At 42.1% G+C, this 72,089-nt stretch overlaps 1 protein-coding gene across 3 annotated transcripts; it reads right to left on the reverse strand.

Moving 5' to 3' along the window:
- Positions 1-11,215: 11,215 nt before the first annotated feature.
- LOC139553146 (uncharacterized) lies at positions 11,216-60,233 on the reverse strand. 3 transcript variants are annotated; one of them, XM_071365113.1, is made up of 6 exons: positions 60,182-60,233; positions 59,540-59,609; positions 34,953-35,034; positions 34,258-34,766; positions 25,951-26,004; positions 11,216-12,707 (listed from the first exon to the last, which is right to left on the reverse strand). In XM_071365113.1, the coding sequence occupies exons 2-6, from the start codon at positions 59,606-59,608 to the stop codon at positions 12,582-12,584; spliced, it is 840 nt and encodes a 279-aa protein (XP_071221214.1). In that variant the 5' UTR covers position 59,609; positions 60,182-60,233; the 3' UTR covers positions 11,216-12,581. The 3 variants fall into 3 exon arrangements, with proteins under 3 accessions (XP_071221214.1, XP_071221213.1, XP_071221215.1); XM_071365112.1 differs by lacking the exon at positions 60,182-60,233 and having other exon boundaries at positions 59,540-60,175; XM_071365114.1 differs by lacking the exons at positions 25,951-26,004; positions 60,182-60,233 and having other exon boundaries at positions 59,540-60,175.
- Positions 60,234-72,089: the final 11,856 nt, after the last annotated feature.

Here is a 72,089-nt window from a genome sequence, read left to right on the forward strand (position 1 = left end):
TTGGTAGACCCGATTTGAAATCCGACTTGTTGCTTGAAAAGCAGAAGAGTAGGGGAAGATTTTATATAGAAAACATTGTTTTCTGTAAAATGTTGGGAAGGGGGTCAAAACGGCAGTTGTTTGTGAAAGTTGTTTTGAATTTAATGAATCTGCTAACTTCTGACATTTTTTACCGAAGCCAGAAAAACAGGCGAAGGGTTACAAAAATAGCTCTAGTTACAGATTGGTAGACCCGATTTGAAATCCGACTTGTTGCTTGAAAAGCAGAAGAGTAGGGGTAGATTTTATATAGAAAACATTGTTTTCTGTAAAATGTTGGGAAAGGGGTCAAAACGGCAGTTGTTTGTGAAAGTTGTTTTGAATTTAATGAATCTGTAACTTCTGACATTTTTTACCGAAGCCAGAAAAACAGGCGAAGGGTTACAAAAATAGCTCTAGTTACAGATTGGTAGACCCGATTTGAAATCCGACTTGTTGCTTGAAAAGCAGAAGAGTAGGGGTAGATTTTATATAGAAAACATTGTTTTCTGTAAAATGTTGGGAAAGGGGTCAAAACGGCAGTTGTTTGTGAAAGTTGTTTTGAATTTAATGAATCTGCTAACTTCTGACATTTTTTACCGAAGCCAGAAAAACAGGCGAAGGGTTACAAAAATAGCTCTAGTTACAGATTGGTAGACCCGATTTGAAATCCGACTTGTTGCTTGAAAAGCAGAAGAGTAGGGGTAGATTTTATATAGAAAACAATGTAAAATGTTGGGAAAGGGGTCAAAACGGCAGTTGTTTGTGAAAGTTGTTTTGAATTTAATGAATCTGCTAACTTCTGACATTTTTTACCGAAGCCAGAAAAACAGGCGAAGGGTTACAAAAATAGCTCTAGTTACAGATTGGTAGACCGATTTGAAATCCGACTTGTTGCTTGAAAAGCAGAAGAGTAGGGGTAGATTTTATATAGAAAACATTGTTTTCTGTAAAATGTTGGGAAAGGGGTCAAAACGGCAGTTGTTTGTGAAAGTTGTTTTGAATTTAATGAATCTGCTAACTTCTGACATTTTTTACCGAAGCCAGAAAAACAGGCGAAGGGTTACAAAAATAGCTCTAGTTACAGATTGGTAGACCCGATTTGAAATCCGACTTGTTTGCTTGAAAAGCAGAAGAGTAGGGGAAGATTTTATATAGAAAACATTGTTTTCTGTAAAATGTTGGGAAAGGGGTCAAAACGGCAGTTGTTTGTGAAAGTTGTTTTGAATTTAATGAATCTGCTAACTTCTGACATTTTTTACCGAAGCCAGAAAAACAGGCGAAGGGTTACAAAAATAGCTCTAGTTACAGATTGGTAGACCCGATTTGAAATCCGACTTGTTGCTTGAAAAGCAGAAGAGTAGGGGTAGATTTTATATAGAAAACATTGTTTTCTGTAAAATGTTGGGAAAGGGGTCAAAACGGCAGTTGTTTGTGAAAGTTGTTTTGAATTTAATGAATCTGCTAACTTCTGACATTTTTTACCGAAGCCAGAAAAACAGGCGAAGGGTTACAAAAATAGCTGTAGTTACAGATTGGTAGACCCGATTTGAAATCCGACTTGTTGCTTGAAAAGCAGAGGAGTAGGGGTAGATTTTATATAGAAACATTGTTTTCTGTAAAATGTTGGGAAAGGGGTCAAAACGGCAGTTGTTTGTGAAAGTTGTTTTGAATTTAATGAATCTGCTAACTTCTGACATTTTTTACCGAAGCCAGAAAAACAGGCGAAGGGTTACAAAAATAGCTCTAGTTACAGATTGGTAGACCCGATTTGAAATCCGACTTGTTGCTTGAAAAGCAGAAGAGTAGGGGAAGATTTTATATAGAAAACATTGTTTTCTGTAAAATGTTGGGAAAGGGGTCAAAACGGCAGTTGTTTGTGAAAGTTGTTTTGAATTTAATGAATCTGCTAACTTCTGACATTTTTTACCGAAGCCAGAAAAACAGGCGAAGGGTTACAAAAATAGCTCTAGTTACAGATTGGTAGACCCGATTTGAAATCCGACTTGTTTGCTTGAAAAGCAGAAGAGTAGGGGAAGATTTTATATAGAAAACATTGTTTTCTGTAAAATGTTGGGAAAGGGGTCAAAACGGCAGTTGTTTGTGAAAGTTGTTTTGAATTTAATGAATCTGCTAACTTCTGACATTTTTTACCGAAGCCAGAAAAACAGGCGAAGGGTTACAAAAATAGCTCTAGTTACAGATTGGTAGACCCGATTTGAAATCCGACTTGTTGCTTGAAAAGCAGAAGAGTAGGGGTAGATTTTATATAGAAAACATTGTTTTCTGTAAAATGTTGGGAAAGGGGTCAAAACGGCAGTTGTTTGTGAAAGTTGTTTTGAATTTAATGAATCTGCTAACTTCTGACATTTTTTACCGAAGCCAGAAAAACAGGCGAAGGGTTACAAAAATAGCTCTAGTTACAGATTGGTAGACCCGATTTGAAATCCGACTTGTTGCTTGAAAAGCAGAGGAGTAGGGGTAGATTTTATATAGAAACATTGTTTTCTGTAAAATGTTGGGAAAGGGGTCAAAACGGCAGTTGTTTGTGAAAGTTGTTTTGAATTTAATGAATCTGCTAACTTCTGACATTTTTTACCGAAGCCAGAAAAACAGGCGAAGGGTTACAAAAATAGCTCTAGTTACAGATTGGTAGACCCGATTTGAAATCCGACTTGTTGCTTGAAAAGCAGAAGAGTAGGGGAAGATTTTATATAGAAAACATTGTTTTCTGTAAAATGTTGGGAAAGGGGTCAAAACGGCAGTTGTTTGTGAAAGTTGTTTTGAATTTAATGAATCTGCTAACTTCTGACATTTTTTACCGAAGCCAGAAAAACAGGCGAAGGGTTACAAAAATAGCTCTAGTTACAGATTGGTAGACCCGATTTGAAATCCGACTTGTTGCTTGAAAAGCAGAAGAGTAGGGGTAGATTTTATATAGAAAACATTGTTTTCTGTAAAATGTTGGGAAAGGGGTCAAAACGGCAGTTGTTTGTGAAAGTTTAAAAAACACATGGTAGTGCAATTAATAAAACTGCTGTAACGTAAGTTCCATACTGAATAAACCTTCTCCGCATTTGACAAGCAGAGAAGTAGAGGGAAGTTTTAATCCAATATATTTTTGTCAAACTCTTTGGTTTAGTGGTCAAAATGATAGTTGTTTTGAATTTAATGAATCTGCTAACTTCTGACATTTTTTACCGAAGCCAGAAAAACAGGCGAAGGGTTACAAAAATAGCTCTAGTTACAGATTGGTAGACCCGATTTGAAATCCGACTTGTTGCTTGAAAAGCAGAAGAGTAGGGGTAGATTTTATATAGAAAACATTGTTTTCTGTAAAATGTTGGGAAAGGGGTCAAAACGGCAGTTGTTTGTGAAAGTTGTTTTGAATTTAATGAATCTGCTAACTTCTGACATTTTTTACCGAAGCCAGAAAAACAGGCGAAGGGTTACAAAAATAGCTGTAGTTACAGATTGGTAGACCCGATTTGAAATCCGACTTGTTGCTTGAAAAGCAGAGGAGTAGGGGTAGATTTTATATAGAAACATTGTTTTCTGTAAAATGTTGGGAAAGGGGTCAAAACGGCAGTTGTTTGTGAAAGTTGTTTTGAATTTAATGAATCTGCTAACTTCTGACATTTTTTACCGAAGCCAGAAAAACAGGCGAAGGGTTACAAAAATAGCTCTAGTTACAGATTGGTAGACCCGATTTGAAATCCGACTTGTTGCTTGAAAAGCAGAAGAGTAGGGGAAGATTTTATATAGAAAACATTGTTTTCTGTAAAATGTTGGGAAAGGGGTCAAAACGGCAGTTGTTTGTGAAAGTTGTTTTGAATTTAATGAATCTGCTAACTTCTGACATTTTTTACCGAAGCCAGAAAAACAGGCGAAGGGTTACAAAAATAGCTCTAGTTACAGATTGGTAGACCCGATTTGAAATCCGACTTGTTTGCTTGAAAAGCAGAAGAGTAGGGGAAGATTTTATATAGAAAACATTGTTTTCTGTAAAATGTTGGGAAAGGGGTCAAAACGGCAGTTGTTTGTGAAAGTTGTTTTGAATTTAATGAATCTGCTAACTTCTGACATTTTTTACCGAAGCCAGAAAAACAGGCGAAGGGTTACAAAAATAGCTCTAGTTACAGATTGGTAGACCCGATTTGAAATCCGACTTGTTGCTTGAAAAGCAGAAGAGTAGGGGTAGATTTTATATAGAAAACATTGTTTTCTGTAAAATGTTGGGAAAGGGGTCAAAACGGCAGTTGTTTGTGAAAGTTGTTTTGAATTTAATGAATCTGCTAACTTCTGACATTTTTTACCGAAGCCAGAAAAACAGGCGAAGGGTTACAAAAATAGCTGTAGTTACAGATTGGTAGACCCGATTTGAAATCCGACTTGTTGCTTGAAAAGCAGAGGAGTAGGGGTAGATTTTATATAGAAACATTGTTTTCTGTAAAATGTTGGGAAAGGGGTCAAAACGGCAGTTGTTTGTGAAAGTTGTTTTGAATTTAATGAATCTGCTAACTTCTGACATTTTTTACCGAAGCCAGAAAAACAGGCGAAGGGTTACAAAAATAGCTCTAGTTACAGATTGGTAGACCCGATTTGAAATCCGACTTGTTGCTTGAAAAGCAGAAGAGTAGGGGAAGATTTTATATAGAAAACATTGTTTTCTGTAAAATGTTGGGAAAGGGGTCAAAACGGCAGTTGTTTGTGAAAGTTGTTTTGAATTTAATGAATCTGCTAACTTCTGACATTTTTTACCGAAGCCAGAAAAACAGGCGAAGGGTTACAAAAATAGCTCTAGTTACAGATTGGTAGACCCGATTTGAAATCCGACTTGTTGCTTGAAAAGCAGAAGAGTAGGGGTAGATTTTATATAGAAAACATTGTTTTCTGTAAAATGTTGGGAAAGGGGTCAAAACGGCAGTTGTTTGTGAAAGTTTAAAAAACACATGGTAGTGCAATTAATAAAACTGCTGTAACGTAAGTTCCATACTGAATAAACCTTCTCCGCATTTGACAAGCAGAGAAGTAGAGGGAAGTTTTAATCCAATATATTTTTGTCAAACTCTTTGGTTTAGTGGTCAAAATGATAGTTGTTTTGAATTTAATGAATCTGCTAACTTCTGACATTTTTTACCGAAGCCAGAAAAACAGGCGAAGGGTTACAAAAATAGCTCTAGTTACAGATTGGTAGACCCGATTTGAAATCCGACTTGTTGCTTGAAAAGCAGAAGAGTAGGGGTAGATTTTATATAGAAAACATTGTTTTCTGTAAAATGTTGGGAAAGGGGTCAAAACGGCAGTTGTTTGTGAAAGTTGTTTTGAATTTAATGAATCTGCTAACTTCTGACATTTTTTACCGAAGCCAGAAAAACAGGCGAAGGGTTACAAAAATAGCTGTAGTTACAGATTGGTAGACCCGATTTGAAATCCGACTTGTTGCTTGAAAAGCAGAGGAGTAGGGGTAGATTTTATATAGAAACATTGTTTTCTGTAAAATGTTGGGAAAGGGGTCAAAACGGCAGTTGTTTGTGAAAGTTGTTTTGAATTTAATGAATCTGCTAACTTCTGACATTTTTTACCGAAGCCAGAAAAACAGGCGAAGGGTTACAAAAATAGCTCTAGTTACAGATTGGTAGACCCGATTTGAAATCCGACTTGTTGCTTGAAAAGCAGAAGAGTAGGGGAAGATTTTATATAGAAAACATTGTTTTCTGTAAAATGTTGGGAAAGGGGTCAAAACGGCAGTTGTTTGTGAAAGTTGTTTTGAATTTAATGAATCTGCTAACTTCTGACATTTTTTACCGAAGCCAGAAAAACAGGCGAAGGGTTACAAAAATAGCTCTAGTTACAGATTGGTAGACCCGATTTGAAATCCGACTTGTTGCTTGAAAAGCAGAAGAGTAGGGGTAGATTTTATATAGAAAACATTGTTTTCTGTAAAATGTTGGGAAAGGGGTCAAAACGGCAGTTGTTTGTGAAAGTCTCAACGGCTTCTGAACACAAGGCATAAATGTTTGACCCTTCTGTCGACTCCACCCACCTGCAAACTTAGCAGCAACACACACACCGGTAACTGTCGCCTCAGTGTTTACCCCCTCTCCAGATTGCATACAACTTGTGTTTTACCATATTTTAATTAACTTTTTGGAGTAAATGGCAACATTATAGAGGCTGAAACAGACTGAAACTGGTAAAACATGCCATGTTTTCCTCATTGTGAAAATTATGAAATTTTGATGTTTATGTGGTAGCCAGTTTGCAGTTGACTCGTGGTAACCATTGCCTCCTTTTTTCACGATAATCATGAAATTGAAACAACTTGGTGAATGTTTTGCATTACTTATCCTTGAACAGTGTGAATAAGGACAGGTCCCATTATGGTTTAGATATCAGTCCTCAGATTCTGGTAAGGCTCACCCTCTTGTACATAACAAAGATAGCCTGCACTTAAACCTAGTCTCTCACTGAAATTTGATTTGGCCCTATCGTATGTCTGATGACTTTACATAATACAGCGAAATATTTAGCTTTAGCGCAGATATTCACTCATCTGAGGTCAGCTTTGTTACTTTGGCTGCTCTCTTGCAGCTAAGCCCACCTGACGTCCGAACAGTATGGGTTCCCTGCTGGGTTTCACTCTGTCGATTGCTGGCGTAACCCTCTTTCAAAGGAGAGTGAGCGGGGCGGAGAGGGAGGGAGAGCATTGAAGCAGCTTTGCAGGCCATCTGGACACTTGTGTGGCATTACCAGATAAAACGCAAGCTGATAATGAGTCGTCAACAGTAGTTTGTGTGTGTGTGTGTGTGTGTGTGTGTGTGTGTGTGTGTGTGTGTGTGTGTGTGTGTGTGTGTGTGTGTGTGTGTGTGTGTGTGTGTGTGTGTGTGTGTGTGTGTGTGTGTGTGTGTGTGTCCTCCCCTCCAAAGTCTCTTTTTAACCAGATCTTCATTACGAGTGAGTGATTCAGCGTTTGGCAGGCTGGTTTGTGTGTGAAATAGGGTTTTGTGTGTGTGTGGCAAGCTGCCTAGAGTAGGATTATTCTGCCTCAGAAATACCACACGGCATTTCTTCCTGTGCTCTTCATTCTCTCCCTCTTTCTCCTCCTCCACCTCACTACTATTCTATCCTATCCCCTCCTTCAACTCAGACTTAAACCTGGAAGGTTAAAAGTATTACCCTTTCCAAAAGTCACATATTTTGCTACTTTATATTTGTACAATAAAGTTGAACACAGTACTTTGCCCACGGATTGTTAAGATTTCATCTTTGAAGGTTTGCAGTGAATATTAATTTCACCCCAGAAATAGCTACATGTTTGTAGCCATTCGTGCCGTCTCATCTCCAGCTCAACCACTCCATCCATATCTACCACTCAATTTTCACACTCCCTCTCTCCCAAAGCTTCCACCCTCCCCATCTGCCTCACTACAGGCCCTTTTCTCACAGCCAACCCAGTAGAGTGGTGCTGACGTCAGTGGCTCTCAAACACACACACACTGACGGTAAAAAGCTTGCAGGATTGGCTTGCACCATTTGGTGAGATGTTCTATTGTGACCCAGTGAGGAGGGTTGTGAACCTTGCAGTCTTGGCAGGCTTTGATGTGATACAACAGAAGTCCTGCCTCGGTATACTATGCCACCACTCAACCTCTGCACATACAGAGACACATACTGCTGTTAAATAGTCATATACTGTATGTTAATCTTGATTCTTAATATTAATATATACAGTGGGGAGAACAAGTATTTGATACACTGCCGATTTTGCAGGTTTCCCTACTTACAAAGCATGTAGAGGTCTGTCATTTTTATCATAGGTACACTTCAACTGTGAGAGACGGAATCTAAAACAAAAATCCAGAAAATCACATTGTATGATTTTTAAGTAATTCATTTGCATTTTATTGCATGACATAAGTATTTGATCACCTACCAACCAGTAAGAATTCCGGCTCTCACAGACCTGTTAGTTTTTCTTTAAGAAGCCCTCCTGTTCTCCACTCATTACCTGTATTAACTGCACCTGTTTGAACTCGTTACCTGTATAAAAGACACCTGTCCACACACTCAATCAAACAGACTCCAACCTCTCCACAATGGCCAAGACCAGAGAGCTGTGTAAGGACATCAGGGATAAAATTGTAGACCTGCACAAGGCTGGGATGGGCTACAGGACAATAGGCAAGCAGCTTGGTGAGAAGGCAACAACTGTTGGCGCAATTATTAGAAAATAGAAGAAGTTCAAGATGATGGTCAATCACCCTCGGTCTGGGGCTCCATGCAAGATCTCACCTCGTGGGGCATCAATGATCATGAGGAAGGTGAGGGATCAGCCCAGAACTACACGGCAGGACCTGGTCAATGACCTGAAGAGAGCTGGGACCACAGTCTCAAAGAAAACCATTAGTAACACACTACGCCGTCATGGATTAAAATCCTGCAGCGCACACAAGGTCCCCCTGCTCAAGCAGGCGCATGTCCAGGCCCGTCTGAAGTTTGCCAATGACCATCTGGATGATCCAGAGGAGGAATGGGAGAAGGTCATGTGGTCTGATGATTCAAAAATAGAGCTTTTTGGTCTAAACTCCACTCGCCGTGTTTGGAGGAAGAAGAAGGATGAGTACAACCCCAAGAACACCATCCCAACCGTGAAGCATGGAGGTGGAAACATCATTCTTTGGGGATGCTTTTCTGCAAAGGGGACAGGACGACTGCACCGTATTGAGGGGAGGATGGATGGGGCCATGTATTGCGAGATCTTAGCCAACAACCTCCTTCCCTCAGTAAGAGCATTGATGATGGGTCGTGGCTGGGTCTTCCAGCATGACAACGACCCGAAACACACAGTCAGGGCAACTAAGGAGTGGCTCCGTAAGAAGTATCTCAAGGTCCTGGAGTGGCCTAGCCAGTCTCCAGACCTGAACCCAATAGAAAATCTTTGGAGGGAGCTGAAAGTCCGTATTGCCCAGCGACAGCCCCGAAACCTGAAGGATCTGGAGAAGGTCTGTATGGAGGAGTGGGCCAAAATCCCTGCTGCAGTGTGTGCAAACCTGGTCAAGAACTACAGGAAACGTATGATCTCTGTAATTGCAAACAAAGGATTCTGTACCAAATATTAAGTTCTGCTTTTCTGATGTATCAAATACTTATGTCATGCAATAAAATGCTAATTAATTACTTAAAAATCATACAATGTGATTTTGGGGATTTTTGTTTTAGATTCCGTCTCTCACAGTTGAAGTGTACCTATGATAAAAATTACAGACCTCTACATGCTTTGTAAGTAGGAAAATCGGCAAAATCGGCAGTGTATCAAATACTTGTTCTCCCCACTGTATCTGCAGATGCCTTAACTGCATATAACCCACATACCAGGTGCACAAGCTGCACACACACTCTGCAAATACACACAGTTACATAAACAAATACTGTATGCAAGCACATACTGTAATCACATACATTCAAATCCCACTTCCCCACCCACTCCTAAGGTGTATTGGGAAGTGTCCTGCTGGACCTCCAGACAGGTTTGGCCCTGGGCTCTAGCTCCAGGTGGGCAGATTGGAACCAAAAATTGCTCCTGGCATTTCTAACACACCACCCCATTTTATTCCTTGAGGCCCACATTATTAGTCAGAAAATTCAAATTTTGTGTAAAAATACAAACAAAGTTAAATAGGCCCACTAGGCAAAAAATGGACCAGTCTGCCCCTGGTTCCAGATCCACCTCTGTTTTATTTTAATTTGTGATACAGCCTGGAATCAAACCAGGGTCTGTAGTGACACCTCTAGCACTGAGATGCAGTGCCTTAGACCACCGCGCCACTCCGGAGCTCTAAGCTCCTGGCCCAGCACAGTTGAACCATGCTGCCTGACCTATATTAGGATTCCTCAACTGGCATTCCGTGGGCCGAATTTGGCCCCCGGGTGGTTTTATTTGGCCCCCCAAGTTTTCAGAACATTTTTTTTTATCTCCAAGTAATTTTAATTTTGGAAATCTGTTCTATTCCCACAAATAATAGAGATACGTGATCGTACACAAATGTAAGCAAGATTTGAAATGATTGTTTTAATCAAATATCTGTTTGGGCTGCATGCAGTCCATTTGAGTGACCCAGGATTCAACTCCCAGAGCTCCACCAGTACTGGGGCTAGAGATGAAGTAGGCCAGGAGCTGAGTGGGCCAGGGCAACAAGGACGGCCACACAGAGTATAGAGACACGGAAGAGATAGCATGGGAGAATATCCTCATTGAAAATAAATTATTAAGTTGTTTTTGGATTCACCTCCTGCATTGAAATGGAATTGACACCAACCCTGGTACACAGCTACAGTAATACAAAATGGTAATCTGTGTCAATGCATGTAGAATTATTCCCTGTAATGTGCTCTGCTCTAAAATGGAAATTGCGAGGACAATTATTTGATGACAGCACTGTACAGTGCATTTGGAAAGTATTCACACTAAGTTGTTAGAGATGTTTGCAAATGTATTAAAAATAAAAAACTGAAATATAGCATTTACATAAGTATTCAGACCCTTTACTCAGTACTTTTTTGAAGCACCTTTGGCAGCGATTACAACCTCGAGTCTTCTTGGGTATGACGCTACAAGCTTGGCACACCTGTATTTGGGGAGTTTCTCCCATTCTTCTGCAGATCCTCTCAAGCTCTGTCAGGTTGGACGGGAGTGTCCCTGCACAGCTATTTTCAGGTCTCTCCAGAGTCTTGGCTGTGTGCTTAAGAGTCATTGTCTCTTTTGGAAGGTGAACCTTTGCCCCAAGTCTGAGATCCTGAGCAGTTTTTCATCAAGAGTCTCTCTGTACATTGCTCCGTTCATCTTTCCCTCGTTCCTGACTAGTCTCCCCACAGCATGATGCTGCCACCATGCTTCACCATAGGGATAAAAATGGACCAGTCCATAAAGGCCTGATTGGTGAGGTGTTGCAGAGATGGGAGAACCTTCCAGAAGGACAACCATCTACACAGAGGAGCACTGTCAGCGACCATCGGGTTATTTTTGCTTTGTCATTATGGTGTATTGTGTGTAGATGAGGGAACATGTTGAATGCATTTTAGAATACGGCTGTAACAATGTGGAACATGGGAAGGAGTCTAAATAATTTCCGAATGCACTGTATATTGTATATTGACGCAAATGTAGAAATGTAAAAATAAAAATCACTCCTAAGAATCAAGAGGCCACAGGGCGTTTATTTGTTCAGAAGTTATGCGAGGGACACAGCAACATCACAGCAATCACAGCAGTAGAAGAGCTTGGTTACGGTGACGACACTGTTTTGATCTCAACATGTCCATCAAGGTATACATTCATATGCATAAAATAGGTTGTCATGTCACTTGAGAAAAGGTTTTTCATATCTGTCCTCTGATTACCCTAGCATATCGACTCTACAGTTAAGACTACTTTCAGTTTTACATTCAATCCATCAGGAATGTCATTCAGAAGCATAATGTTGGTTGTCTCATACAAGAAAAGAAGGTACGGGTTAGAAATTTCATGTCATGTCAGTAGATTTCATATACTTCCCTTAAATGCTCACATACTGTTCTTTTCTACAACTCAGCACAGTGAAATGCATGCAGGAAAAGAGGACAATGGTTTGCCTCTACAGTGAAAATTAAACTCAGACAGGTTGAGGCAAAAAAAAAAAATTTTTAAGGTTATCGCGAACTACGATCATACATGGCGAAGTAGCTTATTACCTGGACAATTCAAATAACATCCACAAATTGTAAAGCAGACAGACAACATCTACTTTACTTTCAAATGACAGCATGTGTCAGGCGTGCCCTCTGTCACCACAACCTATTCATGTGTATTAGGACAGATTGTCAGGCAAGTTTCCCTCTAACTGGTTGATACATACAAAGAAATAGACTCTACATATATTGTACAGCTTGCAATGTATCAAGAAACCCTCTGTTAATGAGTGGTCCTAATGAGCTTTTTTCCAGTCGAGACAATGAACCTGTCTTGAGTTTGATTGACCCTTGATTGTCATCAAGATTCATTTCTCTTGTGAATATCAAATGCATCGGAGTAGTCTTTGAACGCTTTCCAATGCTTGTGTTGTCCTTTGAAAATATATTTGATAGTGAAGTCCATTTTCTGAACAGACATCCAAAAGACAGCTGTTAATGTATGAAATATCTGAAGTGTCCTTAGAACTAAGAGCTTGAGTGAAGCGGTGTATTTTCAAAGAGACTTCTATTGCAGCCTTGTCATTCCCCAGTACATACAATCTGCATGTCTCACATCATTCAATATCAGGGTTAAGATCACACCATTCTTGATGTGTCTTAGATGCTTCTGTCCGTTGAGCAGTTGTCCGAGCAAGAGCATGACTTGACAGAGTGGGATTACCTGAGAGTACAATATTAACCTTTCAAACATTGGCTTTGTCAAATTGTCCTATCGGTCATTATTACTCATTATTTAGCACAGTCTCATCTTCAAAGCTGAGACAAGTTATAGTCTGGGGGTCTCCTATAGAGTCAATAAGTGTGTGGGGGGGGGGTCTGTTGGTGTTATCCCCTCACATACATGGGCGGTCTTCGGACGGAGTCAGTGGACTGCAAGGAGGGACCGTGCTGAGGGACCGGAAGGCAAAAATGGAGGGATCGTAGGCATACCTGGGTAGAGGGCGAGTGCCAGTCAAGTTCTGTGGACAGAAAAAGAGAGAGTATGGTTAACCAAAGGAAGGAATAGTTAGTGTTTTGGCTAATCTGTTTTTTTCTATCCTCTATGAATCTGGGTAGATGGAAAGAGCAGGGCTTACCTTGCTTCTCTAGGCATTAGTTAGTGGTAATATACTGGTCAGCCACCCAGCTAGGTCAGAGTTCGAGGCTAATGTGATACTAGCTGGTGCCCTCTTACAGAGCCAAGATTCACAGTAGGCAGAAGAGAATTATTTATGGGATGGAGCCCTTTCATTCAACTAGGCTGGATGGAGTAGAAACTAAGGCAACAATTTACACCGAGTTGTCCCTATGCCACGGAGTTACCCTAGAATGACTTTGGTAATCATTCCATTGCAACCAGAATAACTGCAGATAGGGTACATAAAGCAATAATTGAAACTAAATTTCTCACTAAATTCTGCTTCAACTGAGCTTAGAACAATTACTTTAGTGACTTTGAATAGTGACGCCAAGAACTGAAACATTCCTGTTAAGTATATCTGATATTTCTGCAAGTGAATGACAAATGTAACCAAAACCACAGACATGCAGGAAGAGAACTGAATGGAAGAGTATGATATTTCATTTCTACATTTTCAATGAGACTTTATATTCATAACAGGGCTAGTGACATAACACTGTTCCACTGCATACTGTACAGAGCCCTGGGCAGGACTCGCACTCTTCTCTGTTGTGAAGGACTGCAGGGTATGTCTAAAATTAGCCCCAGTCGTTTTCCCCTCGACAGGAAATGGCTTTGTGTCATTTGGCAGTGAGGCAGCACTTTCTCCGGCCTACTCAGGGGGGTAGTGGAAGTTCTAGGGTGAAAGATTGACCTACAGTATCACAAGGCCCCACACACTGTAATCAGGAACTGGCCTCCGTGGATAGAGGGCAAACAGAGGAGAGTGAGAAAGTCTGGGGTTTGTGCGATTCATTCTATCATCCTCCTTCCTCTCTTTTAATCTCTCCCTCAACCTGAACCTGTTTCTCCACCCCACATCCCTTCAGTATCATATTTCTCTGCCTTCTCCATCACCTCAATATACTGTGCATGCTGTTACTGTAATGTGCTGACTTCCACATCAAGTGTAAAGTGCATTAAAAGTTAAATAAAGCTCTGCAATACCTTGGGGTAAGTTTTTCTGACCAGCAGCTCTAATAAGATGTCATTTAGGTCTCCTCTTCACTCCCGTATCCTGACCTGAGGCTGGATCAAAGCACACTAATATTGCCAGCTAGCACGATAACGCTAACTTTTAATGGACACATTGAGGTGATGCCAGTCTCACGCCTCTTAACAGGAGTCTTTCATCCAGCTCTGCATCCCTCTGTCTCGAACTTGCTCTTCCACTCACAATCCCCCCCTCTCTCTTCCACCTCCTCTTCGGGGGTTGAAACCAGATACTGCTCTTGGCGGCTACATCCCTGGGAAAGAGCTCTCTCCACCTCCCACCTCCTCCTACTCTCTCCCACCCCCAGAGTTGAAGTTTAAGGAGTAGGGGAGAGTGGGGTAAGTTGGGGTAACTTGTTACTAGGAAAGCATAAACAAAATGGAGTCTGTGAAGGAAGAAACCACATGGAAAAAGTGGTAAGCAAGTTGTCCAAAAAACAGACTTTCACAAAGTCAAAAGGCTAAACCAAAGTAGATCGTTGTAAGATTGTTTTGTTTATTAGTTGGTCTCTCGACAAGCTTCAAAATGTCCTAAACCTAGCATGAAAGTGCATCCTTGTAGTTGTGCTCTCCTTGAGGTTCTTGAGAGAGTCCATTTGAGCAGCAGCAAGGAATGAAAAAAAAAGACTGAATGATACTGATGAGGTACATTGACAAAAAAGAAAATGAACATGTACAGTGCATTCGGAAAGTATTCAGACCCCTTGACTTTTTCCACATTTTGTTATGTTGCAGCCTCATTCTAAAATGGATAAAAACAATCTACACACAATACCCCATAATGACAACGCAAAAACAGGTTTTTAGACCCTTTAATTCAGCATAGCCAGCAGCATACCACCCTGCATACCACTGCTAGCTTGCTTCTGAAGCTAAGCAGGGTTGGCCCTGGTCAGTCCCTGGATGGGAGACCAGATGCTGCTGGAAGTGGTGTTGGAGGGCCAGTAGGAGGCACTCTTTCCTCTGGTCTAAACATTTTTTTTATCCCGTCTTTCGGATGGGGTGTTAAACCCGGTGTCCTGGCTAAATTCCCAATCTGTCCCTCAAACCATCACGGTCACCTAATAATCCCCAGTTTACAATTGGCTTATTCATCCCCCTCCTCTCCCCTGTAACTATTCCCCAGGTCGTTGCTGTAAATGAGAACGTTTTCTCAGTCAACTTACCTGGTAAAATAACGGATAAAAACTGTGCCTTTGGCAGCGACTACAGCCTTGAGTCTTGGGTATGACGCTAGCTTGGCACACCTGTATTTTGGGGAGTTTCTCCCTTTCATCTCTGCAGATCCTCTCAAGCTCTCAGGTTGGATGAGCAATGTTGCTGCACAGCTATTTTCAGGTTTCTCCAGAGAAGGTGAACCATCGCCCCAGTCTGAGGTCCTGAGCAGATTTTCATCAAGGATCTCTCATTTATCTTTCCCTCGATCCTGACTAGTCTTCCCAGTCCCTGCAGCTGAAAAACATCCCACAGCATGATGCTGCCAACACCATGCTTCACCGTAGGGATGGTGCCAGGTTTCCTCCAGACGTGACGTTTGGCATTTAGGCCAAAGAGATCAATCTTGGTGTCATCAGACCAGATAATCTTGTTTCTCATGGACTGAGTACTTTAGTTGCCTTTTGGCAAACTCCAAGCGGGCTGTCATGTGCCTTTTACTGAGGAGTGGCTTCCGTCTGGCCACTACCATAGAGGCTTGATTGGTGGAGTGCTGCAGAGATGGTTGTCCTTCTGGAAGGTTCTCCCATCTCCACCGAGGAACTCTGGCTCGGTCAGTGACCATCAGGTTCTTGGTCACCTCACTAGCCAAGGGCCTTCCTCCCCCGATTGCTCAGTTTGGCCAGGCTGCCAGCTCTAGGAAGAATCTTGGTGGTTCTAAACTTCTTTGGAGGCCACTATGTTCTTGGGGACCTTCAATGCTGCAGAATGTTTTTGGTACCCTTCCCCAGATCTGTGAATGGACACAATCCTGTCACGGAGTTCTACAGACAATTCCTTCGACCTCATGTCTTGGTTTTTGCTCTGACTTGAACGGTCAACTGTGGGACCTTATATAGACAGGTGTGCCTTTCAAATCATGGCAATCAATTGAATTTACCACAGGTGGACTCCAATCAAGTTGCAGAAACATCAAGAACAATCAATCGAAACAGGATGGACCGGAGCTTAATTTCAAATCTCATAGCAAAGGGTCTGAATACCTTTTTTTTCCTTTTTTTTAATAGTAAATAAGGTATGTTTATTTTTGATACATTTGCAAAAAAAATCTAAACCCATTTTCACTTTATGGGGTATTGTGTGTAGATTGGATGAAATAGTTTTTTCCTCATTTTGGAATAAGGCTGTAACGTAACAAAATGTGGAAAAAGTCAAGGGGTCTGAATACTTTCCGAATGCACTGTACCTGTGTGAAAGAGAGGCTCTGATGACATGGAGTCTGAGCTTGCTAAACATATTAAGAATCACGCAAACCAGTTTCATGGACTTAGGCAACTTCTCTGCATTTGAGGCTGCTATGAATTGGCACATCATCCCTGTCCCAGACAACTGGTCAAGAAATGAAGGGTACGTGATTTTCAACAGAGATCTACATCTGCATGAAGTGATACATTTAAGATATACAATATACCACACCCCTGTCATGACGTTGCCTGTTTAGGTACATAAAGCCCATCCCCCTCTCCCTGCCTCCCCCTTTCCTCCTTCAACCCATGCTGTGGTCACAGAGAGACGTCGTAAATTCCTGAGAATCTCCTCATGGCCAAACAGTATTAGAGAGAGGGTAAACTTTCAGGACAAAGGAAGTTTCTTCCACCTCACAGAACTTGAGGTACGAACAGATTTCATGTTCCGGAAAAAGTATAAAAGATCGGTGAAGAGTCCAGCTATTAACATGTCCGTTTGTCCCAATGTGGGAAACTCATGGGAGACGGTGTGGCTACATCACCATACCGCTGTTTATATAATAACCTCAGATATGAGGTTTACATCTGTTTGTTGTATAAAATGAATGAGTGAGTATGATACTGTTTGTATAATTGTGTAATATGATTTTGGACTGTTTAATGAAGAAAAATACAAATCCCTTTTGATTTGAACTAAATCCAAGGACCGCCCCTGAGCCCAGTTAGGGTCAGACATCCTGGGACAACCCCTTTCTGCTATCCGAATAAAAGCCCAACTCTGAGAAATTATCAACAGACCATGTTTTTCTCCATAGGAGAACGAAGGTTAAGTACCATTGCTGAATCTTTAACCATACCACGTGGTTAAACTCTTAGACGAATAAGAACAAGTCTTTGATATTGACTACTAGTCTGCAGCTAGGAATTCGGTATCATTGAACGCAAAGAAAGACAACCGCCGAAACATCCATTCTATAACGAATGTCACTCTGAACTATCCACAATAACCAGGACAGAGACAGAAGGAACTCCAATAGAAACTAACTTTTCTCCAGCGGTGAAGACGACACACCAAGCGTAAATATATATATATTGATTGCAATTGTTCCCGAATGAGTGAGCGTTCATGTGTAAGGATTAGCATGTCAATTGTTATAATTATGGACTCTGTAGTGACTTTAGTCGAACGCAATTTTCCCTTTGTCTAACAAGCCGCCATGCCGGTTCAGCCCACTAGGGCATATTTCTCCCATCATTTCGTGTAACCATTTTAAGTTTGTTTGTGCATTTCTGTGAATTACTTAGTTAGTAATAAATAAATGATTTAAGACAATTGATGTATGGATGACTCATAGTGAAGACTGGGTTCGTGCAGATAACTAACAATTTACGACGTTTGGAATGAGACTAACGTGAGGTCAAATTAAATAAATCATTAATCAGAAGACTATTGATCAGATATGAAAATATCTGAAAGGTTATATTGGGAAATTATAACTTTGTAATCTGACTACTTTCCCTGGTGCCCTCGAATTCATAGTTAATTAGTTACGTTATTAATCAGTTGATCGCGTAATAACTAATTACAGGAATCTTTGATGTAAACTATAAGTCTTCAATTTAATGATAGCAAAGACACGACACCCCCATTCCATGAATCAGGGGAGGCTGGTGGGAGGAGCTATAGGACGGGCTCATTGTAATGTCTCCTCCCACCAGCCTCCTCTGCCACAAACAAAAACTTTTACCTACCATCACCCATGGTCACAATCACCCAGTTATCTCAAGGCTGCTCAACTTACCCCGTCGCTATACTGACCCCATACCCGGGGTAAGTTGCCAAGAGACCACTTTTTTGGGACAAGCTATGTTTTCAAAACTGTTATGTTTACATGAATTCTTATTATTTCCAGGGATACACAGCATCCTGAAATCTAGTGTCTCTCCTAGTCCCATGCCAGGAAAAAGAGAGAGAATTAGGTTAATGGAGAAAAAGGGAGAGGGCGAAAGAGCAAGAGAGAAAGCGAAAAGAGACGTGTAGGGGGAGTTAAAGGGGAGAGTAACAAGGAGAGCAAGCATGGGGAGGAGGGAGGGTGAGAGGGAGTGGTGAAGAGGAAGAACAGAAGTAACAAGAGATGGAGAGAGAAAGAAAGAAAGCATCGTGCATCCCCAAAATCGCTCCAAAGAGCTACTGTACTAGAAAATGCTGTGTCTGCAAAATAACCATTACCAAGAGTCATCATTAACAACAAAAACAACAATGAGGAGGAGGAGATCATGAACATCATCTCTGTAGCAGAGGAACACAACACAGAGCAGTCGTCGGGCTAAAGATGGAAAGTGACTTCATCCCTGGTGATACACCACAGGGTAACCACAGACACTCCTCCATCTCTCCTCTTCTTCTACCACTTTGAAACATGAGCCTCAATTATTTATTTCAGTCAGCGCTTAGACACAGCGAAAGTAGCGTTCAACCACATAGAAAGGGTTAGCCTATGAGTGCAAAATTGTAACCCGAGTGTGTCTGTGCTGACACCAATGGTGTGTCATAAACGTGTGTTTGCAACCCACACAGAGAATCCGGTCACTTTCCCGCCACACTCTATGCATCCTTCTGGACTGTGCTGGTTTGTGCCAAAATGCCCAGGTGCCATTGACTCAACTCGAGCTGCCTAGCCTGCCTCCCCCCACAACTTACACAACCCATGGCCCACACACACTTACCCTGCTGGTGACACATGGCGCTCCAAAAACACCCTAGAGTGGTCTCAGCACCGAGAATTTTTAGAGCTAGTGTATATAGCTTGCATCTTCGCTGAGCCATTGCAATAAAATATCCTTTAACTAGTGTCACTTGCCTTAAATAAATCCTTGGTTCAGAAATAAACTGAATGCCCAGCGATGACAGCATATAGTAATTTTGGACCTAAAGGAAAGTAAATTGTAAGTTCTAAGCTGTGATGAAAGGATAATTGCTTGCTGTTTAATATAGAGTTTCTGCTTTCTTGTTAGAGTAGACAGTGGCTGTAGCAGAGGGTCATAGAAACCAGTGCCGGTTAACATGTAAAAAAGCTCACAGCGTGAAATAGCTCACAATCAATGATTATGATTGACTGTGATCTTTTTCACACTTATAACAAAATTACCCGACAAGCTAGTGTCGGGTAACTTTAGCAACTGGGTTGATTGGCGAGATTTAGCCATTTGCGTGTTAGCATTGCGATTGCTGCAAGCCTGTTAGCTAGTTGTGAACACTCCTGTGTAGATGGCAGCGCTCGTTTGGATGTCTCGTCTCACCCGCCCTCACCCACCCTTGAATTAACTAGCTAGCATAATAAGCTGTCAGCTGGTCGAGGTGGCTTGTTCTCAGGTGTGCAGTTGTATCTTGCTTGTATAGCTAAATGAACAAATGTAAAGCTTGTTTTCAGACAAAGTATAAACAACTTTCACCTAGCTTGCTAGTTGGTAATGCTTACAGTGGGGCAAAAAAGTATTTAGTCAGCCACCAATTGTGCAAGTTCTCCCACTTAAAAAGATGAGAGAGGCCTGTAATTTTCATCATAGGTACACTTCAACTATGACAGACAAAATGAGAAAAAAAATCCAGAAAATCCCATTGTAGGATTTTTTATGAATTTATTTGCAAATTATGGTGGAAAATAAGTATTTGGTCAATAACAAAAGTGTATCTCAATACTTTGTTATATACCCTTTGTTGGCAATGACAGAGGTCAAATGTTTTCTGTAAGTCTTCACAAGGTTTTCACACACTGTTGCTGGTATTTTGGCCCATTCCTCCATGCAGATCTTCTCTAGAGCAGTGATGTTTTGGGGCTGTTGCTGGGCAACATGGACTTTCAACTCCCTCCAAAGATTTTCTATGGGGTTGAGATCTGGAGACTGGTTAGGCCACTCCAGGACCTTGAAATGCTTCTTACGAAGCCACTCCTTCGTTGCCCGGGCGGTGTGTTTGGGATCATTGTCATGCTGAAAGACCCAGCCACGTTTCATCTTCAATGCCCTTGCTGATGGAAGGAGGTTTTCACTCAAAATCTCACAATACATGGCCCCATTCATTCTTTCCTGTACACGGATCAGTCGTCCTGGTCCCTTTGCAGAAAAACAGCCCCAAAGCATGATGTTTCCACCCCCATGCTTCACAGTAGGTATGGTGTTCTTTGGATGCAACTCAGCATTCTTTGTCCTCCAAACACGACGAGTTGAGTTTTTACCAAAAAGTTCTATTTTGGTTTCATCTGACCATATGACATTCTCCCAATCTTCTTCTGGATCATCCAAATGCTCTCTAGCAAACTTCAGACGGGCCTGGACATGTACTGGCTTAAGCAGAGGGACACGTCTGGCACTGCAGGATTTGAGTCCCTGGCGGCGTAGTGTGTTACTGATGGTAGGCTTTGTTACTTTGGTCCCAGCTCTCTGCAGGTCATTCACTAGGTCCCCCCGTGTGGTTCTGGGATTTTTGCTCACCGTTCTTGTGATCATTTTGACCCCATGGGGTGAGATCTTGCGTGGAGCCCCAGATCGAGGGAGATTATCAGTGGTCTTGTATGTCTTCCATTTCCTAATAATTGCTCCCACAGTTGATTTCTTCAAACCAAGCTGCTTACCTATTGCAGATTCAGTCTTCCCAGCCTGGTGCAGGTCTACAATTTTGTTTCTGGTGTCCTTTGACAGCTCTTTGGTCTTGGCCATAGTGGAGTTTGGAGTGTGACTGTTTGAGGTTGTGGACAGGTGTCTTTTATACTGATAACAAGTGCCATTAACACAGGTAACGAGTGGAGGACAGAGGAGCCTCTTAAAGAAGAAGTTACAGGTCTGTGAGAGCCAGAAATCTTGCTTGTTTGTAGGTGACCAAATACTTATTTTCCACCATAATTTGCAAATAAATTCATTAAAAATCCTACAATGTGATTTTCTGGATTTTTGTCCCTCATTTTGTCTGTCATAGTTGAAGTGTACCTATGATGAAAATTACAGGCCTCTCTCATCTTTTTAAGTGGGAGAACTTGCACAATTGGTGGCTGACTAAATACTTTTTTGCCCCACTGTATTTCATTAATGCAATGTTAGCTAAGCTAATATAATGATCCTAGCTAGCCATAGTTGTCAGTGGGAGATTTCCTAAAATGGAGACCCTTTTTAGGCTTATAGTCAGCTAATAGCTATACACCTCCAGAAACCCTACACAAGGCAGGATTGCTGGTCAGCTAAATATCATCTTTGCATCTACCAACTGGCAGCTAGGTACTGTGTTAATTTAAAGCCAGTCCTAAATCACTCTCTCCCCCATGGTCCTATCCCCTCGATGTTTGCAGATCTGTAGGGTCTTGGCAGGTAGGCTATAAGCAGTGCAATTATGGATCTCACACCTAACAGAAACAAATGGTTAGTGCCAAGGGGAGTGGTAGGGAGCGATTTGTGACCGGACGCAAGTGTTGAGACTTTACCAATCACACTAAGTTACACTGAGTTACCCTTATTCTCTCTCTCCGTCCTCTCCTTCCAGACGAAAAGACACCCAACTTTGCATGTCTAGCAGATTGGATGTTAGCCTACCACGTCAAGCTCAACATTGACAAGAGAAGCCTGGAAAGGCCTGCCTGCTCCAAGGCTCTGTCACAGATAACAACAACCCCTACCAAACTGTGTAAAACTCCCTTCACTGGCTCCCATCAGCAGTGTGCATGAAATTCAAATCCCTGTTCCTTGCTTACAGGGTAGCAAGGGGAATCGCTTCGCCCCAATCTTTGTCAGCACTGCCAAACTTATTGTTCTTCATATTGCCATTATACATGTAGCATGTCTCATGAAAAAGTTGCATGTCTTAAACTCTACCCATTTTTTTGTTTATCGTGTAGCTGACATAAGAGCACTGTTGGAGGTGCGACAGGCAGAGATACCCAGAAGGTAAACACCCATCTTTAGAACTTGTCAAGAATATTTTGATCAATGTTTCTTAACCCTGTTCCTGGGGATCCAAATGGGTGCACATTTGTTTTTAATTTAGCGCTGCACACCTGTTCGAAATCAAAAGCTTGATAATGGGAAAGGGGGATACCTAGTCAGCTCTGGGATTCGATCCAGCAACCTTTCGGTTACTGGCCCAACGTTCTAACCATAATAAGTTGATAATTTGTGTCAGCTTTGTAGTGCCAGGCCAAAAACTAAAATGTCCCCAGGGCCAGTTTATTAGTTTTTGACATACACCAGATACAGTGAAATGTGATGTTTTACAGGGTCAGCCATAGTAGTATGGCACCCCTGGAGCAAATTAAGGTTAAGTGCCTTGCTCAAGGGCACAGACAGATATTTATTTTACCTTGTCGTGTATTCGAACCAGCGACCTTTCAGTTACTGGCCCAACGCTCTAACCGCTAGGCTACATAAGAAACACTGGTTTAGATAAGTGTCAAATATATGCCTCACATTCTTCCTCCAAAGGACCTTTCTATGGAAAGACCAACGTAGCCATTAGCACTTGCCTTCAAACCTCATTCTTACCTTCAAAAGGACCCAGTTTGGAACCCACAGAGAATCCGGTCACTTTCCCGCCACACTCTATGCATATACTCAGTACCTGCCCTGTTCTGTACGTTTCATCTGAGATGTCACTGAATATACCTCAGTTGTACTTCTGGTGGAATTGTACAAAAATCGAAAATGACTGGGGTCCCAAGGAACGTATTAAATTCTATACTGTTCCCCTGTTCACTCCTAGTAAACAGTAAATCAGCTTGGTCCATAATGGGACTCATTACCATGGGTTTTTAAATCACTGGGTATTCATGCATTCTTTTCCATACCCATTTCTAGGTTTGTCTCTTGTGGATCCCCTCATCACCATGACTTCAAGGAGGAAGTCATGGAAGTCAATTGTATTATTCATGTCTTTTGGCTTTGTCGTTATTGTTTTGTCTTAAATTGGGGAATGTATTCTCTTCCTCCCCCACCACCCTTGAAATAAAAACCGGTCACATCTTTCGGTGTTGTTGTTTGCTGTCATTATCCTAACATTAAGTTGGTCCAGTGGGTAAGTGTAACAGTAAGAGCATGACACATTGTATTGGGGCTGTTGTTGTAGCTAGACAGTTTTTTGCCTAGGCAGCAAGAATAAACTTCATATTTGACTTATCTAGTGTCATCAATAACAGCAGATCAATATGAGACATGGGAATTGTTCATGTACATTTTTGCTTTTGGTCTGATACCTGCCAGGATGAATAGTTTTCTTCCAGATAGCCTGTAATGTGTACCTCATAACCTGAAATAAAATCAACCTACTAATTAAGCATATGGCCATGGACTAACAAAGGACACCAAGGAAGGTCTTGTTTTCTCCATGGCATTATCGAGACAAACCTGGAAGAAACAACAAAGTTGAGTTCAGTTCCACATTACGCCAGTAGAGGTCATTCGTAACAGAAAGGAGAGGAATTTAACTTCTCTGGGATAGGTGGCAGTATTTTCACGTCCAGATGAAAAGCGTGTCCAAAGTAACTGCCTGCTACTCCGGCCCAGAAGCTAAGATATGCATATTGTTAGTAGATTTGGATAGAAAACACTCTGAAGTTTCTAAAACTGTTTGAATCATGTCTGCGAGTATAACAGAACTTATTTGGCAGGCAAAACCCCGAGGACAAACCATTCATAATTTGTTTGTTTGTTTTTGAGGTCACTCTTTTCAATGGGAATCCAGATTTCTAAGGGACCTTCTTGCAGTTCCTATCGCTTCCACTGGATGTCAACAGTCTTTAGAAATTGGTTGAGGTTTTTCCTTTGAGAAATGAAGGCAGGCTGTTCAGAATGAGGGTAGAGGGAAGTGTACTCTTTGTTAGAGGCGCGTGACCTGAAAGCTAGCTACACTTAGTTATCCTCCGGTATTGAACACAGATCATCCCGTCTTAAATTTTATTGATTATTTCCGTAAAAAAATACCTAAAGTTGTATAACAAAAGTAGTTTGAAATGTTTTGGCAAAGCTTACAGGTAACTTATGAGATATTTTGGAGTCACATTGCGCAAGTTGGAACCAGTGTTTTTCTGGATCAAACGCGACAAATAAATGGACATTTTGGATACATGGAATTAATCGAACAAAAGGACCATTTGTGATGTTTATGGAACATATTGGAGTGCCAACAGAAGAAGCTCGTCAAAGGTAAGGCATGAATTATATCTTTACTTCTGCGTTTTGTGTCGCGCCTGGAGGGTTGAAATAGGATAGTTGAAATCGTTTGCTTTCGTCGAAAAGCCTTTTTGAAATCTGACACATTGGCTGGATTCACAACAAGTGTAGCTTTAATTTGGTATCTTGCATGTGTGATTTCATGAAAGTTAAATTTTTATAGTAATTTATTTGAATAAGGCGCTCTGCATTGCCACTGGATTTTGACCAGGTGGGACGCGTCCCACATATCCCAGAGAGGTTTTAACAGATGATTTTGGTGAAATTGTACTACCATGGCAATCATAGTAGTGTTGATCGATAGCAAGCTATATACCTCAGTGGTTGATAGATGATTACATGGCTTTACCACAAATGTATTTATTTGTGTTTACTTTCCATTCAAGGATTGCTCCAGCAGAGGCAACCACGGTAGCCTACTGTTAAGTCTGAAAGACGGTGGGTTGCGGTCACATACTCTTGACTGCATAAGGAACGTCAGGGCTAGTTGTGGTCATGCAAATAGCGAGCTGGTATATAATATTATGGACAGAATGGCAGCTAGCTAGATCAATAAATTTGGTTATCAAAATAACATATTTGAACAATGTCAAATCAAAGTGACTGTAGTGGAGATGTGGGTGAGAGGAGACGAATCCGCACAAGCGCAGTGGCACAGCCACGAGCTCAGCCATTTATACAGTTTTCACAACTAGCTAACAGGTTTGTGGCTAAATCGCTATGCTAATGCATAAACTCTCACCATTCCAACCAGTTGCTAAAGTTACCTGACGCTAGCTAGCCAGCCCCGACAGAAGCGCAAAATAATCAATAATATATTTAAAAAGTGATCATTACTTATTTATTCAAGTGGCAATTTCAATCAGGCACTGATGTTATCCACCTAAGCAACAAAATAAAACAGAAGCAAAATTGAAGCAGAAGCAACTGACCAGTGAGAATTCTCAAGCCGTGAGCTTTTTCACACTTTCATGTCACAATCAAAGGCAATCATATGTGTAAAAATACTCACAATAATAAGCTATTTCACACTGAGTATTTTTTACATGACACTGGTGTCAGATTGTATCCCAGCATGCATTTGGAGGGGCATTTAGGTGTAGCGAGACAGACTGTTCATGGGGCTGCATGATCTCTCAGTTTTATCGCGACTTTAATGGACACGGCCATCTTGACTGGGTATTGTCGCTCGGTTTGAAAGGATAAGGACTGTGTGTTTGTGTTTGAATTTATATCCTTTATTTTACTAAAAATAAGAACAAATTCTTATTTACAATTGTGCTCCGCCCCAATCATGGCCGATTGTTATACAGCCTGGAATTGAACCAGGGTCTGTAGTGGCGCCTCTAGCACAGAGATGCAGTGCCTTAGACCACTGCGCCACTTGGGAGTCCAAATTTTACTATCCTTGTGGGAACCAGAAGATTAATCTAAACTCACCCGAATCTTTATGGTCCGTGTTTTCCCACCACAGTTCTTTTTAAGGAGCATTTTCTGAGGGGAAGAAATTAGAAAAAATTATCAGCAAACATCCCTCTTTAAACTAACTTTATCCCTCAGCATACTGTCCCATGTCTTACTGAAACATTTCAAAACACACCTGAATAATAATAACTATAATAAATAATGAATTGATTTGTATACCCCATTTCATACAAAGAATGCAGCTTAAACTGCATACATAGAGGGCAGTTTACAGTGCCTTGCAAAAGTATTCACCCCCACAGGCGTTTTTCCAAATAGGAAAAATGACAAGGGGGGTGAATACTTTCGCAAGCCACTGTATTCCTCCGAGAGCAGCCAATGGGTTTCATTGACAATTAGAAGTAAATTCATATTCGATGATGTCACAGCAACTGACCACTGTGAGTCAAATAAGAATTATAAATCAAGAAAGTGACGAAAGTGCAGCTGCTGCTAAACCAAACAAGGCAGTCAACAAAGCGTATAATATCCTGTCAAAGACTACTTCCCAGTCCAAGTTAGAACGTAAATGCCAGACTCCTGCTGTTGTGGAGGGAGGTAGATTTGGTACAGTGGCTTGCGAAAGTATTCACCCCCTTGTCATTTTTCCTATTTTGTTGCCTTACAACTGGAATTAAAATCAATTTTTGGGGGGTTTGTGTCATTTGATTTAAACATGCCTACCACTGCAAAATATTTTATTGTGAAACAAACAACAAATAAGACAAAAAAACTGAACTTGAGCGTGCATAACTATTCAACCCCTCAAAGTCAATACTTTGTAGAACCACCATTTGCAGTAATTACAGCTGCAAGTCTCTTGGGGTATGTCTCTATAAGCTTGGCACATCTAGCCACTGGGATTTTTGCCCATTCTTCAAGGCAAAACTGCTCTAGCTCCTTCAAGTCGGATGGGTTCCGCTGGTGTACAGCAATCTTTAAGTCATACCGCAGGTTCTCAATTGGATTGAGGTCTGGGCTCTGACTAGGCCATTCCAAGACATTTAAGTGTTTCCCCTTAAACCACTCGAGTGTTGCTTTAGCAGTATGCTTAGGGTCATTGTCCTGCTGGAAGATAAACCTCCGTCCCAGTCTCAAATCTCTGGAAGACAAACAGGTTTCCCTCAAGAATTTCCCTGTATTTAGCGACATCCATCATTTCTTAAATTCTGACCAGTTTCCCAGTCCCTGCTGATGAAAAACATCCCCACAGCATGATGGCGCCAACACCATGCTTCACTGTGGAGATGGTGTTCTCGGGGTGATGAGAGGTGTTGGGTTTGTGCCAGACATTTTTCTTGATGGCCAAAACCTCAATTTTTGTCTCATCTGACCAGAGTACCTTCTTCCATATGTTAGGGGAGTCTCCCACATGCCTTTTGGCGAACACCAAATGTGCTTTCTTATATATTTTTTTAAGCAATGGCTTTTTTTCTGGCCACTCTTCTGTAAAGCCCAGCTGTGGACACTCCAATCTTCGCTGTGGAGCTTTGCAGCTCCTTCAGTGTTATCTTTGATCTCTTTGTTGCCTCTAAGATTAATACCCTCCTTGCCTGGTCCGTGAGTTTTGGTGGGCAGCCCTCTCTTGGCAGGTTTGTTGTGGTGCCATATTCTTAAAAAAAATTAATAAATTATTTAAAATGGTACTCCTTGGGATGGTCAAAGTTTTGGATATTTTTTTTTAGAACCCAAACCTGATCTGTACTTCTCCACAACTTTGTCCCTGACCTGTTTGGAGAGCTCCTTGGTCTTCATGGTGCCGCTTTCTTGGTGGTGCCCTTTGCTCAGTGGTGTTGCAGACTCTGGGGCATTTCGGAACAGGTGTATATATACACTGAGATCATGTGACACTTCAATAAAGTCCACCTGTGTGCAATCTAATTATGTGACTTCTGAAGGTAATTGGTTGCACCAGATCGTATTTAGTGGCTTCATTGCAAAGTGGGTGAATACATGTGCACGCACCACTTTTCTGTTTTTAAACAAGTAATTTTTTTCATTTCACTTCAGCAATTTGGACTTTTTTGTGTATGTCCATTACATGAAATCCAAATGAAAATCCATTTAAATAACAGGTTGTAATGCAAAAAAATTGGAAAAACGCCAAGGGGGATGAATAGTTTTGCAAGGTACAGTATGGACCTCACATGCCCAACCCCCCCTAACCTTCCCAACAATGTTTGTACAGTCCGTTTAGTAGTTGAAAGTTCGGTGATCATTTAATAGCTCTTAAAATGTGCTCTGTATCGTCCCTGAAACTGTATATGCATCTGTCATTTGAGGACAGATATTCCGATTTTTTTCGAGGCGCACAGTTATGAACTTAATGCATATCTGACAGACCAATCATTTGTGGCCAGCCAGGCAAAAAAGACATCTGCCACATAAACTGTTTGCTTTGACAATCGTTTCCTACACACAATGGGTCGTGGCACATCTGAGCAATTGGGTTCGGATTACCGTGAGCACGGTGGATTAGTAGTAGAGACAAAACAACCGTGTGACCCTTTTGACCCGTTTAAGAATATTACAAGATTATTTTTATTAAACCTTTAACTAGGCAAGCCAGTTAAGAACAAATTCTTATTTACAATGATGGCCTAGGAACAGTGGGTTAACTGCCTTGTTCAGGGGCAGAACGACAGATTTTTATCTTGTCAGGTAAATGACTGTACATTGTCACACTTATGTTGTATGCTGATTTTAGACTATCACGTTTGCTTCTCGCTCAACTACTTAACTGCATCCTTGACAATAGCAAACCCTCTAAATTGCTTCTCCTTTTATTTTAGCAGCCTATTGCAAAGGTGCTACTACTATTAGTCGTTGAGGTGTTTGGATTCATGGTATGTCCTAGCACCGTGCACTGGCATTACCATTACTTTCCTTTAAAGAGTTGTGTTAAGTGTTTAAATCTTATGTTGCAGTTCAGCCATCTTTCCAGCTGTCGGCAAGTGACTACAATGTCCTTGATTTGGTGCAGAATTGTAGCATAGTGGGAGTGGGGGGCTCTAGTTCCAAATTTCGGGAAACATAGTTGCAAAATGTACTCTAGGTTCTTCTAATGGAGAAAGTGCTGTCCACTAAAATAGTTTGTGAGAAAGAACAGAGAAAGGTTGAGATGCAGGAAATTACTTTTTACAGTTCAGACATGAAAGGCAAAACAGAGGTAGAGAACATTTGATATGAAGGATGGAGAAGTCGAGACATTTGTTTAGATTGATAATTTGGAGTCTCCAAGAACACATCCCAAATGGCACCCCGTTCCCTATACAGTACGTTACTTCTGACCAGGTTTCATAGGGACGCACACTTGGAGTTGCCCAGAAAAGGGTTAATGGGAGAGTATTGTCTGGCAGCTACCTCTGAAGATCCCCCTATTGTTTTCCCTCCAGCACCTCCCATTCCACTTGACTGAGCTTACATACACACATAAAGATGTAGAAACACACACGGACACACACTCAGATGCCGATCAGACAGAAACACACACAACCTCATCCTTTCCTTTTATTTCCCCTAGCCCCTGTCACTGCTGCTCGCTGTCTCTCATCTGTTCCCTTTTCCAAAAACACCCATGGACATATGGACCCCTCAAATCCTCCCCTACACACAGACGCATACACACACTTCCAATATCATAGTCTGTGCCAATGTGGCTATTGGATTTTAACGATCACTGGACCAGCTTCTCTGTGACTCATTAGTCATTGTCGTTTTCTGTTGTTTATTTAATCCTCTCCTTCTGCCTTGCTGGCTTTTGTGAGAAACGAGGGCAGACATCTGCCGTCCGTGCCTCCCTCATCTCTCCGGACCACCGAGGTGGCAAGCGCCCGGCCATGGATTGTGTGGGTGTGTGTGTGCACGAGAGCAACGCTATTGTGTCCCTTTACCTAATCCCAAACTCAATGTAATGAAGCATAGTCTACAGTCTGGCTGGTGGTACAAGGCTACCCTAAAGTAAAGCCTAGTTCTTCAGTGTACTTAATACAGTTTGAGTGATATAACATACTCACACAACTTTGTTGGTCAATTGTCCTTTGTGAAAACCTTCATCAGTTAAATTTAGGTAATGCTTTACTTGAACCCATAACAGATGTGGTTGAGAAAAATATAAAAAAATACACTTGAGTCATCTTGGAAGATCTGGAGGTGTGGTCCACTGACTCCATACCCAAACAAGAGTTGTTAACATGGCATCATCGGCAAACAAAGAAAAATAATGCCCCTTCGATGAACCTTTAGTCCATCCAAATATGATATAAAACAAACAGGAAAGTAAGATTGGATGTACAACACCCTGTCGTTCTCAACTAACATCAAGGCGGTGACCCGTTCCTGTAGGTTCATGCTCTACAACATTCGCAGAGTACGACCCTGCCTCACGCAGGAAGCGGCGCAGGTCCTAATCCAGGCACTTGTCATCTCCCGTCTGGATTACTGCAACTCGCTGTTGGCTGGGCTCCCTGCCTGTGCCATTAAACCCCTACAACTCATCCAGAACGCCGCAGCCCGTCTGGTGTTCAACTTTCCCAAGTTCTCTCACGTCACCCCGCTCCTCCGCTCTCTCCACTGGCTTCCAGTTGAAGCTCGCATCCGCTACAAGACCATGGTGCTTGCCTACGGAGCTGTGAGGGGAACGGCACATCCGTACCTTCAGGCTCTGATCAGGCCCTACACCCAAACAAGGGCACTGCGTTCATCCACCTCTGGCCTGCTCGCCTCCCTACCTCTGAGGAAGTACAGTTCCCGCTCAGCCCAGTCAAAACTGTTCGCTGCTCTGGCACCCCAATGGTGGAACAAACTCCCTCACGACGCCAGGTCAGCGGAGTCAATCACCACCTTCCGGAGATACCTGAAACCCCACCTCTTTAAGGAATACCTAGGATAGGATAAAGTAATCCTTCTAACCCCCCCCCCCCCTTAAAAGAGTTAGATGCACTATTGTAAAGTGGTTGTTCCACTGGATATCATAAGGTGAATGCACCAATTTGTAAGTCGCTCTGGATAAGAGCGTCTGCTAAATGACTTAAATGTAAATGTAGTCTACAGGGAACAGATGGCATTCCACAATAGGTTTTACACCTAACTTTTTGGGAGGGAGCTGTAGTTAGCATGGCTAATTGCGCGAGGCCTCAGTTCGCATTGAAAACTAGCATACCAAAATAATAAATGTATAAAATCCCAAAGGGAAATGGGTTGTTCCGCGAGTGCCTTTTATGTCCCTCAAACATTGTGTGTAAGTTTTGATAAAGCACTTAATTTAACAGTTGGATAACCTACATCTACACTCTGACTCAAACTAAAGTAAAACATGTTAAAAATTCAAATAGCAGTGTGTTTACATGTCAATAACTGTATTTCTTTCTCAAATCACCCCTTTTTGGAATATCCCATGTCACGTTCGTCCAACTTCTGGGAAGATTTAACCCCAAGATTTGCACCATTTTAAAGCCCTAGTTATTTTGTTACTTTGGGAAAGATATTTTCAATTGTACTTATTTAATGTGATTAATTTACATTTAGTCCTTCAGGTTTAAGGTCAACGCTGTAATATGAACTGAACTTTCGTTTCAACATGGTAAAATTATTTATTTCTATTTAAAAGAAACATTGAACATCTAATAGTCAAGCAGGTGAGCTGGTTCGACTTTTTATATACAGAATATACAGTTTAAGTCGGAAGTTTACATACACCTTAGCCAAATACATTTAAACTCAGTTTTTCACAATTCCTGACATTTAATCCTAGTAAAAATTCCCTGTCTTAGGTCAGTTAGGATCACCACTTTATTTTAAGAATGTTAAATGTCAGAATAATAGTAGAGAGAATTATTTATTTCAGCTTTAATTTCTTTCATCACAATCCCAGTGGGTCAGAAGTTTACATACACTCAATTAGTATTTGGTAGCATTTCCTTTAAAATTTTTAACTTGGGTCAAACATTTACATTACATTTACATTTAAGTCATTTAGCAGACGCTCTTATCCAGAGCGACTTACAAATTGGAAAGTTCATACATATTCATCCTTCAGGTAGCCTTCCACAAGCTTCCCACAATAAGTTGGGTGAATTTTGGCCTATTCCTCCTGACAGAGCTGGTGTAACAGTCAGGTTTGCAGGCCTCCTTGCTCGCACACGCTTTTTCAGTTCTGCCCACAAATTTTCTATAGGATTGAGGTCAAGGCTTTGTGATGGCCACTCCAATACCTTGACTTTGTTGTCCTAAAGCCATTTTGCCGCAACTTTGGAAGTATGCTTGGGGTCATTGTCCATTTGGAAGACCCATTTGCGACCAAGCTTTAGCTTCCTGACTGATGTCTTGAGATGTTGCTTCAATATATCCACATAATTCACTTCAGGTGTTTGGAAATTGCTCCCAAAGATGAACCAGACATGAAGGTCTACAATTTCTCTTGAGGTCTTGGCTGATTTCTTTTGATTTTCCCATGATGTCAAGCAAAGAGGCACTGAGTTTGAAGGTAGGCCTTGAAATACATCCACAGGTACACCTCCAATTGACTCAAATTATGTCAATTAGCCTAACAGAAGCTTATAAAGCCATGACATCATTTTCTGGAATTTTCCAAGCTATTTAAAGGCACAGTCAACTTAGTGTATGTAAACTTCTGACCCACTGGAATTGTGATACAGTGAAATAATCTGTCTGTAAACAATTGTTGGAAAAATGACTTGTGTCATGAACAAAGTAGATGTCCTAACCGACTTGCCAAATCTATAGTTTGTTAACAAGAAATTTGTGGAGTGGTTGGAAAAACGAGTTTTAATGACTCCAACCTAAGTGTATGTAAACTTCCGACTTCAACTGTGTACGTACATACATACATTTTACCCCTTTTCTCCCCAATTGGTAGTTACAGTCTTGCCCCATCACTGCAACTCCCGTACAAGAGCCATGCGTCCTCTGGAAAACGACCGGCCAAGCCGCACTGCTTCTTGACACACTGCTCACTTAACGCGGAAGCCAGCCGGCGGAAACACTGTACACATGGCGACTGTCAGTATGGATGCGCCCGGCCAGCCACAGGAGTCACTAGAGCGCGACGGGATAAGGACATCCCGGCAGGCCAAACCCTCCCCTAACCCGGACGACGCTGAGCCAATTGTGCGCTGCCTCTTTTTTATTTTATTTAACCTTTATTTAACTAGGCAAGTCAGTTAACTTCTTTGGGCCAGGGAGCAGTATTGAGTAGCTTGGATAAAAAGGTGCCCAGAGTAAACAGGCAGTCCTGACTCATTCCTCTCTCCTTCGGCCCCACTAAACAGTAGAGGCATCAGACAAGGTTCTAACGACTGTTGACATCTAGTGGAAGCCTTAGGAAGTGCAACATTACCAATATCCCACTGTATCTTCAATAGGAGTCGAGTTGAAAATCGACCAACCTCAGATTTCTCACTTCCTGGTTGGATTTTTTCTCAGGTTTTTGCCTGCCTGATGAGTTCTGTTATACTCACAGACATCATTCAAACAGTTTTAGAAACTTCAGAGTGTACTATCTACTAATAATATGCATATTCTAGCTTTTATGGCTTTGTAGCAGGCCGTTTACTCTGGGCATGCTTTTCATCCGGACGTGAAAATACTGCCCCTTACCCCAAAAAAGTTAAGAACAAACTCTTATTTACAATGATGGCCTAAGAACAGTGAGTTAACTGCCTCGTTCAGGGGCAGAACGACAGAATTTTACCTTGTCAGCTCGGGGATTCGATCTAGCAACTTTCGGTTACTGGCCCAACACTCTAATCACTAGGCTACCTGCCGCCCCTCATGGGTCTCCCAGTCGCGGGGCAGCTGCGATACAGCCCGGTATTGAACTTAGATCTGTAGTGACGGCGCAAGCACTGCAATGCAGACTGCTGCGCCACCCGGGAGGCCCTGGTTATACTCTGTTTAGTAATTGTCTGGTGTTTTGTGGTGGAAAACTTAACATAACACATGAACCCTGTTACCCATAAATATATAAGCTACAAATGTTCTTAAAAGTTCAAACATTGTTGTGAAGACTGCATTCAATTCCCTGATTTCCACACAACAAGCCGATTTAAGATGAAATCATCAACCCTTTCACTTTTATATAAAAATTAAACTACCCAAAAGGCACTCTATGCATAGCATGACCCAGCTATGTGATTCTATGATTGCCAAATACTTATGTGAGATTCTATCCAAACCACAGAATACTAGGCTGATTGGAGAATGAACAACGCTATACTAACGGTTGCTATTTAAGAATTTTGGACACTGCGTAGAAACACTAACCTGTTGCATTTTCTCCAGGTCCAGACTCGGCCTCCCAACTTCTCCCCCATAGCTGTGTCTGTGCTTCGTATAGGGAACCGCTGACTGGTCAAAGTGGGTCAAGATAATGGGCCTGGCAGCAGGCTGCACCACCTGGAACTGGAGCCGAATGGGGGGTGGGGGCTTGAGGCTGCGAGGCGGGCTGGAGCTACAGAGCACTGGGCTGGGGGAGGCCTCCAGGCAAGTCCCAGGCTCCAAGGCCGCCACCACCGGACCACAGCCGAACAGGTCCCGTACCTCCTCGTCGCTGGAGGCACTGCTGTGGTGCTCGACGTGGTGATGGTGCAGCATCCACTTCTTGCCATCTCCAACGCCGCGGCTGATTCGCTCCAGCTCTTCTTCGGACGAGTGGTGGTCCAGAGTTGGGTCTAGAAGGAGGCGTAGGCGACAGAGGCATGCCGGGGAGAGGGGACCCTGGTTGTGCTGTTGGCTGGTGGCCAGAGGGGTGAGGCCGCAGTTCCGCCACCTCTCTGAGGGGGGCGACCAAGAGTATAGGTCAAAGTTGAAGAGGCAGAGATAGCGATAAGCTTATTGTCTTCTTCTATACTGTGCTACCTAGAAGTAGCTTTATCTGTTAAATGACCATCTTGTACACATCCATGTAACAATGAAGACCATAGACGACTTGGGTTGGTTTGAGCGAGCGGGCCACATACCTCTGTCAATCTGTGCAAGCTCCTGGTTCTCCCCCTCGGAATCGTCGCTCTCCGCTCCCTCCCCACTGCAATGGTAGGAAATCTAGAAGGAAATGGTTAAAGGTTAACTATGACATCAGCTAACATATGGCTTTCAACTAGTTAAATGAGTTAGCATCAGTACAAGCCACTCTTTGGGGCTTTAAGCAACATGGTGGCCCACTAAACAAAAGATGAGTTCAAGTTACTCACTTGAACAAAACAAAACATGTTCATTTATAGATTTGCAACAGTTGTCATTAAAGAACGTATTTTCAAGCTCCCATCTAAATAAAAAATTACCCCAGGCCCACTAACCCAAAGCTCAATCAATATGATTTATCTAAAGAAATTGTGCAATGTAAAAAAGGTCAAAATTAGCACAACTGTTTCACATGTAGCGTGCATATCATGCTAACACCTAAACTTGGTCAAATGGCCTATTCTTCCTGAAAAATGCCTTACACTGAAGTTGGAATTTGGAAGATGGATGAAGTTACAAAAAGCTTAAATCTAGGCCAAAACAAGACAGCCTCTTCAGTTCAATGTAAACCCTTGGCAGCTCTTGATGATGCCATTTCCATGTCCCAGACTGTCCCTTTAAAGAAAAAATTAGATTTCAGTCTTGTGGTTCGGTGGCAGTTAGTGATGTTAGTCCCCCATGAGAACAAAACCAGTATCTCTTCCTCAAACAGATTGAAGTCAGATTGAATCTAAGATAACTAAAGAAATCTGTAATTAATTGACGTTTTTGCAGAGGTTTTAGTAGAGCAATTTTACATCTAGCTAAGGTATGTAATTTTTTTAAATTGAGAAATACTGCACCAATGTGTCATCTTATGTTAAAGTCAGATCTGATGGGCAGGTCTGTCTCACTGTCTGTGTTCTGCGGTAAGATTGGATAGAGCGCAATCCCAGCAGCTGTGTATCCCATGTTAGTGGGCAAGTGAGCATTGTCAAAATCAAAACAACCCTCAAGTAAGTCATGAACTCACAAAACTCAGTTTTGGACGAGACTGACTTTATGAACAAAATTATCCTATTTACATTTTGTCGTAAATTTTGACACTATGTATAAATGTTTGACTAATATCGATGCCACATATTTTTTATCAGATAGGTATTTTATTGCCTTCAGTTGTGCTTTAAGAGCATTCTCCTTTTGGAGGAGTCTACGACAACAAAAGGAGAGAAACCCAGCAGACGGCAGCGCTAAGAGTTAAGTAACGCACCACACTGAGTGAGGCCAGGCCGAGCAGCTGCCATCTGTGCTCACATGCACACACAGACTCAACACCTCCCCTTCCTACTGAAGCACTTCAAACAGTGAAAAGGAGAGAAAGGAACCAGTCCTCCTCGAGCAAGCCGCATACACTACTTGTGATAAACCCGCACCCTCCAAGTACCTTTACGAATCAACGGTAAAGACCTGCAAGTCTGTGAGTCAGTGAAACTTCTTAGTCATTGTACAAAAGAATTTGCAGTGGTACGAATAAGTAACATTCATGATTAGAAAGAGAAACAAGAAATTGTTCGTCCTACGCAAACTAAAAAAGGTTCAACGTGCCAAAGGCTGACCTGGTAGCTATATACACAGGCTACATTCACCCCTGCCTGGAATACGCAACACCAGCTTCGCATTGCTCCTTAACTCAAGCCCTCTCTGATCAACTGGAGCGTATCCAGAAGTATGCTTGCAGAATCATCCTCAGCACAGCATATCCTGAATAGACGGATGCTCTGACTTCATTATCACTACCCTCACTTCATGAGAGAAGAGAGAAACTGTGCCTGGACTTTGCTATATCCCTGTTTTAGTCCCCTTTCAGAGACTGGTTACCCACTGCCTGTCAAGGACACGTGTCAGGAAGATCCACCCCAAGTGCCCTCTTCTCTATCCAACAGGCCAAGACAGATATAAAAAAAAGACAGAACCTACAAAAACTAAAACAACAACTCAGAGTCTCCTAAATGTATACTGAACAAAAATAAAACGGAACATGTAAAGTTGGTCTCATGTTTTATGAGCTGAAATAAAAGATCACAGAAATCTCACCTCTCATATTTTGCGCACAAATTTGTTTACATCCCTGTCAGTGAGCATTTCTCCTTCGCCAAGATAATCCGTCCACTTGACAGGTGTGCATAGCAAGAGGCTGATTAACTTCTTATGGATAGGGGGCAGCATTTTCACATTTGGATGAAAAGCGTGCCCCGAGTAAACGGTCTGCTACTCAGTCCCAGTTGCTAATATATATATATTATTAGTAGTATTGGATAGAAAACACTCTGACGTTTCTAACTGTTTGAATGATGTCTGTGAGTATAACAGAACTCATATGGCAGGCAAAAACCTGAGAAAAAATCCAACCAGGAAGTGGGAAATCTGAGGTTGGTCGTTTTTCAACTCATTCCCTATTGAAGATACAGTGGGATATGGGTCATGTTGCACTTCCTAAGGCTTCCACGAGATGTCAACAGTCTTTAGAACCTTGTCTGATGCTTCTACTGTGAAGTGGGGCCGAATGAGAGGGGAATGAGTCAGACGTCTGGCAGAATGCTTTGAGCTCGTGATGCTCGTTCAGGTGAGAGAGAGCTCTGTTCCATTTGCTTTTCTGAAGACAAAGGAATTCTCCGGTTGAAACATTATTGAAGATTTATGTTAAAAACATCCTAAAGATTGATTCTATACTTAGTTTGACATGTTTCTACGACCTGCAATATAAATTCTGGGACTTTTCGTCCGTACTTTCCGCTGGACTTGCACGCGCGTCGTGAGTTTGGATTTGTTTACCAAACGCGCTAACAAAAGGAGGTATTTGGACATAAATTATGAACTTTATGGAGCAAATCAAATATTTATTGTGGAACTGGGATTCCTGGGAGTGCATTCTGACGAAAATCAAAGGTAAGTGAATATTTATAATGCTATTTCTGACTTATGTTGACTCCAACATGGCGGATATCTTCTTGGGTTCTGTTGGTCTCTGAGCGCCGTACTCAGATTATTGCATGGTTTGCTTTTTCCGTAAAGATTTTTGGAAATCTGACACAGCGGTTGCATTAAGGAGAAGCATATCTTTGAATCTGTGAATAACACTTGTATCTTATATCAATGTTTATTATGAGTATTTCTGTGATTTGATGTGGCTCTGTGCAAATTCACAGGATGTTTTGGAGGCAAAGCCAAATGTAAACTGAGGTTTTTGGATATAAATATGAACTTGATCAAAAAAAACATACATGTATTGTGTAACATGTTGTCTCGGGAGTGTCATCTGATGAAGAATATCAAGGGTTAGTGATTCATTTTATCAATATTTCAGCTTTTTGTGACTCCTCTCTTTGGTTGGAAAAATCGCTGTATGCTTTCTGTGACTAGTTGCTGACCTAACATAATGATATGTTCTGCTTTCGCCGAAAAGCTTTTTGGAAATCGGACACTGTGGTTGGATTAACGAGAATTTTATCGTTAAAATGGTGTCTAATACTTGTATGTTTGAGAAAATGTAATTATGACATGTCTGTTGATTGAATTTGGCGCCTTGCAATTTCATTGATGTTGGCAGGTTAAACAGCATGATCATTACACAGGTGAACCTTCTGCTGTGGACAATAAAAGGCCACTCTAAAATGTGCAGTTTGGCACACAACCCAATTCCACAGATGTCTCAAGTTTAAAGGCAGCGTGCAATTAGCATGCTGACTACAGGAATGTCCACCAGAGGTGTTGCCAGATAATTTTATGTTCATTTCTCTACAATAAGCCAATGTCGTTTTAGAGAATTTGGCAGTACGTCCTACCGGCCTCACAACCGCAGACCATGTGTAACCACACCAGCCCAGGACCTCTAAAGCTGGTTTCTTCACCTGAGTGATCGTCTGAGATCAGCCACCCGGACAGCTGACGAAACTGAGTACTTCAGTGTGTAATGAATCCCTTTTGTGGGGAAAAATGAATTGACTGGGCATGGCTTCCAAATTGGTGGGCCTATGCCTGTCCCCCTGTCCAGTCATGTGAAATCCACAGATTAGGTCCTAATGAATTCATTTCAATTGACTGAGTTCTTATATGAACTGTAACACGGAACCCAAACCGTGTGCGCTATCGTGCATAAATGTATCCCCCCCCCCCCCCCCCCACACCAAACGCGATCACGACACGCAGGTTAAAATATCAAAACAAACTCTGAACCAATGACATTAATTTGGGTACAGGTCGAAAAGCATTAAACATGTATGGCAATTTAGCTAGCTAGCTTGCACTTGCTAGCTAACGTTATTTTGTCCTATTTAGCTAGCTTGCTGTTGCTAGCTAATTTGTCCTGGGATATAAACATTAGGTTGTTATTTTACCTGAAATGCACAAGGACCTCTACTCCGACAATTAATCCACACTTAAAACAGCCAACCAAATCTATTCATCTCTCCTCCTTCCAGGCTTTTTCCATCTTTGAATTTATATGGTGATCGCATCTAAACTTTCATTGTATTACCATGACAACCGGCAACAAAGTTCGTCTTTCAATCACCCACGTGGGTATAATCAATGAGGAAATTGCACGTGGGTACCTGCTTCTATAAACCAATGAGGAGATGACTTTCAGCGCGATCTGTGTCAGAAATAGGAACGACTTCTACTTTAGCCCTTGGCAACGTAAAGATGCTCGTTGGCGCGCGCGAGCAGTGTGTGTGCAATATTTGAATAACATGGATTTCTAAATTTATTTTGCAACCCTCGCGCACGAGACGTGTCCGGTCTGTTCAGCATGTAACTCAGTAAAGTTGTTGAAATTGTTGCATTTTGCATTTATATTTTTGTTCAGTATACATAGTCATGAATAGTTTTTTGTATGTAGTGTAATATCCATGCATTTCAGTGACTGCCATGTGTATATCTGTAAAACTTAACTTCTTCTACATACAACAGGTGTGCATTCAGAGTTTTACTGCCATCACACGGTTACACCTGCCATCTCCATGACATCACCCACTAGCACCGCATGGGACTGGGGTGTGTGTGTGTGTTGCCGTTGGGCCCAACATCACATTCACAACCACCAACGCATCACGAGAGATGAGATATTCAGCTCAGACTGAATTCCAAATCGGGGATGCTTACCATAGTTCTCATCCTGCTCGTCTTTATAAGGGCTTTCTGTAACCTCTTTGGGTCAGGATACTGGTCTGCGCTAGGGCTAGAGGGAGCTTGCATTTCCTGACAGTGATATGAACCTTTTAGAAAATTCAGAATAGGTAAAAAAAAATATATGGTTTCCACCTTACCACTGATACAGGATCAGGTAATCTGATCCAAGATCAGTTTAAGGGCAACTTCTACCTCAAGAAAGGGGTTAAGGGCTCAAGTCCAGGTTAAATGTCAAGGGTGTGCCCCATCTTGGAGCAAGTCAGACACTATTGTCTGTGGCAACAGGATGAGCCAACATAACAGTGACGTTGCATGTTGACTTAACTATTTGACGGTATTTCAGGGAACCTGGTATTAACTGTTTATATAGGACACCAGGTGACTAAGAGGGAACACAAAACACACATTCATACACAAAAAGGTTAAATTTAAAAAATAAAACATTCATACACACAATAGTCCACTATAAACACACATTAACGTTGCACTTAAAGGACATACATGCACGCACAGTAAAGGTAAAGTTATTCAGTGTGTGTACGACTTGGGTACGGGTACAAGAACTAGGCTATTTATCACACCAAATATCCTTACATTTTCTGCTACATTGCTTCTTCGCAGTCCCAGTTAGTCTCCTTATCTCTGTTACATACATCCATCCCACATTGGAAAAACAGGGGACATTTGTTTTATCTGAGGAACTCAAACAGGGTTCAAATAATTGGACCATGAAAAATGCAAATGTCTATGGGGTTTTCATGACTAATGTACTTGGGAGCCATGATACTTGTGTTGAGCCTGTAGCCTAGTATCAGAGGGTACTCTTGTAAAGGACATCAATGTTATGCACCGTGAATCAATGTTATGTGTGTGAAAATAGATTATTTTTGCAAATGCATGGTAAACATAAAATATGATGTAGTCCATGCATGTATGTATTCAACAGTTGAGGGAACTGTGTGTCTGTGTGTTTCTGATGAGATTCTGCACAAGAGAGAAACTGCACAAGAGAGAAACACAAGAGATGTGCATATGCTGTGCAATGGAGCGGAACTGACTTGCTTACTGTTTGAGCAGGTGACCATTAGGCTAGTAGATACAGCAACACCTTGCCTTATGTGGCACACAGCACACTTTGCCTTCAAATCTAGGGCTGCACAATTTGGGGAATATTCAGAGGTGGAAACTTTCTGTGGGAATTAACGGAAATATGCAAATTAATGTTAATACCATTTAAATGTAGATGTTTTTTGCATTGGATATATTTAGCATATCATGTGGAGACAGAAACATATACCTTATCATAAGTAGACATAATTGCAAATTATTAAATCCATCCAATATAATTTTTTTTAAACAACTTAGTTACGAATTCAACTTTAATTAAATGAGTTGACTCTCCACATGGGATGATTTCACTGAACAACAAAAGCGAATATTGAATGATCCCCAAATGTTCCATCGCATCTCCCAAAAACTTTTTCAACATACATCTGAAAAATGATAGTTCCTATACTACAGCTTTGGTTGTCTTCCTCTCAGGCTTTCATGTCTTCTCCCTGGACCTCAATGTCCATCTCATGAACATCAGACTCTGAGGCCTCTAGTTCACTGTCACTTTCCAACCTTGTTGAGGATTACTCGACGGCCACCAAATTTTCAACCCTTGTATTGGTCAGCCTGTTGCGTGCTTTGGTGTGTGTGTTCCCAAATAAGGACCAGTTGCACTCTGACAGATGATGTTGTTGGGATTTGGAGGATGGAGGCAACAGGGGAAAGAGCCTCAGATCCATAAAGTTCTTTCCACCAGGTGGCTTATGAGATATGTTAGCACAACTGCCATATTGCATCTCCATCCCAAAGCCCTTGCTTGGAAGTGTACTTCGCCAGACTGCCAAGAACCTTGCCCTCATCCAGGCCAAGGTGGCGAGACACGGTAGTGATGACACCATAGGCCTTGTTGATCTCTGCACCAGACAGGATGCTCTTGCCAGCATACTTGGGGTCCAACATGTACACTGTGGCATGTATGGGTGTCACGCTTTCTGATGCATTTCAGAACTGCAGTTTCCTCTGCTTGGAGCAACAGTGAAGTGGGCACGGCAGTACGGATTTCCCCTCTTACATCTGCAAGCAGAGTCAGAACATTAGACAGGATGGCATTGTCTCCCTCAATCCATGTAATGGCTACTGCTATACAGTGGTTCCTCCGTTAAGTTGCAGCATACTGCTGCGCAGCTTGCATGGTGCCGCAGAATTCTATGGAGCGTTATTTAAGTGTGAACCACTGGTACAATTAATGCTAGTTTGACCACCAAAGGGCATCTTTGAGAAGCACTTGATAGCCTGTACTAGAGAATGCGGGAACGTGGGAGACCGGGGTTCAATTCCCCAACGGGGAGGAAGGAGTAGGCTGTCCTTGTAAATAAGAATTTGTTCTTAACTGATTCCATATGTGTTATTTCATAGTTGTGATGTCTTCACTATTATTCTACAATGTAGAAAATAGTAAAAGTATAGAAAAACCCTGGAATGAGTAGGTGTGTCCAAACTTTTGACTGGTACTTGCTTAATTAGATTAATATTATGGCGTTTCTATTCCAAGAAAAACAAAAAACCTTCTGGGTTTCTGTTAGGATGGAATATAAAATATGCCGCTGTACAACGTGACGGTCGGGAGTATAGTACTGGGCTATTTAGTTAAAGAATCCCTGTGTCAATTCCTCGATGGGGAGGAAAGAGTAGGCTGTCCTTGTAAATAAGAATTTGTTCTTAACTGACTTGCCTAGTTAAATAAAAGTTACACTAAGAGCATAACATTTCTACACCCCAATTCCCTCATTCTAATCTAACCAATACCCAAACGGAGATTCAGTGAAAATAAAAATCTCACTGATTTATCAAGACCAGTCTCAGAGCAGCGTGAAACAGTGCTAAAAGTTGTAGGCTATTGCTTCTAACTTCAATATGCTCTTTAAATAAAAGACCTAAACCACTTTTAACAGCACATTATGTCGCCCTACAGTATATCGAAAAATATGACGTGACGTGAGGAATTTCCAACAGGCTTTTATATAATTCTAAATTAATAACAGCTTTGTTTAAATAAATAAAAAACTATATTTAGGAGATGATTTTGTTTCCAAATAATGTAAAATGTGCGAGAGAAAAAAGGCCATTCTTGAACATGGGGTGAGACATTGTTACTAATTTGTAAATAAAGCCAATTTGTTATTTAGAATTATTGAATATCTGTTTTTAGAGGGAGAGAAACCAAAAACCTACAATCATCTCATGGTCTCCCAGTTGTGGACGACACGGGTATTGAACCAGCATCTGTAGCAATACAGCTTGCACTGTAATGCAGTGTCTTAGACCGTTGCGCCTCTCAGGCGCTGTATAACGTGAGCAATCGGGAGTTGCCTACAGTAAGACCAAAATAATCCTAACAAAATAAAATAATAAAAAGTGTAAAAGTTTTAGTAAGTAATACTGAAGTTGTCCACAATTACCAGATTCTATTTAGTTTTATGTCACCCTGTATTGTCAGTTAGGACACAGTAGAACCCAAAAGCACTGACTTATGCTAACTCCCCCTTGCGCTGGTCTGGTGCAATGAAATGGTGATACAGGGTACCATACTAAACCACAAATGACCTCAAAGTCCCACAGGGTAAGCTCTCAATTTTTAAAGGAGGAACCACTAGGTTTCAGGAGTTTCAGGCTGCTTACCACTCTCTCCCAAAATACATCCAGGAGGATCCTCTTGATGGGGCTGTCCATATCGGCAGACTGTGATATCGCCATTTCTTGGAGACACTCCTTCCCCTCCAGGAGACAAACATTGATGACAACACCAACCCAACGGGTGTTGCTGCGTAGCTTCAATGTGGTGCTCTTATTCTTCTCACTTTGCTTGGTGAGGTAGATTGTTGCTATTACTTGATGAACCTTCACATACAGAACCATTTCCTTGGCTCTCTTGTACAGTGTAACCATTGCTTTCAGTGCCATGATGTCCTTGAGGAACAGATTCAATGCATGAGCAGCACAGCCAATGGGTGTAGTGTGAGGGTAGGACTCCTCCACTTTAGACCAAGCAGCCTTCATGTTCGCAGCATTGTCTGTCACCAATGCAAATATCTTCTGTGGTCCAAGATCATTGATGACTGCCTTCAGCTAATCTGCAATGTAAAGACTGGTGTGTCTGTTGTTCCTTGTGTCTGTGCTCCTGTAGAATACTGGTTGAGGGGTGGAGATGATGTAGTTAATTATATTATATTTGACCACTCATCAGAGATGATTGCAATACAGTCTGCTTTCTCTATGATTTGCTTGACCTTTACTTGAACTCTGTTGAACTCTGCATCCAGACAATGAGTAGATAAAGCATGTCTGGTTGGAGGGGTGTAAGCTGGACGAATAACATTCAGAAATCTCTTCCAATACACATTGGCTGTGAGCATCAGAGGTGAACCAGTTGCATACACAACTCGAGCAAGACATTCATCAGCATTTCTCTGACAAAACTTCTGATTCCAGGAGGACCATGAGCTGTTGCTATCGTTAAGGTGTCAGATTTACCATTTTCACCTCAAATAGAAGTAGAGGGACTTTGTCAGAGGTTGCTTGTTGTGAGCGCTGAGGGAACTTTTTGCACTTGGCCAGATGATTCTGCATCGTTGTGTAGTAGTGTGGGCTCAATAGCATCTCATTAGTGTGCAAAATCTTGAGAAATCAGCTGTACGTGTGATGGACTGTGCATGCAGATGGTAGCAAATCCATTGAATTGGGGATAGTTTAACCAAAATATGCCACAAGACCTAGAATTACCTTGTGTATCCCACAAATAGGTTCACTGTTATAAGCTAACTTTAATGAATTTAAGCAAATTCCAGGGCTTAATTTCCCATGGAAAGATTCCGACCCTTTGCAACCCTAGTAGTGAACAATAATCCTTAAATGCCTATAAACTAGTAATGCCTTTATGTCATTTGAAATGTCTCCTGCTTGCTTGTTGAGCATTAGAAATGCATGCACCAACAATCCTGATTTATGAGGACCACCCTTACTAGTGATGCACCAATTTCCTTTCACGTGCAAATTCAGAACACACAACATTCTATAATAGAACTGTGTTATTTGACGTGTATATTTTTTGACACGCAAAGACACAAAACGGCGTTCCATAGTATGTCGTGAAGCTAATAGCAGTGACGCTATTACTGTGTAACTCTGGTAGGGCAACATCTGAACAATAGCGCACTTGGTAACAGTGTGTACCGTTGCTTGACCAGTTGCGAAATCCAACATCACCCGACAGAGAACGGTTGATTGTCAAGGGCAATGAATTCCATTATCTTGGCATTAATGGATTTTGCCTTTGAGTTGTCTCACTGAAATGTTCATCCTCTTTCAAAATGACTTGTTGACTAATCAATCCATTAACTAATCAATCCACACAGCATACATTGTTGGCTAGGTTAGGAATGCTGTGTTTCACAAAATTTTATGTAGCGTCATTACGTCATGTACCTACGTTACATAGGTATGCACGTCAGCTTTGACATCGTTTTTTTACATCAGCGTTAAACTAGACATCGGGCCGATACCGATGTTGGCATTTTCAGCTAATATCAGCCGATTCCGATATGTTCACCGATATATCGTATATCCCTAACCCTTGGTTATACTGTTAACATTCCCTTTAGCAATCACATTATTGCGTGTGTGTATAACAAACTTACTACCACTAACGCCCACTCCCAAATCGAGTCAATACCCTATGCACTTGGTGGAGATTAGATAGATCCAAGCAATATTGCGATAAATGCCATCCAGCCTATCATTGGGGGAAAAAAATGGCTGCTAAATTATATGTACAGTGCCATCAGAAAGTATTCACACCCCTTGACCTTTTCCACATTTTGTTGTGTTACAGCTTGAATTTAAAATGGTTTACATTCTGATGTTGAGTCACTGTCCTACACATAATAACCTATAATGTGAAAGTAGAACTATATTTTTTGGCAAGCATAAAGAAGTTCAGGATTCAAAATTATCTTAACAAGTGACATAAGTTGTATGGACTCACTGTGTGTGCAATATTGTTTAACATGATTTTTTAAATGACTACCTCATAGCTGTACCCCACACATACAATCATTTGTAAGGTCCCTCAGTCGAGCAGTACATTTCAAACACAGATTCAACAACAAAGACCATGGAAAGGCACCCATTGGTAGATGGGTAAAAAAAAAAAACATAAGCTAACATTGAATATCCCTTTGAGCATGGTGACTGGATTACACTGGATGGTGTATCAATACACTCAGTAACTACAAAGATACAGGTGTCCTTCCTAACTCAGTTGCCAGAGAGGAAGGAAACCCCTCAGAAAATTAACCACGAGGCCAATGGGAGTTTAATGGCAGTGATAGTTTTTTCCCTGAGGATGGATCAACAATATTGTTGATACTAACTTAAATGACAGAGTGAAAAGAAGGAAGCCTGTACAGAATAAGGCACTTACGTAAAACTGCAACAAATGTGGCGCAGTGGTCTAGGGCACTGCATCGCAGCGCTAGCTGCGCCACCAGAGACTCTGGGTTCGCGCCCAGGCTCTGTCGCAGCCGGCCGCGACCGGGAGGTCCGTGGGCCGACGCACAATTGGCCTAGCGTCGTCCAGGTTAGGGAGGGTTTGGCCGGTAGGGATATCCTTGTCTCATCGCGCACCAGCGACTCCTGTGGCAGGCCGGGCGCAGTGCGCGCTAACCAAGGGAGCCGGGTGTACGGTGTTTCCTCCGACACATTGGTGCGACGGGCTTCCGGGTTGGAGGCGCGCTGTGTTAAGAAGCAGTGCTGCTTGGTTGGGTTGTGTTTCGGAGGACGCATGGCTTTCGACCTTCGTCTCTCCCGAGCCCGTACGGGAGTTGTAGCGATGAGACAAGATAGTAATTACTAGTAATTGGATACCACGAAAATTGGGGAGAAAAGGCGGTAAAAAAAATTAAATAATAAAAAATAAAAAAATGCAACAAATGAGGCAAAATTAACTTCTATGTCCTGAATATAAAGTGCTATGTTGGGGGAAATCCAAAACACCACATCACTAAGTGCCACTTGATATTTTCAAGCATTTTGGTGCCTGCATCACGTTATGGGTATGCTTGTCATTGGCAAGGACTAGGACATTTTTTTATGATGAAAATAAATGGAATAGAGCTAAGCACAGGCAAATTCTAGAGGAGAACCTGGTTCAGTCTGTTTTCCAACAGACACTGGGAGACTTACCCAGAAAGACTCACAGATAGAATTGTTATAAATCGCTATAAATCGCTGCCAAAGGTGATTCTAAAGCCTCGCTTCGCATTCTTAGGAAACTATGTAGTATTTTGTTTTTTTATGTATTATTTCTTACACTGTTACCCCAGGAAATCTTAAGTCTTATTACATACAGCCGGGAGGAACTATTTTTTTTTATTTGATATGTACAGTGCATTCAGAAAGTATTCAGACCCCTTGACTTTTTCCACATTGTTACGTTACAGCCTTATTCTAAAACGGATTAAATACATGTTCATCAATCTAGGCACTGAACTCACAAGGACAGTGTTCTTGATGCTCTAGGATTAGATAAACATGAAATGTATCAACTGTCGCTTCACTACTGAAAACTCGCTAACCAAACAGTGTTTCTCTTATCCTCTAACACTTCCTTCAACCACGAGTGAGTACACAATTGTTTAAAAATATACACTGCTCAAAAAAATAAAGGGAACACTTAAACAACACAATGTAACTCCAAGTCAATCACACTTCTGTGAAATCAAACTGTCCACTTAGGAAGCAACACTGATTGACAATAAATTTCACATGACGTTGTGCAAAGGGAATAGACAACAGGTGGAAATTATAGGCAATTAGCAAGACACCCCCAATAAAGGACTGGTTCTGCAGGTGGTGACCACGGACCACTTCTCAGTTCCTATGCTTCCTGGCTGATGTTTTGGTCACTTTTGAATGCTGGCGGTGCTTTCACTCTAGTGGTAGCATGAGACGGAGTCTACAACCCACACAAGTGGCTCAGGTAGTGCAGCTCATCCAGGATGGCACATCAATGCGAGCTGTGGCAAGAAGGTTTGCCGTGTCTGTCAGCGTAGTGTCCAGAGCATGGAGGCGCTACCAGGAGACAGGCCAGTACATCAGGAGACGTGGAGGAGGCCGTAGGAGGGCAACAACCCAGCAGTAGGACCGCTACCTCCGCCTTTGTGCAAGGAGGAGCAGGATGAGCACTGCCAGAGCCCTGCAAAATGACCTCCAGCAGGCCACAAATGTGAAACAGAAACAGACTCCATGAGGGTGGTATGAGGGCCCGACGTCCACAGGTGGGGGTTTTGCTTACAGCCCAACACCGTGCAGGACGTTTGGCATTTGCCAGAGAACACCAAGATTGGCAAATTCGCCACTGGCGCCCTGTGCTCTTCACAGATGAAAGCAGGTTCACACTGAGCACATGTGACAGACGTGACAGAGTCTGGAGACGCCGTGGAGAACGTTCTGCTGCCTGCAACATCCTCCAGCATGACCGGTTTGGCGGTGGGTCAGTCATGGTGTGGGGTGGCATTTCTTTGGGGGCCGCACAGCCCTCCATGTGCTCACCAGAGGTAGCCTGACTGCCATTAGGTACCGAGATGAGATCCTCAGACCCCTTGTGAGACCATATGCTGGTGCGGTTGGCCCTGGGTTCCTCCTAATGCAAGACAATGCTAGACCTCATGTGGCTGGAGTGTGTCAGCAGTTCCTGCAAGAGGAAGGCATTGATGCTATGGACTGGCCCGCCCGTTCCCCAGACCTGAATCCAATTGAGCACATCTGGGACATCATGTCTCGCTCCATCCACCAACGCCACGTTGCACCACAGACTGTCCAGGAGTTGGCGGATGCTTTAGTCCAGGTCTGGGAGGAGATCCCTCAGGAGACCATCCGCCACCTCATCAGGAGCATGCCCAGGCGTTGTAGGGAGGTCATACAGGCATGTGGAGGCCACACACACTACTGAGCCTCATTTTGACTTGTTTTAAGGACATTACATCAAAGTTGGATCAGCCTGTAGTGTGGTTTTCCACTTTAATTTTGAGTGTGACTCCAAATCCTGACCTCCATGGGTTGATAAATTTGATTCCCATTGATAATTTTTGTGTGATTTTGTTGTCAGCACATTCAACTATGTAAAGAAAAAATTATTTAATAAGAATATTTCATTTATTCAGATCTAGGATGTGTTATTTTAGTGTTCCCTTTATTTTTTTGAGCAGTGTATATTGCATGTATCTGACAGCCAGTACAGGTCCGGAAAGATACATCTGTTGTTTTGTTATGTGTTTTACTCTGCTTGCAAACACGCTGGATGATTCAGAATCCATTGAAGAGCTTGAACGATTCATTGACAAGAGATACTTACGAGCTCAAAGAAATATCACTGGTTTCGTAGGATTCAAGCACTGTTAAGGACAATAAACCCAATCAACTAAACAAACCAAAGCCAAGTTGGCCAAGCAGTATCAAAGATGTCACTAAACCATCCCCAAGCAAGAAGGCGCGCATGTAGAGTTGGCGAGAGGTTTACTGATATGGATGTTGACTTGTTAAAACCCATCAATGAAAGGCTTGCCAAACTTGAGAGGGCATCAATGCATTATGTGCCGGTCTAGAATTCAGCCAGTCAGATTGATCTAAGAAAAGAGAACACGGAACTGAAAGGTACTGTAGACTCTATTCATGCAAGGTGGAGGTGGTGCAAAGGGAGAACAAACAACTAAAAGAAACCTTGCTTGATGTACAGTGTCGATCAATGCGGGACAATCTAATCTTTTCAGGGATACCGGAGAATGACAACAGCAGAAGCTGTGAGGACACCGTCTGAGACTTTGTCAACTCAACTGAAACTGCCCACATATGTTGTGCGTAATGTCACTTTCTCCAGAGTCCATAGAATGGGTAAGGCCTCTGGGAATAGGCCACGGGCTATTATTGCATGTTTTGAAATTTTTAAGCAAAAGGAAAATAGTGAAAAGCAGTGGCAGAGAACTCAGAAACACAAATTATGGAATTAATGATCACTTCCCCATGGAGATCAATGAAAGGAGAAATATCCCATCATGATGGAAAAGCATTGCCTAAATCAACGAGTCTCCATGGTGATGGATAAACTTTACATCAACGGGCAACTGTATCAGGACTCCAGACTAACTCCCTGGCTATTTTAATTCAATGTTCAAATCTGTGTGTGTGTGTGTGTGTGTGTGTGTGTATCATGACAACTTCAACTATAATGAATACATGCACTATTGATCTCCACTTGACAAGGAAAGGGCTGCATATAGCTCAGGTTAATGTATGTAGTAGCCTTCCTAACAAAATACATGAGGTTTTTAAACTTGGTCAACTTAAATAATATTCATATTTTAGCTTTGACCGAAACGCATTTAGATGCATCTGTAAATGATTGGCAAAAGAAGATTCATGATAGTCTACTTAGAAGGGACAGGAATAGTGGGGGTGCAGCACTGTACATTCAGAATCAGAAACCTTTTAAGAGGAGGGATGACCTTAATGTCAAATAGAGGCACTATGGGCTCAAGCACATCTGCATCACTAGGCACCCATATTGGTGGGATGTGTGTATAGACCTCCTAGCTCTAAAGTGTCCTATCTGGATGACTTATGCACTGGGTTTGACCAGGCCACATATTGTAAAATAGATGTATTTATCTTGGATGATTTTAAAATAAATTGGAATGATCATAATTAAAATAACTAAATTGATGAGATTTGTTTCAAACCACAGTTCTCGGCATATGGTTAATGACACTACTAGATCATCAACTAAGTTGGGTCACCGGTCAGACACATGCATTGATCTGATGTTCTCTAATATACCATTGTAATGCTTAAAAAGACAGATCAAAGCCAGGGGCTGGACAGACCATAATATTGTGACCATAACCATGAACACCAAGGTTCCAAAGAAACCCCCAAGGATTGTGGTCAAGAGAAAATTCAGAACATTTAATCATGAGCTATTTCAAAATGATTTGACTCCTGTACCCTGGGAGCTGATTAATCTAGAGGAGGATTTAAATCACGCTACAGAATGTTTTATTGATTTGCTCACTGAGGTAATGGACCATCATGCCCCAGTAAGAAAGAGTACTGTTGGGGCTCGTCCATCTCCATGGATTGATGATGAACTGGGTGAGGCATTTTCTCAAAGAAATATGGCAAAAGTCTTAGCAGCCAAATCTAAAACAGAAATTGATTAATAGAATTAAATAACACTACGTAATTATGCAGTTAAATTAAATCGTAAGAAATATACATTTTGCAAAAATGCTTATATTGATTATAAAATGTAATATGTAAAATAATATGGAATACTGTGAAGGGCTTACTTAGTACATATATTACATCATGCCCATCAAATGTAGAGGTTGGTGGGAGAACAATAACAAAACCAGCTGACATTGCTAATCATTTTGCTGATTTTTTTTTACAAAGATAATGTATTTACTGAGCGATACTGTAAACACCCATTCTTCTAAACAAGCCATTGTCCAATGGATTGATGATCATATGAGCAAAAAAAACTGTTATTTTAGTCTATAAATAATGTTAAACCTATTGAAGTAATTACCCTATGGTAAATCTACAGGTTATGATCTTATGGACAATTGTTTACTTTCTATGCTGCTCCCCAGATTGCAGCTCCACTGAAATACATATTTAATTGGTCACTGGAAAAGGGGACGTTTGCAAATATATGGAAGCATGCTAAACTGTGTCCTATCCCAAAAGACAGCAAAGAACCCATTACTCCTGCCAATAGTCAACCTTCACTCATTAAGATATTGGAGGCTATTGTGAGTAGACAAATATGGGAGTACATGGAAAAGAATGATCTGATTACAGCCAATCAGCATGCTTATCCCAAAAAACATTCCACTACCACTGCATTGGTTGACATGACTGACCAGTGGCTCAATGCTAAGGATAATGGTAGGTTTGTGGGTGTACTGTTTTTAGATTTTAGTGCAGCATTTGATTTAGTGGATCATAAAATAATTTTGACAAAAGTATTGTATTATGGTTTTAAGGAGGTAGCATTGAATTGGGTACAGTCATATCTAACTGACAGGAAACAGTCCACCTATTTTTGGAACTCCAGCTACTATATATGCAGAGGATACTACAATTTATAGAACAAGACAATCAGTTCAACAGGTACAGCAAGCGCTTCAAGTACATTTGGAAAATATCTGGAAGTGTGTTTGCAGGAACAAACTTTTTTTTAAACACCAAGAAAACCAAAGTTATGTTGGTCTGTTCCACCAGGAAAAGGCCAACACAGCATGGGATACAATTATGTATTGGGGGGGGGTACAAATTGGCAGAAACCAAACTACTAGGAGTGCAGCTAGACAACATCCTTGAGATGTTTCTGCAACTTGATTGGAGTTTACCTGGGTGAATTAAATTTATTGGACATGATTTGGAAAGGCACACACACCTGTCTACATCAAGTCCCACAGTTGACAGTGCATGTCAGAGGAAAAACCAAGCTATGAGGTAGAAGGAATTGTCCGTAGAGCTCCGTGGCAGGATTGTGTCGAGGCACATATCTGGGGAAAGGTATCAAAACATTTCTGCAGCATTGAAGGTCCCCAAGAACACAGTGGCCTCCATCGTTCTTAAATAGAATAGGTTTGGAACCACCAAGACTCTCCCTAGAGCTGGCCAACCTGGCCAAACGGAGCAATGGCGGGATTAGGGCCTTGGTCAGGGAGGTGACCAGAACATGATGGTCACTGACAGAGCTCCTCTGTAAAGAAGGGAGAACCTTCCAGAAGGACAACCATCTCTGTAGTACTCCACCAACCAGGCCTTTATGGTAGTGGCCAGTAGTGCCTTTTACTGAGAAGTGGCTTACATTGCCAAAAGGAAACTAAAGGACTCTGACCATGAGAAACAAGATTCTCTGGTCTGATGAAACCAAGATTGAACTCTTTGGCCTGAATGCCAACCGTCACGTCTGGAGGAAACCTTGCACCATCCCTACGGTGAAGCATGGTGGTGGCAGCATCATGCTGTGTGGATGTGTTTCAGCAGCAGACACACAGAGACTAGTCAGGATCGAGGGAAATATGAACTGAGCAAAGTACAGAGAGCCTTGATGAAAACCTGCTCCAGAGCGCTCAAGACCTCAGACTGGGGCAAAGGTTCACCTTCCAACAGGACAACAACCCTAAGCACACAGCCAAAACAACATAGGAGTGGCTTCGGGACAAGTATCTGAATGTCCTTGAGTGGCCCAGCCAGAGCCCGGACTTGAATCTGGGCTCTGGAGAGACCTGAAAATAGCTGTGCAGCGACGCTCCCCATCCAACCTGACAGAGCTTGAGAGGATCTGCAGAGAAGAATTGTATCGCCATACCCAAGAAGACTCGAGGTTGTAGTCGCTGTGAAAAGGTGATTCAACAAAGTACTGAGTAAAGGGTCTGAATACTTATGTAATGTGATATTTCGGGGGGGGGGGCTCCTCCAGACCATTCAAAATGTGCAATGGTGGCACAGAATGGCTGCCATTCAACCATGAAGTAGGAGCTGGTTGCTACCAGGTTTTGGGCTCAATTCAGAATGAGTTTAAATTCAATTGGCCACACCCCAAAGGATGTAGAATTAAAATTTGAGTGACAAGAAGTAGAGTTTCATCCAATGCAATTAAAATAAATCCCACTCAGTAATAGAACATGAGTTTTACTGAATCTGACTGGTCACACTTCCAGATACCAAATAATATATCACTTCTCTGGAAACAGTGTTCATATCCTCTTTAACCTCAGTGTTTGGAAAAGCCAATTACATTTCCTGCAACTATATCATTTGTTTGGAGTATTTTTGAAGGACTCAAATAAAATCAAATTTTATTGGTCACATACACTCGCATTAACATCTGCTAACCATGTGTATCGAAATGCTTGTGCTTTTAATTCCGACCGTGCAGTAATATCTAACAAGTAATCTAACAATTTCACAACAACTACCTTATACACACAAGTGTAAAGGAATGAATAGAATATGTACATATAAATATATGGATGAGCGATGGCCGAACAGCATAGGCAAGATGCAGTAGATGGTATAGAGTACAGCATATACATAAGATGAGTAATGTAGGGTATGTAAACATTATATAAAGTGGCATTGTTTAAAGTGACTAGTGATACATTTATTACATCCAATTTTTAATAATTAAGTGGCTAGAGATTTGAGTCAGTATGTTGGCAGCAGCCACTCAATGTTAGTGATGGCTGTTTAACAGTCTGATGGCCTTGAGATAGCTGTTTTTCAGTCTCTCGGTCCCAGCTTTGATGCACCTGTACTGATCACCTTCTGGATGATAGCGGGGTGAGCAAGCAGTGGCTCGGGTGGTTGTTGTCCTTAATGATCTTTTTGGACTTCCTGTGACATCGGGTGGTGTAGGTGTCCTGGAGGGCAGGTAGGTTGCCCCCGGTGATGCGTTGTGCAGAACTCACTACCCTCTGGTGAGCCTTACAGTTGTGGGCGGAGCAGTTGTCGTACCAGGTGGTGATACAGCCTGAAAGGATGCTCTTGATTATGCATCTGTAAACGTTTGTGAGTGTTTTTGGAGACAAGCCAAATTTCTTCAGCCTCCTGAGGTTGAAGAGGCGCTGTTGTGCCTTCTTCACCACACTGTGTGGGTGGACCATTTCAGATTGTCAGTGATGTGTACGCCGAGGAACTTGACACTTCCCACCTTCTCCACTACTGTCCCATCGATGTGGATAGGGGTGTGCTCCCTCTGCTGTTTCCTGAAGTCCACGATCATCTCCTTTGTTTTGTTGACGTTGAGTGTGAGGTTATTTTCCTGACACCACACTCCGAGGGCCCTCACCTCCTCCCTGTAGGGCGTCTCGTCGTTGTTGGTAATCAAGCCTACCACTGTAGTGTCGTCTGCAAACTTGATGATTGAGTTGGAGGCGTGCATGGACACACAGTCATGGGTGAACAGGGAGTACAGGAGAGGGCTGAGAACGCACCTTTGTGGGGCCCCAGTGTTGAGGATCAGCGGGGTGGAGATGTTGTTTCCTACCTTCACCACCTGGGGGCGGCCCGTCAGAAAGTCCAGGATCCAGCTGCACAGGGCGGGGTGGAGACCCAGGGTCTCGAGCTTAATGACGAGTTTGGAGGGTACTATGGTGTTAAATGCTGAGCTGTAATCGATGAACAGCATTCTTACATAGGTATTCCTCTTGCCCAGATGGGTTAGGGCAGTGTGCAGTGTGATTGCGTCGTCTGTGGACCTATTGGGGCGGTAAGCAAATTGGAGTGGGTCTAGGGTGTCAGGTAGGGTGGAGGTGATATGATCCTTGACTAGTCTCTCAAAGCACTTCATGATGACAGAAGTGAGTGCTACGGGGTGATAGTTGTTTACCTCAGTTACCTTGGCTTTCTTGGGAACAGGAACAATGGTGGCCCTCTTGAAGCATGTGGGAACAGCAGACTGGGATAGGGATTGATTGAATATGTCCGTAAACACACCAGCCAGCTGGTCTGCGCATGCTCTGAGGACGCGGCTAGGGATGCCGTCTGGGCCGGCAGCCTTGCGAGGGTTAACACTTTTTGTAACCTGTGATTGACTGTAGACCCTGCCACATACCTCTCGTGTCTGAGCCGTTGAGTTGCGACTCTACTTTGTCTCTATACTGACGCATAGCTTGTTTGATTGCCTTGCGGAGGGAATAGCTACACTGTTTGCATTCAGTCATGTTTCAGGTCGCCTTGTCATGATTAAAAGCAGTGGTTCGCGCTTTTAGTTTTGCGCGAATGCTGCCATCAATCCACGGTTTTTGGTTGGGGAAGGTTTTAATAGTCAGGGTCAACTTGAGAGTTAAATTAATACATTCTGAAAATGTTAGTGTTTTCCCATATTGAACAAAATGTAAGTGATTGATTAAATGTAATAACTTAGAATATTTGCATACATGTTTTGTTTTCCTTGATAATTTAAGTGTTTGTCCTGAAAATCCATTGTTTTAACAACCATATCAACCATCAGTTTATGACAGACAAAACAATGAACAGGAATCTCATTTACCAACAAAAATCACAGCTAAAGACCGTGCAAAACTATTTCCAAATATTTTACAGGAAAGTGGGGGCAAATTGTAATGCACTCCATGCAACGTTGTGCTGGAACACAAGGTCACTTCGAACCAGCAAAGCGTGTGAAAAGAATGTCCGAACAGCCACCACAGCAGCGGCAGATCACCATGACCAAAGCAACAGCAGGGAAATCTGTGGTAGTGATGTGCAGTTCACGAACGATTCGTTATTTTTGAAAAATACTTTTTAGTGACTCGAGAATCATCATTATTTTTTGTTTTTACTGCTGGCCGCAATGAATCAATGAATCGCAAATAATGATTGATTCACGAGCCTCTGGCTCAGCGTACGCAGACCAACAACTGTGCCCGCTATAAAATAGATAATTCTGCAGGTAGCATAGAGACGTATTCGACTTAAAATCCTTATGGGACTGAGCACATATGAAATGAACATGGTCCAAAATAATGGCTGCCGTGTAACGTTGAATTGGTTGCCACTGAAGGTTGAAGAAAAGCAAGTGTAAAGGAGGGTGACTTCAATCATCAATCACCATCATTATTTTACATTTATTAAAAGTGATAATGCAGCCCCCTGCCAACAAACGGTTAGTGTTTTTATTGAAGACTGGTGACACCAGCTTTGTATATTGCTGCAAAGTCCTTAGCGCTCCAACTAAGATAACCTCTAGGCTAGGGAAACACTGCTAGAGCTCTTGGACTCTGGGGAGACTGTCTGCAGAGTTGAACAGCTGTTGGATGGGCAAATCATACGTGTAGTTTAAGCAGGCCAGGTGCATGTGTGTGTGTTAAAGCATTCTGGGCAGTTTAGGGTGGAAACACTGCTGGGCATACACACACGTTACTAAGACAGATTCCCCTTTCAGAGGAGAACCAGATGTGCAATACATTGAAGTAGGGTTGATGGTGTGTGTAACACAGATGTTATACTGAAATGTCAAATGTGTGTTAATGTTTATACATATGTAAGCTATTTTGTGTGCGCAACAGTTATGGGTGGTCAAACCAGCCTGAATGAGTATGGATTTCTGCATGCAAGTGTGCAACTATTGAGGTAGTGTGTATACATTCGAAGTCGGAGGTTTACATACACCTTAGCCAAATACTTTTAAACTCAGTTTTTCACAATTCCTGACATTTAATCCTAGTAAAGATTACCTATCTTAGGTCAGTTAGGATCACCACTTTATTTTAAGAACGTGAAATGTCAGAATAATAGGAGAGAGAACGATTTATTTCAGCTTTTATTTCTTTCATCACATTCCCAGTGGGTCAGAAGTTTACATACACTCAATTAGTATTTGGTAGCGTTGCCTTTAAATTGTTTAACTTGGGTCAAACGTTTTGGGTAGCCTTCCACAAGCAGTTGGGTGAATTTTGGCCTATTCCTCCTGACAGAGCTGGTGCAACTGAGTCAGGTTTGTAGGCCTCCTTGCTCGCACACGCTTTTTCAGTTCTGTCCACAAACTTTCTATGCGATTGAGGTCAGGGCTTTGTGATGGCCACTCCAATATCAATACTTGTTGTCCTTAAGCCATTTTGCCACAACTTTGGCAGTATGCTTGGGGTCATTGTCCATTTGGAAGACCCATTTGCAACCAAGCTTTAACTTCCTGACTGATGTCTTGAGATGTTGCTCCAATATATCCACATAATTTTACTTCCTCATGAAGCCATCTATTTTGTGAAGTGCACCAGTCCCTCCTGCAGCAAAGCACCCCCACAACATGATGCTGCCACCCCCGTGCTTTACGGTTGGGATGGTGTTCTGCGGCTTGCAAGCCTCCCCCTTTTTCCTCCAAACATAACGATGGTCATTATGGCCAAACAGTTCTATTTTTGTTTCATCAGACTAGAGGACATTTCTCCAAAAAGTATGATCTTTGTCCCCATGTACAGTTGCAAACCGTAGTCTGGCTTTTTTTATGGACATTTTGGAGCAGTGGCTTCTTGCTTGCTGAGCGGCCTTTCAGGTTATGTCGATATAGGACTCATTTTACTGTGGATATATATATTTTTGTAGCCGTTTCCTCCAGCATCTTCACAAGGTCCTTTGCTGTTGTTCTAGGATTGATTTGCACTTTTCACACCAATGTACGTTCATCTCCAGGAGACAGAACGTGTCTCCTTCCTGAGCGGTATGACGGCTGCATGGTCCCATGGTGTTTATTGTTGCGTACTATTATTTGTACAGACGAACGTGCTACCTTCAGGCGTTTGGAAATTGCTCCCAAGGATGATCCAGACTTGTGAAGGTCTGCAATTTTTTTTCTGAGGTCTTGGCTGATTTATTTAGATTTTCCCATGATGTCAAGCAGAGGCACTGAGTTTGAAGATAGGCTTTGAAATACATCCACAGGTACACCTCCAATTGACTCAAATAATGTAAATTAGCCTATCAGAAGATTCTAAAGCGATGACATAATTTTCTGGAATTTTCAAAGCTCTTTAAAGGCACAGTCAACTTAGTGTATGTAAACTTCTGACCCACTGGAATTGTGATACAGTGAATTATAAGTGAAATAATCTGTTTGTAAACAATTGTTGGAAAAAAAACTTGTGTCATGCACAAAGTAGATGTCCTAACCGACCTGCCAAAACTATAGTTTGTTAACAAGACATTTGTGGAGTGGTTGAAAAATGAGTTTTAATGACTCCAAACAAAGTGTATGTAAACTTCCGACTTCAACTGTATATATATATATATATACACACACACACACCTGTGTGTGCAATTGTTTGCATAGTATGTGTCTAGCAAATTTCTTTGAACGTTAAATGCCTGATTTGAAGTAGGAGCAAAAATACTGTACAGCCCACATAATTGATATGCTGTTTCAGGTGTGTGTGGTTGCAGTCTTTCGAAGTAACCAAGTCATTCACCTAAAACCACAGGCCCTAGCAAAAACACTCTGCATAATGCGATACTAATTAATATAGAAGGGTCAAAATGTTGCTGCAATCAAAAATATAACAAAATTTTGCTGCAATCAATTGGCTATCAACCCACAACCGGCGGTTGTTGTATTCTTTATTTTAGTTAAATGATACTATCATAATAGCACTTAACACTGTTACAATGTATATTTTTGGATGTTGGGAGGGATGTTACTGTGGGGGGGGGGGGGGGGGGAGTAAATTCGACAGGGGGACGATGTTACTGTAGGGGGGAGGGAGGGGGAAATTCGACAATACTGTGAACCTATTATGCTTACCTTGAACTGAAAGGGATGTATCTCGTTGAGTGAGTGTCTTCTTAGCTTCTTGGTTAGAGTCTTCAACATCCTGAAATTTTACGAATATGGTTTCACCAAACTAAACTTGTTGCTAAATGTACACTGGCGTGAAGCCATGCGACGACTACAGTGCATTCATTGCGAATGTACAGCAGTTCGCACATCAGTCGCACACATTTACACATGAACGCACACACCACACACAAAGGTGGCACTCTCAACTTCTGTTGAAGAGAAGAATCAGCCCCGATATCAGGTTGAAGATTTACTGTGCAGGTCAAAATCTTGACATGATAGCGACCAAATCCGTTATTTGTGACAGGCTGGATTAGAACGAATTTGAACTAAAACCGACTTCTTGTGCGTTCATTTAGCTTGGTAGCGACGTAGCCAGTCCTGGTAGCTGGTTTCCCATGTCCCAAATTAATACATTATAGTAGTTTCGACTTTCTCCTCCAATGCTTTGCAAAAAATAATTGTAGGAACAGCGCGCAAACTATGTAGGTTACTTTTACTGAACTTGCTCACATTTAGACACGCACACAGCACTCACTCTCACACACATATACACACAGCCGAATGTAGGCTACATGGCACGCTAGTTTCCAAGAACAGACATACTACTTCTCTCCGTTATGGATCCGGCTTTTTCATTGGCTTCTCCACGGAATTATGTCGGTTTTTTTCTGTAGAGGGAGGGGTGACTGCCTATTTCTTAAAGCCATATCTTGTTTTCATGGAACGATAAACCTTGTGTTTATATACGGCCTAAATCTGTAATGTATTTCAGCCAATTTTCATCTATTGGAGGAACAATAGGGTTACTTAGATTTGGGAACTGTCATTAGGATGATGTGTGTCAAGTTTCGAATTTGAACTATAAAATAGCCTACTTAGTTTTAAATATAAAATAATATAATGTATTAGAATAGAATAAAAAAGAATACAATTAAAATAGAATAGAATATCACTTTATTTATTCATTAAACCGTGACAATGGAAAAATAGACCACAAAATATGAACAATGCATCATTACAAACTTATATTGTGAGTTATGATAGGGTAATACAGTTTTAGTAAGCCCATGTGGCATTTATAAGTTAGTTTCTTCAGGAATCAATGGGTATATCATAAATTGAATGACCATTGTATAGCACAAAATATTCCATATTGTGCATTTACTGTAAGTGAGTGAGTGCATCGAAGGGAGGGAAAGAAGAAAGATGGGGGAGAGTTAAGTATATGTCACTTATAATAGTCTTCATATTATTACTTTAACTTTGAGTTGCTTCTGGTCGGTTCTGTGACGTGTTAGCTTTGACAGCATTGGATTTGTTTCTTGTCATGCGAATAAAGACAATTGAACTTAAATTAGAGAGAGTGAGATGTGGGTAGGTGACAGAGAAGTGACAGGGAGAGAGAGGGGGAGAAAGAGGAGGATAGAGAGAGAGTCCGGTAGAGAGTCCGGTATAATTGAAATATAGTATTTCAATAACATCATCCTCTCCCTTACAAAAAAAACATGCCGTTTTCACATGTTGAGCTTAAATTTCACATGTATTAAAGCTGCAATATGTAACTTTTTGGGCGACCTGACCATATTCACAAAGAAATGTGTGTTATAGATATGTCATTCTTATTGAAAGCAAGTCTAAGAAGCAGTGGATCTGTTCTATTTAAGCTATTCCTGTGCGTTTTTTAGTTTTGCGTCTTTTACTTTCGTTTTGTACAACAGTTTCAAACAGCTGAAAATACAATATTTTTGGTTTCGGAAAATATATTTCACAGCGGTTTAGATGGTACAATGATTCTTTACACTATACTTGCTTGTTTTGTCACTTAAAGTGATATTAGGCGAACTATTAGAATATTAGCAACCAGGAAAGGGTGTAGCAATTTCCGCCTAGTGCATTTTTACATTTAGAAAAACATGTTTTCACCTCATATCTGAAATGCAGTTACATGTGAAATTTGTGGTTTGACATGTTAAAAACGTTCACATGTGAAAATCTCACTTTCACATGTGGAATTGAAAGTTCCCATGTGAAAAACATTCATATGTGAACACCTTTTTTGCAGATTCACATGTAAGAAAACTCCACATGTGAAAATATCACTTTCACGTTAGCCTACATGAATATAGGGATTCAAGAGTGTTAGAAATAATTATTTCTAGTGGCCTCCCGAGTGGCTCAGCGGTCTAAGGCACTGACTCGCAGTGCGAGAGGCGTCACTACAGATCCGGGTTTGATGTGTTGCAGCCGGCCGTGACCAGGAGACCCATGAGGCAGCGCACATTTGGCCCAGCGTCGTCCGGTTTAGGGGAGGGTTTGGCCGGCTGGGATGTCCTTGTCCCATCAAGCTCTTGCAACTCCTTATGGTGGCCGGGTGCATGCACGCTGACTTCGGTTGCCAGCTGTACGGTGTTTCCTATTCCAATTGGATATCATGAAATTGGGGAGAAAAAGTGGTAAAACGTAACCAAATAATAATATTTCTGAGCTATTTCTTTTCATACGTTGGTCAGTGACAGATGGAAGAAGCCTAGTGTAAAGCCTAGTGTAAAGAACGGATCCTTTTTAACATGTAACTCAAACATGTAACTCAAGTTAACTTTTTGTTATTTTTGTGCAATTATTTTTCTTGGGTGTTCAAAATACACTGAAAACATTCAAAATACAGACACAGCTAAAAACAACATTGCGATGTCCCTAACCCTAACCCAAACAGCAAGCAATGCAGGTGTAGAAGCACGGTGGCTAGGAAAATCTCCCTAGAAAGGCCAGAACCTAGGAAGAAAGCTAGAGAGGAACCAGGCTATGAGGGGTGGCCAGTCCTCTTCTGGCTGTGACGGGTGGAGATTATAACAGATCATGACCAAGATGTTCAAATTTTCAAAGATGACCAGCAGGGTCAAATAATAATAATCACAGTGGTTGTCGAGGGTGCAACAGGTAAGCACCTCAGGAGTAAATGTCAGCTGGCTTTTCATAGCTGATCATTCAGAGTATCTCTACCGCTCCTGCTGTCTCTAGAGAATTGAAAACAGCAGGTCTGGGACAGGTAGCACGTCCGGTGAACAGGTCAGGGTTCCATAGCCGCAGGCAGAACAGCTGAAACTGGAGCAGCAGCACGGCCAGGTGGACTGGGGACAGCAAGGAGTCATCGGGCCAGGTAGTCCTGAGGCATGGTCCTAGGGCTCAGGTCATCTGAGAGAGAGAAAGAAAGAGAAAAAGAGAGAAAGAGAGAGAATTAGAGAGAGCATAGTTAAATTCACATAGGACACTGGATAAGACAAGAGAAATACTCCAGATATAACAGACTGACCCTAGCCCCCCGACACATAAACTACTGCAGCATAAATACTGGAGGATGAGACAGCAGGTGTCGGGAGACACTGGCCCCATCCGACGATCCCCCGGACATGGCAAAACAGGCAGGATAACACCCCACCCACTTTGCCAAAGCACAGCCCCCACACCACTAGTGGGATATCTTCAACCACCAACTTACCATCCTGAGACAAGGCCGGGTATAGCCCACAAAGACCTCCGCCACGGCACAACCCAAGGGGGGGGCCAACCCGGACAGGAAGATCACGTCAGTGACTCAACCAACTCTAGTGAGGCACCCCTCCTAGGGACGGCATGGTAGAGCACCAGTAAGCCAGTGACTCGGCCCTCTAATAGGGTTAGAGAATAGGGCAGAGAATCCCAGTGGAGAGAGGGGAACCGGCCAGGCAGAGACAGCAAGGGCGGTTTGTTGCTCTCGTGCCTTTCCGTTCACCTTCACACTACTGGGCCAGACTACACTCAATCATAGGACCTACTGAAGAGATGAGTCTTCAATAAAGACTTAAAGGTTGAAACCAAGTCTGCGTCTCTCACATGGGTAGGTAGACCATTCCAAAAAATGGAGCTCTATAGGAAAAAGCCCTGCCTCCAGCTGTTTGCTTAGAAATTCTAGGGACAGTAAGGAGGCCTACATCTTGTGACCGTAGCGTACGTGTAGGTATGTACGGCAGGACCAAATCGGAAAGATAGGTAGAAGCAAGCCCATGTAATGCTTTGTAGGTTAGCAGTAAAACCTTGAAATCAGCCCTTGCCTTAACAGGAAGCCAGTGTGGAGAGGCTAGCACTGGAGTAACATGATCACATTTTTTGGTTCTAGTCAAGATTCTAGCAGCCGTGTTTAGCACTAACTGAAGTTTATTTAGTGCTTTATCTGGGTAGCCGGAAAGTAGAGTATTGCAGTAGTCTAACCTAGAAGTGACAAAAGCATGGATACATTTGCCTGCATCATTTTTGGACAGAAAGTTTCAGATTTTTGCAATGTTACGTAGATGGAAAAATGCTGTCCTTGAAACAGTCTTGATATGTTCATCAAAAGAGAGATCAGGGTCCAGCATAACGCCGAGGTCCTTCACAGTTTTATTTGAGACGACTGTACAACCATCAAGATTAATTGTCAGATTCAACAGAAGATCTCTTTGTTTCTTGGGACCTAGAACAAGCATCTTTGTTTTGTCCGAGTTTAAAAATAGAACATTTGCAGCCATCCACTTCCTTATGTCTGAAACACAGGCTTTCAGGGAGGGCAATTTTGGGGCTTCACCATGTTTCATCGAAATGTACAGCTGTGTGTCATCCGCATAGCAGTGAAAGTTAACATTATGTTTCCGGATGACATCACCAAGAGGTAAAATATATAGTGAAAACAATAGTGGTCCTAAAATGGAACCTTGAGGAACACCGAAATGTATAGTTGATTTGTCAAAGGACAAACCATCCACAGAGACAAACTGATATCTTTCCGACAGATAAGATCTAAACCAGGCCAGCACTTGTCCATGTAGTCCAATTTGGGTTTCCTATCTCTCCAAAAGAATGTGGTGATCGATGGTATCAAAAGCAGCACTAAGGTCTAGGAGCACGAGAACAGATGCAGAGCCTCGGTCTGACGCCATTAAAAGGTCATTTACCACCTTCACAAGTGCAGTCTCAGTGCTATGATGGGGTCTAAAACCAGACTGGAGCGTTTCGTATACGTTGTTTGTCTTGAGGAAGGCAGTGAGTTGCTGCGCAACAGCTTTTTCAAAAAAAATTGAGGGGAATGGGATATTCGATATAGGCCGAACGTTTTTTATATTTTCTGGGTCAAGGTTTGGGTTTTTCAAGAGAGGCTTTTATTACTGCCACTGTTAGTGAGTTTGGTACACATCCGGTGGATAGAGAGCAGTTTATTATGTTCAACATAGGAGGGCCAAGCACAGGAAGCAGCTCTTTCAGTAGTTTAGTTGGAATAGGGTCCAGTATGCAGCTTGAAGGTTTTGAGGCCATGATTATTTTCATAATTGTGTCAAGAGATATAGTACTAAAGAACTTGAATGTCTCCCTTGATCCTAGGTCCTGACAGAGTTGTGCAGACTCAAGACAACTGAGCTTTGGAGGAATACGCAGATTTAAAGAGGAGTCCGTAATTTGCTTTCTAATGATCATGATCTTTTCCTCAAAGAAGTTCATGAATTTATCACTGCTGAAGTGAAAGCCATCCTCTCTTGGGGAATGATGCTTTTTAGTTAGCTTTGCGACAGTATCAAAAATACATTTTGAATTGTTCTTATTTTCCTCAATTAAGTTGGAAAAATAGGATGATCGAGCAGCAGTGAGGGCTCTTCGATACTGCATGGTACTGTCTTTCCCAACTATTTGGAAGACTTCCAGTTTGGTGTAGCGCCATTTCCGTTCCAATTTTCTGGAAGCTTGCTTCAGAGCTCTGGTATTTTCTGTATACATTTACATTTACATTTAAGTCATTTAGCAGACGCTCTTATCCAGAGCGACTTACAAATTGGTGCATTCACCTTATGATATCCAGTGGAACAACCACTTTACAATAGTGCATCTAACTCTTTTAAGGGGGGGGGGGGGGTTAGAAGGATTACTTTATCCTATCCTAGGTATTCCTTAAAGAGGTGGGGTTTCAGGTGTCTCCGGAAGGTGGTGATTGACTCCGCTGACCTGGCGTCGTGAGGGAGTTTGTTCCACCATTGGGGTGCCAGAGCAGCGAACAGTTTTGACTGGGCTGAGCGGGAACTGTACTTCCTCAGAGGTAGGGAGGCGAGCAGGCCAGAGGTGGATGAACGCAGTGCCCTTGTTTGGGTGTAGGGCCTGATCAGAGCCTGAAGGTACGGAGGTGCCGTTCCCCTCACAGCTCCGTAGGCAAGCACCATGGTCTTGTAGCGGATGCGAGCTTCAACTGGAAGCCAGTGGAGAGAGCGGAGGAGCGGGGTGACGTGAGAGAACTTGGGAAAGTTGAACACCAGACGGGCTGCGGCGTTCTGGATGAGTTGTAGGGGTTTAATGGCACAGGCAGGGAGCCCAGCCAACAGCGAGTTGCAGTAATCCAGACGGGAGATGACAAGTGCCTGGATTAGGACCTGCGCCGCTTCCTGCGTGAGGCAGGGTCGTACTCTGCGAATGTTGTAGAGCATGAACCTACAGGAACGGGTCACCGCCTTGATGTTAGTTGAGAACGACAGGGTGTTGTCCAGGATCACGCCAAGGTTCTTAGCACTCTGGGAGGAGGACACAATGGAGTTGTCAACCGTGATGGCGAGATCATGGAACGGGCAGTCCTTCCCCGGGAGGAAGAGCAGCTCCGTCTTGCCGAGGTTCAGCTTGAGGTGGTGATCCGTCATCCACACTGATATGTCTGCCAGACATGCAGAGATGCGATTCACCACCTGGTTATCAGAGGGGGGAAAGGAGAAGATTAATTGTGTGTCGTCTGCATAGCAATGATAGGAGAGACCATGTGAGGATATGACAGAGCCAAGTGACTTGGTGTATAGCGAGAATAGGAGAGGGCCTAGAACAGAGCCCTGGGGGACACCAGTGGTGAGAGCACGTGGTGCGGAGACAGATTCTCGCCACGCCACCTGGTAGGAGCGACCTGTCAGGTAGGACGCAATCCAAGCGTGGGCCGCGCCGGAGATGCCCAGCTCGGAGAGGGTGGAGAGGAGGATCATATACCAGGGAGCTAGTTTCTTATGACAAATGTTTTTTGTTTTTAGGGGTGTGACTGCATCTAGGGTATTGCGCAAGGTTAAATTGAGTTCCTCAGTTTGGGGGATAACTGGTTTTTGTACTCTGATGTCCTTGGGTAGGCGGAGGGAGTCTGGAAGGGTATCTAGGAAACTTTGGGTTGTCAGAGAATTTATAGCACGATTTTTGATGATCCTTGGTTGGGGTCTGAGCAGATTATTTGTTGCGATTGCAAATGTAATAAAATGGTGGTCCGATAGTCCAGGATTATGAGAAAAAAACATTAAGATCAACAACATTTATTCCACAGGACAAAACTAGGTCCAGGTTATGACTGTGGCAGTGAGTAGGTGTCACGTTCCTGACCTTATTTCCTTGGTTTAGTCTTTGTTTAGTTGGTCAGGACGTGAGCTGGGTGGGTGTAGTCTATGTTTTGTGTTTCTATGTTGGGTTTGTTGTTTGGCCTGATATGGTTCTCAATCAGAGGCAGGTGTGTGTCATTCTCTCTGATTGGGAACCATATTAAGGTAGCCTGTTTGCACTGTTGGTTTGTGGGTGATTGTTTCCTGTCTTTGTGTTCTGCACCAGATAGGACTGTTTTCGGTTTTCACATTTATTGTTTTGTTGCTTGTAGTGTTCACGTTATATTCTTTATTAAATCATGTTGAACACTAGCCGCGCTGCGTTTTGGTCCTCTCCTTCATCCCAGGAAGAAAGCCGTTACAGTAGGTCTGGAGACATGTTGGACAAAACCCACTGAGTCGACGATGGCTCCAAAAGCCTTTTGGAGTGGGTCTGTGGACTTTTCCATGTGAATATTAAAGTCACAAAAAATTTGAATATTATCTGCCATGACTACAGGGTCCAATAGGAATTCAGGGATCTCAGTGAGGAACGCTGTATATTGCCCAGGAGGCCTGTGAACAGTAGGCTGCATAGATTTCATGACTAGAAGCTCAAAAGACAAAAACTTCATCATAAATGTTAGCAACACCTCCGCCTTCGCGGGATACGCGGGGGATATGGTTGTTTGGGCCATACTTATGGTCCATACTTGTGGTCCACACTTCCATTTGTTTGTGTGGGTTACCTTCAGAAGTGTCCCCTTGACAGAGTCTCCCATTTCCATAGAGTGGTCATATTAGTTTTGTAGGCTAAACCGTTCAGTCTCCTCTTCTCACAAAAATCCAATGCATCCGCCTTTGTCGGCCTTCCGCATCTTCAATGGAAGGTGGCGGAGCTACAGGGTTGTTTGTCAGACCATTAGACATTCCAAAAACGTCTGTAGAGAAGACAGATTGAGAAGACAGATTTTTGGGATGTCTCATGGTCTGACCAACAACGCTGTAGCTCGGCCACCTTCCGCGGCAGGTGAAGAAGGCCGACATAGGTGGATGCGGTGAATGGAGACGCAGCCCATGCAAATAAACGGATATCTCTAACTTCCAGATTTTTATGGAGATTTTTTTATTATGTTACTTAGGTTGACGCATGGGTGCCATGGGTGCTCACGTGATGAGGTAGCCTCGCCTGTGACTTTAAAATTTGTGTTGGCCCTCCTGGCCAGGGTCAACACGTTGGTTTCTCCCATGGAAGCCCCTTGTCCAGTTACAAAAGCACACATGCCAACCACATGTGTCTGATCCTTGTGAAACATGTGAAACATGTGAACAGACAAAAAACACTTGTCTGTTCACATGTGAAAAATTCAAGTGAAACGTCACGTGTCTGAAAACCACATGTCTGACTCATGTGAAAATGTCATATTAAAAAAAAGAACATTTACAAGTGACATTTTTCACATGATTTGTCCGAAAACCGCATATCAAAATCTGTGTTTGTGCATTTGCATGCTTCTCATGCGTGTGCATGCATGTGTGCGTGTGCCGCCGTATGTGTGTGCGTGTGTCACGGTGTGTGCGTGCGTGCATGCATGCGTGTGTCATGGGTATATTCTTTATGAAGCAGCACGCTGGCTGCCATTGGCCTTGTCCATTTTCATTACGAAACAAGCTCACACAACCCAGTTCCAAGCTAAATGTTAGCAATGGTTTGCAACTGCTACCACAAGATTTTTTTTTTAAATGTAACCTTAATTTAACTAGGCAAGTCAGTTAAGAACAAATTATTACTTACAATGACAGCCTAGATTCAAACCAGGGACTGTAGTGACGCCTCTTGCACTGAGATGCAGTGCCTTAGACCTCTGAATCAATTCCTTTTGAGTCATTTCAGTAAAAGATTAAAGTCAGCACTTCCATATTTCAAAAGCATCTTTATTCACTTATTCCACCAACATGCCACTTACAATTTCACCGGTCGTAGACAGAATGAGTGTATTTCAACAGATGTAATCAGAGCTAGTACATTCACATAGTGCTCCACAGGGCAGAGAGAACACACAAAGAGGAGCTTTGACACTGTTCAGCCCTACAAACACTATTATACTCTATTACCCTGTTCGAATACTGATCAAATGCAAACATTCCCTTAGCCTGGTCCCAGACCCTTAGCCTGGTCCCAAACATGTTTGGCATGGAGTTGACATGATAGCACAAACAGATCTGGGACCAGGCTACCATTCCCTCCTTATTTAAAGTCATCAGTGTTCTAACCACTGTATTGGCCAGTGTCTAGACCCAAATTAAAGAGATTTTCTGGTACTTTTATATACTTTTTAGCCAGTAGTTCTGAAAGTAGTGCTCAAAAGCCAAAACGGGTCCCGAAAATGGTGTACTTCGTCATCACTTTGCTTCTGAGGCGTACACAAAGATAATAAAAATAACCTGTGTGTCGTTCATGAGCTGTGCACTTGCTTGAGCTCACCCCACAACCTCATTGGACAATGCTGTGCCGATCTGACCCCGCCTCCCACTTTAACCTTGCAACCTCATTGAGCATCATTCCACCTGCCAATCAACATTGTCCCTTAACGTTTGGTTTCTAGCTAATTCCCGTTGTTTTACAGACTGGCAAGCAAACAATTGTAATAATTGCATTTATATAATAGAAAAGTGATAGCCTACTTTCAGTATGTGTTTGCATCGAAGTCCTACTCCTTGAAAGTTGTGTAATGATTATACAGTTGAAGTCGGAAATGTACATACACTTAGTCATTAAAACTAGTTTTTGAACCACTCCACACATTTCTTGTTAACAAACAATAGTTTTGGCAAGTCGGTTAGGACATCTACTTTGTGCATGACAAGTTTTTTTTCCAAAAATTGTTTACAGACAGATTATTTCACTTATAATTCACTCTATCACAATTCTAGTGGGTCAGAAGTTTACATACACTAAGTTGACTGTGCCTTTAAACAGTCTGGAAAATTTAAAAAAATTATGTTGTGGCTTTAGAAGCTTCTGATAGGCTAGTTGACATCATTTGAGTTAATTGGCAGTCTACTTGTGGATGTATTTCAAGGCCTATCTTCAAACTCAGTGCCTATTTGCTTGACATCATGGGACAATCAAAATAAATCAGCCAAGACCTCAGAAAAAAATTTGCAGACCTCCACAAATCTGGTTCATCCTTGGGAACAATTTCCAAACGCCTGAAGGTACCACGTTCATCTGTACAAATAATAGTATGCAAGTAACAACACCATGGGACCACGCAGCCGTCATACCGCTCAGGAAGGAGACGCGTTCTGTCTCCTGGAGATGAACGTACTTTGGTGCGAAAAGTGCAAATCAATCGCAGAACAACAGCAAAGGACCTTGTGAAGATGCTGGAGGAAACGGCTACAAAAATATCTATATCCACAGTAAAACGAGTCCTATATCGACATAACCTGAAAGGCCGCTCAGCAAGGACGAAGCCACTGCTCCAAAACGTCCATAAGAAAAGCCAGACTATGGTTTGCAACTGCACATGGGGACAAAGATCATACTTTTTGGAGAAATGTCCTCTAGTCTGATGAAACAAAAATAGAACTGTTTGGCCATAATGACCATCGTTATGTTTGGAGGAAAAAGGGGGAGGCTTGCAAGCCGCAGAACACCATCCCAACCGTAAAGCACGGGGGTGGCAGCATCATGTTGTGGGAGTGCTATGCTGCAGGAGGGACTGGTGCACTTCACAAAATAGATGGCATCATGAGCAAGGAAAATTATGTGGATATATTGAAGCAACATCTCAAGACATCAGTCAGGAAGTTAAAGCTTGGTCGCAAATGTGTCTTCCAAATGGACAATGACCCCAAGCATACGTCCAAAGTTGTGGCAAAATGGCTTAAGGACAGCAAAGTCAAGGTATTGGAGTGGCCATCACAAAGCCCTGACCACAATCCTATTGAAAACGTGTAGGCAGAACTGGAAAAGCGTGTGCGAGAAAAGAGGCTGTCACGCCCTGGCCTTAGTATTATTTGTTTTCTTTATTATTTTAGTTAGGTCAGGGTGTGACATGGGGTATGTGTGTGTTTTGGGTGATTATATGGTATAGGGGGTGTTGGTTGTAGTGTATGGGTTTGTGTTGAGTGTATGTGTCTAGGTATGTCTATGGTTGAGTGTAGGTGTTTAGGAAAGTCTATGGTTGCCTGATTTGGTTCTCAATCAGAGACAGCTGGTTATTGTTGTCTCTGATTGGGAGCCATATTTAAGGTAGCCATAGGCTTTAGGTGTTTGTGGGTAATTGTCTATGTTGAACGTTTGTTGCTTTTTGTGTGCACTAACGTTTATAGCTTCACGGTCGTTTGTTGTTTTGTTTTGTGTAGTGTTCGTTTTCGTGTTTTTCCTCTTCTAATAAAAGAAGATGTTCTTTTCACGCGCTGCGCCTTGGTCCGTCTCTCCTCCACACGATCGTGACAGAGGCCTACAAACCTGACTCAGTTACACCAGCTCTGTCAGGAGGAATGGGCCAACATTCACCCAACTTATTGTGGGAAGCTTATGAAAGGCTATCCAAAACTTTTGACCCAAGTTAAACAATTTAAAGGCAATGCCACCAAATACTAATTGAGTGTATGTAAACTTCTGACCCACTGGGAATGTGATGAAAGAAATAAAAGCTGAAATAAATCATTCTCTACTATTATTCTGACATTTCACATTCTTAAAATTAAGTGATCCTAACTGACCTAAGACAGGGATTTTTACTAGGATTAAATGTCAGGAATTGTGAAAAACTGAGTTTAAATGTATTTGGCTGAGGTGTATGTAAACTTCCGACTTCAACTGTATATAGCATTTGCCTACGTGATTAATTATGATGAATGATGATCGCTGGCACTCAACTACAGTGTTGGATTATTATCAGGACAGATGGACACATGGAATTGTTTGATTTGGATGGATGGTTGACAACAGAAAGGTAGGGCAATATTTTCTTATCTAAAAAGTGGATGAAAGTTTGCAGTATACATTTCTTGAGCACATCAAAGTTATAGGTGTGTTGTGTTGTGATTCATAAAATGTATCATTGTCTATTAACGCAATATATTCCGAAATTCTAACAAAATACACCATTGTAACTATTTAGGAG

This window comes from Salvelinus alpinus, chromosome 25, assembly GCF_045679555.1.
Source record: "Salvelinus alpinus chromosome 25, SLU_Salpinus.1, whole genome shotgun sequence".
Classification (NCBI taxonomy): domain Eukaryota; kingdom Metazoa; phylum Chordata; class Actinopteri; order Salmoniformes; family Salmonidae; genus Salvelinus; species Salvelinus alpinus.

What these genes read in the sequence shown, in the direction of transcription:
- LOC139553146 (XM_071365113.1), bottom strand. Translation starts at nt 59,608, where the DNA reads ATGTTGAAGACTCTAACCAAGAAGCTAAGAAGACACTCACTCAACGAG. An exon ending in ACCTGGAGAAAATGCAACAG is followed by an intron (nt 26,005 to 34,257) that starts GTTAGTGTTTCT and finishes TCTTCCCCTCAG; the next exon opens with AAAATGCTCCTTAAAAAGAA. An exon ending in CACGGACCATAAAGATTCGG is followed by an intron (nt 12,708 to 25,950) that starts GTGAGTTTAGAT and finishes TTCTGTCCACAG; the next exon opens with AACTTGACTGGCACTCGCCC.